This window comes from Varanus komodoensis, unplaced genomic scaffold (assembly GCF_004798865.1).
Source record: "Varanus komodoensis strain SLA01 unplaced genomic scaffold, ASM479886v1 scaffold5, whole genome shotgun sequence".
In the NCBI taxonomy this organism is placed as follows: Eukaryota; Metazoa; Chordata; class Lepidosauria; order Squamata; family Varanidae; genus Varanus; species Varanus komodoensis.
In genome coordinates this window covers 21,275,126-21,336,073 of record NW_025336087.1, presented here as the reverse complement: position 1 = coordinate 21,336,073, position 60,948 = coordinate 21,275,126, and the positions used below count along the sequence as shown (strand labels likewise).

The 60,948-nt window shown below is 39.7% G+C and overlaps 1 long non-coding RNA gene across 1 annotated transcript; it reads left to right on the top strand.

Moving 5' to 3' along the window:
• Nucleotides 1-562: 562 nt before the first annotated feature.
• LOC123031651 lies at nucleotides 563-30,777 on the top strand. The gene is made up of 4 exons (XR_006416347.1): nucleotides 563-5,931; nucleotides 11,458-15,018; nucleotides 27,547-27,595; nucleotides 29,575-30,777. It is a non-coding gene; the product is annotated as an uncharacterized LOC123031651 (long non-coding RNA).
• The last annotated feature ends 30,171 nt before the right edge of the window (nucleotides 30,778-60,948 follow it).

Genomic DNA, 60,948 nt, shown 5'->3' with positions numbered 1-60,948 from the left:
AAATGGAATTTCTCAGTTATATATTCATATTTTGGCACCTGGAGCTTAATAGTGTAATAGTTTGACCAAACCCAGATGAAAGAAATGGTGGCTTGAGGGATTCATTCTACTCTGTAAATCATAGGCAGTAAAGCAGAAAAGTACATTCTGAACCAGCAGTTAATACAGATTGGCCATTTGAGAAACAAGTTCTAAGATGTCTCTGGCCTAACAATCTGGTATGTTGCCATGCATTTTGAGAGTGGGTTGACAACATTCCTGCAACATATGTAGCTTTAATGGGAATTCCTTCATGCAGATCAGTACTTTTCTTCTAACACTGTGATTTATAGTATGTCAGTACTGCAAATACAGATGTTACATTTTGCAATATTAGTTACAGTCACGGCCAGCATCTTGTATGTTTGTTGTTGTTAAGTGCCATCAAGTCATCTTTAATTTATGGTGACCCTATGAATGAATGCCCTCCGGAATATCCTCTCCTTGATAGCCCTGCTCTGGTAAACTCAAGGCTGTGACTTCCTTTATGGAGTCAATCTCCTTTTCTTCTGCCTTTTGACTTTCCTAGCATAACTGTCTTCTCCAGTGAGTGTTGCCTTCTCATGACGTACCTAAAATACAACAGTTTCAGTTTTGTCATTTTTGCTTCCAGGGCAAGTTATGCTTGGTTTGATCTAGGACCTACAACTTCCTCTTTCTGTCATTCCATGGTGCTTCCAACACTCTCCTTCAGCACCATATTTTGAACACATCAGTTTCTTTCAGCTTTATTCACTCTTCAGCTTTCACATGGTGATTAAAAATACAATAGTGTGGATGAACTTGCTTAGTATTAATGACATTCCTCTTTTGCTCATGACTACCTGAACATTACTCCATTAATGTTCACTTTATCTTAGAGGAAAGGTTGATGGATTGCAGAGTGATCCTTTACATTATTACATGGAAACAAGCTTTACTGTCTTCACTGTGCTTACTCTATAAAGATGTGCATAGGATTGCAACCAATATTTCACCATTACAGAGAAATGTGCACTTTCCAAGGGCAGTTACGTGTTGAGGGAAGTGTGACATTATGTGATCTGATAATCAGATCAGAGCTGAAAGGATCCATAACTTGGCCATCTTATCCAAACAATCTCAATCTCAATTTACTTGTAGATCCTACCAACTAAGTCGTCTGTTGTCTTGGTTATTGGACAGGTGCTGCATCGAAGAAGCTTTGGCTGGCAGAACTAGCACAGATGCTATGAGAAAAGCAATGCATACCTAGGATAAAGGGCAGCATCTCCCATATCTGGGGTTTTTGGTACAGCACCAGGCCTGACTTATTCAGTGGAGATGTGGGGAGTCTTGGTCTATAGAGAATTTGTTTTCCTGATTAGGTACCCAGGCCAGGGGTCAGTCTACTTTGAATGTCCTCACCTGGTATTGAAATTTTAAGATAAGTCTTTTTTTTGGTGGGTGGGTATACCAACTATGCTGCCTATCAGTCTCCCGGCATTTGCTGGAAGAGGAGGCCTTGAGTGTGCTACCAAGAAGTCCAAGGCTAGCAAGGCTTTCTTGAAGGAAGCAGGCTAGGTATTATGGCTTTCAGGTCAATGATAGGCCTGTTTCAGTTAATATGTGATCCAACACTTGTGGCAGGACATTTGGTTTTCTGTACTGGACTAGGGGATGCAGGTCTGTGCACTGGGGAATAAGTAAGGTCCCCACTGGATTGGACAAATGATAACTGAATAGATGGTGTGCCCCAGGGAGCTTTGAATTCAGATGGCTTTCTGAGTTCTCTTGGCAATTTTCCTACAGATTTGGTGAGAGGTTCTGCTGATATTTGAAATGAGGGGATGACCTGGGCTATCCAAATGATGCTTTGAAATATCCCTAACCCAGTTACAGAGCACTCTGGGCTCCCTGGTGGGTTAGGGAACTGAGGGTAAAGGAATGACTAGAGTGGAAATGATGAAAGACTTATAACGAGTACAGTTAAGAATTCATCTTCAAACTTATTCCAGGGTAATGATGCGATCTTCTCTGCCACCATTGCTTCTGCTCAATGTTTTCCAGTAGGGCTCTTTTGGGTGGTGAAATGTGCAGGTTCTGAGGAGCAATAGCTTGAGCCCTCCAAAGTCCTCTGTGGTTAAGTTGCTAGCCATTTTGCAAATGGAGTAACTTATATCTGTGTCGACTTAGATATCATTGTTTTAATAGAAGCAGAGATGGATGTGTCCTGGCATATTATTTTTGATATATTTCAGAATGCAGTCTAAGGATGTGGACAAACTTCTTGGAAAAACGAGCACCACACATTTCTCTTAGATGCTTCTACATCCTGACTTGTGAAAACAGTTAGGGCTTGATGGGTAAGTAATTAATTTGTGCTCCATGAGAGGAGTGGACCCTGCTTGCCAAATGAAAGCCAGTGTGGAGAAGTGGTTAAGAGTGTGGGACTGAGATTCAGGTGATCTGGGTTCTAGTCCCCATTAAGCCATGAAGCCAACTGGGTGACTTTGGGCCAGTCACAGACTCTCAGCCCAACCTACTTCACAGGGTTGTTTTGGGGATAATAGTGAGAGCAGGAGGAGGAGAATGGTGTAAGCTGCTTTGAGATCTTAAAAAAGGAAAGGAAAGGAAAGGATGGGGTATGAATCAATCACTCAGTCAAATAGACAAACCAAGAAAAGAAGTGTTGAGGCCACTACAAAGAAAATAAGGTCTGATGGTTTCTAAAAATTACTCCCCAGAGTTAAATTTGTCATTTTTGTGCAAGAAGTTGCGGCATGTAGTGGTTTCTCAACTTCAGGTAGAGTTGGATGATGCTGATCATTTGGCTCTATTCCAATCTGGGTTCAGGCTTTGTTTAGGGATAGAAACAGCCTTGGTCACTGTAGAAATTTAGTTATGCTAATTAATGCATTGGGTGTGCAGCTCTGTTAGTTCTCCTGGACCTCTTAATTGCTTTAGATCCCATCAATTGTAGTATTCTTCACAATTGTTTATCTGGATTGGATGCGGGGGCATGGTGTTATGGTGCCTCTGATCATTCCTGGATAATTAGTCACAGAAAGTGGTGCTTGGGGACTTCCGCTTCACACCCTATCTTATCTCCTTTTTTTCATCTACATGAAATTGCTGTGGGAAATCATTCAGATGTTTGGGCTGTGCCATTGGTATGCCAGTGAGCCTTAGCTCTTGCTTCCATCTCATGGTCCTACAGAGGCTGCACAACTGCAGAGTCCAAACGCAGTGGATACTGTGGTGTCAGCAGGGCTGTGATTCTGTGAAATCTGTGAAAATTCCAGATTTCATGCCAGCCTTTTAGGGAGTTATCCATGGTGTCCCTGCACCCAAAATAGGTCTGCTAACTTAGATAACTCTGTAACAGTAAAATTTGGAGTGAATACACAGCCCCACTGAAATTGAGGCCACCAGCCTCTGCTTCCAGTATCTGGAGACAGTTGTGAGATGGAAAATAAGGAAAATAAGATGAGACTTAATCCAAACAAAAAAGTACTGTGGGTAGAGAATCTGACGAAGCTGGACAGAGGAGAACATCTGGTGTTAGATGTGGTTGTACTCTCCCTAGGGAACCACATGTGGAGTTTGGGAGTGCTCCAGAAGCAACAGTGGCCAGGATACTGGTATGCCAGCTGCAACCATATCTGGAGAGGTTTGATCTTGCCTGAAGTTAGTCATGTTCTGGTGATGTCCAGGCTGGACTACTGTTATGTATATCTGCCTTTAAAGATAGTTCAGAGACTTCAGCTGGTTTTTAAACTGCTGATTTTAACCTTTCAAGCTGTTTGAGCCCAAGTTAATTGAAGGACTGCCATCAACTGTACCAGCCTGTCCACATTGTGAGGTCCTCAGCTGAAGCACTATTCATTAGCCTGTCATCAAGGGTGGTCAAGTTAATGTGTACAAGAAGGAGGGGCCTTTGGGGAGTGGTCTCAATCTTATCAAGGGTTTTCCAAGCTCTTTCTGTATAGCAGTGCTGAAAACCCTCTTGCTCTCACTAGTCTTTTCTTAATTTTGGGGGCCATTGGAATTATTTGCAATACCCATTTTAATAGATTATACTGTTTGTATTTTATACTAATTGTTATATCTTTAATGATATAGGCATCTTACAAAGGTTCCACCATTAAAATAATTTTAAGAGGGCCAAAGGCTCAAGAAATATTTTTAAACACACTCATGGAAGAGAATACCTTTTTGAAACATGCTCTTCTTACTTTTTACTTCAGTGCATGGTGCTTGTTAAAATATGGAAGGACTATGTAGCTGTTGCATCAGCAAGTGGAGCCCTTCATGTTATGGGAAGTCCTTTTCCTCTTGTGCAAGGCAGTTTCTGTATCCTGTCCCTTGAAGTGCAACTAGAGTGTGAGAAAGCTGGTATAACATGCACTGGACTCTTGGATTATACAGTAGTTTTCATATAATTATTTCCAAGATTCATATCACTCATTGTAATGTAGTAAAACTTTCCAAGCACAGACTGAAGATTTCAGTTGTACACAAAACATATATTTTAAGAAGGTTACAAATCAGCACATTGTATTTTGTGGCAAAATCATAAAATATGCTAACATGATAGAATCTAATGAGGGAAATGTTCCATGCAGATGTCTGCTTGCTTATTATCCTATAAAATGATTGTATATTTTTGTTTTTATGAGCAATTCCAGGCATGAAGATTTAACCAAAAACATTCATTTTGTCAAAAGTATAAACACAATATGAGTGCACTATACAAGGCACTCTTTAAAAATCTGATTTTTAATGCTTGAATAGTAGTTTTAACGTAAATGGTGATGAGTACTTCTTTTTAGTTGCTCTTGCATCTGACAAGGCAAGTGATAGTCTGTGATCAGTACTGCATCTCCTTACATGATGCAAAAGAACAAGATTTTACTTGCCTTTGATTTGTATGTTTTTTCTGGCCACGTTGGCCAACCATTTTATTTTATTGTGATATGCTGAGAGCCAACTCACATATTCTTAAGTAAATACAAAGGGCATAGGAAATGAGGGAGGTATAATTTTTGTTGTTGCTCTTGTCATTGAGATTTTCATGGTGTCTGTGCACATTGGGCACCATTTCATTTTTATTGCGCTGCACTGATAGGAGTGTCACATACCATTAAGTTAATACCAAGTAAGTGAAAAAGAAGTAAAAAAGCAAAATCGATTTTTCTCCCTTCTACTAGTTTGGTTGTTGGACATTTGTGGGCTTTATATATGCAACTGTTATGGGGAGGAAAACTCAGCACTGCAATATATGACATAAATAGTTTGTGTTGGTTTATTTTGGTCCATAAGGAAGCTCTCTTGCAATACTTAAACAAGTACTTGGTATCTTTGGGGTGGAATAATGGCAGAGCTTATGAAGGATTGGTATATTTGAGATATATTATTTAGGTCAAGCAAAATTTTCCAATCAGTTTGAAATAGCTCAATGGTTATGTACGTCTGTCACAGAACCTATTCTCATTATATCTGCTGTGAAATGTGGGGACAGTGATAGGTTCCCTTTTTGCAGAGAATGGTTAATTCTCCTAAGGATGCATAGATTCCCTAGGAACATTTCCCCACCCAAGTGCAATCTGGATGCTATTAAGGATGTGTGCTGTGGTAGCTGATGCTCATTAAGGCTGGTAGGGTGGAGGGAAGGGAAGATAATGGTAGGAAGAGGCAAGGGGTCAGTGTAACCAGATACAAGTAGATCCAGTTTTCTCCACATTCTCCTCCTTTGCAAAGGAGGACTCTTAAGCAATGCTTTATAATCGTATAGATCTAACAAAACTGAACCATAGTGTCTTACCTTTGTTCAGGAGGATTGGGTGCTATCACATGTTGAGAGAAAAGGCCTGAGGCTTCCATCACCCTTTATCATCACCTCAGTCAGGAATACGATCCCTTCAACAAAAGGTTTGTCCCCAGAACTTTCAGAAGCATAGCTTTTCCTTTTCTTTGAAACCAAGTTGCCAGTAAAATTTAGCTCTGAAAAGGTGAGCAGTTAATGTTCGGAGCAATGCAAAGGGTTGCAGAGGCTGGGGAGAAGTGCACACACATCACACTAAGCATTTTTTGTGGAGGCAAACTCAAACCTAACTTCAGGATCATCAGAACTGCACAGTGAACAGCTGGAATGGCAGATAGCAAGACACAAAAGCAGACCTTTGAACCAACATTTCTCTGCTCCAGCAGCAGCCTCCGTTGCACAGAAAAACTGTAATGTGATCACAGACAACTCCGCTATAAAGCTCATTCACTTACCTCTCACCTTGGAGGCAACCACCCACACTCCTCAAGCTTCCGCCCATTTCTCTCCTTTCCACTCCAAAAGGGAGACAGACAAAAGAATGAATGTGGGTGAACTTCTGTGTATTGACACTGCCCTTCATTTCTTCCTGCTTCCCATTCGCACACCTTCCCATCCATTCAGGGCAGGAATGCATGCGTGACTGTTTTACTGGTTTTAGGAATATGTGTCCAGGCAGGGTTGTTTGCATTATGACACTCTTAAGGCAAAAAAAGGGACTGTCTATGTTTTAAGGACATGAAGAACATCATAAAACTTTTCATTTCTGCACACAGCTTGTCTAAGGCATCCCCTGGCTCTGGAGGTCCTTGCAGTGGCCACAATTAATGGATAGTCCAATGCTGCTTGGTTTTCCCCTTGCCCTTGCCGTGATGTCACTGCAACTGGAAAGCAGCCATAAGATCTCTGTGTGGTTAGTGCAGGTGCAGGGTTTTCAAAAGGATTGGCTAGACAGGGGTAGGCATTTTTTTTTTTTTTTTTTTTTTTTGGGTTGGGGGGGGTTTGGGGTGTTAAAAAAATTGTGGGGGTGGGGGGTTGGTTTTTTTTTTTTTTTTTTTTTTTTTTGGCTACGGGCAGGTTTGGCAGGTTGACAAAATGATGGAAGTCATAGGTGCTATCTTTTTTATTAAAAATAACTTTTTAAACAAGAGATTAAGTAGTATTCAAAGCCTTATTTCTTATTAGCAAATTCAGAGGAGGGGGAATGTGATATATTAGTTAATTTAGCTGGCATTCATGATTTTTATAAATGTTGTTACATCAGCCCTTCACAACCTGGTACCCTCCATATATTTAGAATTCTTGACAGTTGACAGGAGTTGATCGGAATTGAAATTTAAAACATCTGCAAGGTACCAGGTTGGGGAAGGTTGCATTACATGCTTGTGAAATACTGATCTTTGTACTCATTGTCATAGCTGCTGGTGTGCAGTAACAAAACTTTGGTTTTTGAAGTGTTATGTAACAAAGGAAGCAGTTAATCCACTTTAAGTTTGAAGTCATTTCACAGACTTCACCGTTTACTTGTGGGTTTTCTCATGAAATGAGGTTCTTTCTGAAATAAACAAGAAAATCCACATGTTTGCTATTTTTAGAAGCACCAGTTGTTCTGTTGAACTCAATTAGAATTGACGCTGACCGCTTGCTTTCTTCCATCCTTCCTTAGGGAAGAGTTTTTCAGAGAAAGATAGTTGGAATGGGCAGAATTTTTTTTTTTACACATCTCAATCTAGCATATATTGACTGAAAAAAAAATCAGCTAAAGAAAACCTTTTTTTTAAACATAGAGCATGAAATGAGAATGACAAGCTGGGTCAGACCAAACACACATCTAGTCTACTGTGATAGTAGCCAGCCAGGTACTTCCAGAGTATCCATAGACAGGGTAGGAGGCAGTCGTGACTGATGTCCATTGGGACAGGTGGGGCAGAGGGCAGGCGGTAATCAGGCCAGAGACAATGGTAGGAACAGCTAGTGATGGCTTTGTTCCGGTCCTCTTCCCTTGTGATGATACCATCAACACTGAAGTGCTTGCACTCCTGAAATAACAGCAGTCCCAACATGCAGGTTTATAGGCCCTCCTCACACATGCGCAGTACTTCTTAATTAGCATTTTTTTCAAAGTAGGTATATCCTCCAAACCAACATAAAGTCACAGAAGGACAAAAGTATAAATAATGGATCCTACACTTCCCAGCACCACTGCAGTGCAAAAACATGGGCCCAAAATATGGATGCTCATTGTGGATATTCTGATATTCTGCATGGGATAGCTCCCAAACTGCTTGAAAATCAACGCAAGTCACCAAACCCATGTTCCATTGGCATTTCCTCCCTGGCTGCTTGATTCTGTTAAATAATAAGGGGCCATGCATGAGCTCCAGGAAGCCACTCAAGAGTTAGGGTTAGGAGTCGGGTATAGCAGGTAATAGGCCCAGCAATAAGTCAGTCTTCTCTAAAACAGAGAAGGACACCACCTCTTCTTGAAAGACTATATGGGGTGTGTGCTGATGCTCCAGAAGCTTTGCAAGTATGATTGCACCAAGCACTCCTTTCACTCATGACACAAACATTTTTTTAAAACCTTTGGTGGTTTGTCATGTCATCATCTCAATGCCATCATGGTATTTCATTTGGTTTTTAGAAACCATGAACAGAAACAGTGGTCTATTCTATGATTTCTTATGTGTTGCCCAAACCTGGAAAACAATTAATTGTAGTACTAAGGCCAGAACCACAGAGTCACATGGCTAGAGCAGCCTGTTGCCACTCTTGCCAAGTGGCTAGCCAGAAAGTGCCAATGTCAGCTGCCATGTTGTGCAAACTGTCAAAAGTACCCTTGCTCTGCCTGATTCCTTCCCTATAGTTTTGGGGCAAAAGTGGTGATCAGCTGTCAGTGCTGACAAAGGACTCACTGCTCAGTTGATTCCTCTCTTGCCCCTCATGCTTGCCAGAGGGAAGACCCTCTCGTGTGAGAGTGGGAGGGGAAAGAATTAGTTGGGGAGCAGTGTCTAGTTAGGGCTGCATGACCTATTGGATTCCCCATCTGCCACCTCTTTTGCACATGAGCTGGATGTGCAGGATGGCAGCAATGGGGGGAAGTGGCACTGCTCCTGCCTTTCTTGCTCCAGCTTGTCAGAGAACTGGAGCAAGAATGAGGAGTGGTGGGGGCGGAATACCCTTAGTGGCGCAGCCTTCAACCAGGCTTGGCCACCCGGTTGATTCCCACCCTCCTGCTCATGCATGAGAGGGATGACAGAGGGAGTCCACTGAGGCATGTAGCCCATGCTCAGGTGCCTCTGTCCAGCTGATTCCTTCCCCTCTCGATTGCTAAAGAGGCAATGGGGCTTATCCTCTGAGTCATGCTGCTTCTTTCCCTAGTGCCATCCAGCTGATTTCCCTTCTTCGTGCCTCAGTGTGGATCAGCCCCCCCCCCCCCCAACTCCAGTGGAGTCTTCTAGAGCAGGAGGCAAGGGTGACTAATGTACAACAGAAACTGCCTGACAGTTGTGAACCAAACTTGGCTCATGAGTGTAGCTGTCAAAGAGAGGAACCTCATTTCTCCATGTGGTGCCTTGTGGGATACTATCTGGAGTACTGAGAGGGAAGGAGATGGAGGGTGACAGTTACCATGATGGGCCTGGTCATCCATCCAGACACATTGAGGTAAAAAACTGTGAAATGTAACCTGGCAGGGTTGCTGGTCATGACTTGTGAATGCAGCTCCCTCACCATGTGTGTTTGTTGAGACAGAATCACAGCAAAGAACACAACACATTTCTCACAGAAGTGGGGAAGGGAATCCCATTTAGAAATGCATCAAATGTTAAAGGATTATTTTGCACTGTGCACTGTGAACAAGCTTTGAGGTGTATATTTTCACATATTTTCCTTAGTAAAGTATAATCCACTCCATCAAGGATAAAGCACATAGAGTTTTTGTGACTTTGGTGCTATCAAATGATCACAATTAAAAAAAATCTTACCATAAAACTATTTCTTAGTCATAGCAACTCCCTAATGTGCATACCCACCCTTCTGAAATATTGTAAGTTACTTAGCAGTTTCTCTTCAATGTATGCATACAAATTACTTACAAAACCACAGTGTGGTAAATAAATCCACTTTAGTCCTGTCAATAAACTTTGAATAATCTGGGACAAAGATGCCTGAATGCAGCCTGAAGTTTTGCACAGTGTTTTCCTTAGGGGCAGCTTTATTTGGTATGTCATTTTATGCAATTTGCCACTCCAAACTGCACAGAATAAATGGATACCATTTACAAACTCCAAACTGAAAATGTTCTTGCATCAGGTAAAGACAGGGAGTACTTTTGTGCTTTTCAAGCTTCCTTCTGAAATTTTGGACTTTTGGTGCATCCCCCACCCCCAGCCTTTCAATTTCACTTGTTTTTTCCCTCTTCCAAACACAGCAAATTTCCCAAGCTCATGGGATTGGTTACTTGCTTGTGATTTCTTCTGGAAGCCTGCCCATTTGAGCTGAGCTCTTTCTCTCGCCTTTGATGGAAGAATGAGTTGCAGCACACAAACGGAGCAACAGATTTCACTGAGGGTATCATTCAGTAACACCCCACACACAAACAATTGGCCCTAATTGGCGTAGAAGAACCAATCACAGCAAAGCTGGGGAATAAAGCAGAGTGTAACTCCAAGATGTCCTCCCTGAAGGCACATTTTGCATTAGATTATGAGGACTGATTGCTTGTTGAGGGTGTGAGGGTGGGAGAGAGAGAGTGGGAGAAAACGGGGGTTTTCTTTGGAAATGACATGCACAGAAGGGGAGAACCACAGGAATCAGAACAGACTTCCAAGCGAGAACAAACAAGTGAACAAGACATGACTAGCTGCATAGGGTGCAGAGAGGGAGATGAGGCAAGGCCAGTGCCCCTTGCCCCAATAGTAAATTTCCCCTGGTGCTAAGGCAACAGTTCTCTCGTTATTATGTGGGAGCAAATTGGGAAGGGAATGGTGTGTCATGTGGGAGGAAAGGGAAACAGTTGCTGTGAGGGTTTACACATGTCTGGTTCACCATTTTCTGGAAAGCTGTGGCAAGATAGCAGTGGGCCTCATGAACATGTATTTTGAGCAGGAATAAGGTAGCTTCCCATGTTCCTGTGACTGGTGTAAGACATGTGCCCTTTGGCCTGAGGTAGTGGCAACGCTGTTGCTGTCAGTGGTGACTGGTGTAGTTTTGCACTAGACTTGAATGTTCATTAGCTGAAAAAAGCCCACAGGACTGCTGGTAAGAGGCCTGACGAGGCAGCAGCTCCCCAGTAAAGCTGACACAACAGGGCTGTGGAACCTTTTTAGCCTAAGGGCCAAACTACATTTGGGAGCTTGGATTTCAGTGGTGGGCAGGGAAAATATTGGGCTTACAGCTCTTACTGCCAGTAATTAAACCTGAGGAGAAGCATTTCAACCTTTTGGCATGAGGGACAAACTGCACAAAATGTAGGAGAACACCAAATAGTCTGTGTTGGGAGAAAGGGAACTTGGCCACCTGCAGAACATTGATGGACTGATGTTATGTATGCCACAGATGAAACTGTGGGGTACACATTCATTTTTTGTGACTCACCAGTCTCTGTGTCTCTTGTCCTGGTTACGTTTAAGGTGTTCAGCAAGCTGCACCCTAGAAAAAGGAAAAGATGTGTCCGGATGTGCAACACCACAGATGGATGAACATTTTGATGAGCCTTTCTCCTCATGGGGAGTCGTTCCGATGCCGAGAAACACACTCATGTGATTTGCCTACCATGCTTTAGTATTTGAAAAGCATTAAACAAATGTTTTTAATATCTTAAAGAGTGTGCACATATACATGTCATTTCTAGAGCAGGGCTGGAAGACCTTTTTCCTATCAAGGCCCATATTAACTTGGTTGAAACCTGTTCAGCTTCTGGCAGTGAACAGAGTCCAGAGTCAAAAGTGGATATAGATACAGATTTGACCTTTTATCATTATTCAGTACAAGACCCATACACTTTTTGTCTTCCCGGAAATCTTTGTAATTGTATGAGCAAGATGGAAAAAACCAAGATAGAATAAATCAAATCAATATTGAGGCCAGAGAGGGGGTGTGACCTGAGAAAATGGTCACAGCCTGGAGAGGGATTCTTGTTTTGAGGAGAGTCTAGAAGTCCAGACTGAAATAGATGAAGATCCACATTTGGCCATTCTAGAGTGATAAATGGCCATGGAAAGAAATCATAAGGCTGATGTTGTGCGGCCTGTTATTTGCTTCTTAAGTATATCTTTTTCTGTCCTACCAAAGAGTCCTTGAGATATATTTACTATGGTACTCAATGACCTAGTGAATTGGCTTCATTACTGAAAATAGGTAATGCAATGCATACACATGAATCTCTATACATGTATTTGAATATTTGGCTCTGGTCCAGGGGCCTGGGTTTATTTGGTGTCTGGGTGTAAATTTGGGGTATAAGTCCAAGTATTTTTGGTTAATGCAATTATGAATTGGAGTGAGGAAACCAAGGGAAGTAACCAGTTGTGTCGTTAGCATACTTGGCACTGCAAGTGGAAACCAGTTTCCAAACTATATGCAGGAGGAAAATCCAACAAAAGTTGCATTTGTGCAACTGGTTGTGCGTGCTTATGTACAAGCATGTTACACAAGTACAGAAAAAAGTGGCTCTCTGCTAGTGCTATATGAGAAATGACACCATTGGATACAGCCTGAAATATTATAGAAAAGCATACATTTAAAGAGTGGAGAAACTGACACCAGTCTGGCATGTGTATGAGTCAATGGTCATCTGCAAACTGATTTTTGTACTCTTCCAGATAAATGCTTATAAATGAGTAATATTTCATTATTGCATTTTTATTTCAAATTCAATTTGTATTATATATATTCATGTATGATAAATCAATGAGAAGATCAAAACAGTAATATATACATTTTAGTTTCAACACATTTGCCATTTTAAAAGAAGAGATTTAAAGCCACCCAACATGCTTTGGGAGATTAGACCCAACAGCAGGAGATGAAGGCAATGTGCCATCCTGGCTTTTTGACCTTCCTTTGGGTTTCCTCTTCTATGTCTTTAAGTCAGACTGATATTACTTGTCCAGAGAGTTATCGTGTTTCATACAGCTTTCATTAATAATTTCATTAATTCCTTGTGAAATGCAGAGAAAAATCAGGCAATTGAATATGATGAACTAAAGAAATTATTTTTTGCTTGCTTTCTTCAGAACAGAAAAGGCAATTCATATTGGATTCCTTTTATCTTAGGTCGATAGCTTTTAATCATAAATTAATTAATATAGTTATATAAATTAATTCATGTAGTTGTACCACCTTCCCCCTCCTCTGAATTTGCTAATAAGAAATAAGGCTTTGAATACTACTTACTCTTTTGGTGTTTAAAAAGTTATTTTAATAAAAAAAGATAGCACCTATGACTTCCATCATTCTGTCACCCTGCTGCTAAAACTGATGCTGCTGAACTTTTCGTTGACGCAAACTCTTTGGGGTTAACCAGAGCACTACTTTGGAGGAAAATAACCATGCCTCATCACCAAGATCAGCCAGACCAACTTGCGGTCCTCCAGATATTTTGATCTATAACTCCTATTGCCTTAGCTAGCATAGCTGCTGCTGAGGGATCATGTAACCGAAGGTCAAAACATTTGATGGGTCACACATACTCTGCCCACCCCTGACCTAGAAGAAATTTGCAAGCTGATCTTTTTTTTTTTGGATAAATGTTCATCTGACCAGTGGCACAGACATAAGGGGGAAAAACTATTCATAGTAACTAAGTGGGTGGTATTTGGATGCATCAGCAGTATAGGGAGTGGAATCTTTAGTGATCCTTTCCTTCTAGCAGGCCCATAGAGCCACTAAATCTGTAATAAGCTTCAGGAAGGCAGGGGAACTAGTGAAATTGTGTCTCCTCATTCTGCTGATGGATGCATTCAATTAGTGGCAGGACACCACTGAATACCGCTTTCTATTTTGCAAGAAGAGCAAGGGTACATGTACTGTGGAAGAGAGATTCAAGAGCTCTGAACATATTTTTTTAAAGGTGGGTTAGGGAGATGTAGAGATCTTCAAGGCCAGTGGTGGGTGAGCCTTTTTTTAGGTCTCAGATATCCCTGGATGTTAACCCCTGTGTTTATGCTCCTCCTGCGGCAGGAAAATGGCAGTGGGTGATATTAAAGAAGATACCACAAATGAGTTATTGTGGGAAGAGCGACTGCTTTTCATTGGGAAGCTGTCATGGTGCTGGCAGTTACGAAGAGTATTTACTTTAGTCTCATTGCATATTATTGGAACGTCCTCATGAAGCTGCATTCTAAAGAGCTGTGTTTTTCTTTTCAAAGAAATACCTTATAGAAGTGACGAGACTTGACTTTATGTAGAATGTCCTTGCAAACCAGTTTATAATTGTATTTATTCTAAATGTGCATATTTTGTTCTTTGCTGATTTAAGGATGCCCGAAATGGCTTCTGCAGAGAGATGTTTATTACGAAACTGTTTGCAAAAGTCCTGAGCAGCATTCATTGAGCCTAGACAAACAGCAGAAAATATGGCCTGCCTTTGCAACTTCAGTGTATGACATGGAGAGCTGGCAGACTGCCTGGTTTCTACTTAAAGGATTGTCATTCAGGGGAAAATAAATTTCTCTAACTAGACAAAAGTCAATGTTTTCATGTTTTACTGCAATCAGACTGATATGGCTGATAATTTAAAGTCTCAGCACTTATAATATCTGAAGATAATCAGTTCCTTCAATCAATCATAACTACAAGATCCTTCTTTTTTGAGGCTGTATAAATATGACTAAGATGTTTAACAGTTCAGATATTTGTCCCCCACTAATATTTTATGACATTTTATTGAGCAATGGAATGCTTTGGCATATATTAATGGATCCATTTGGAAATGCCTTTTTACAAAATTACAACAAGTCTGCATGTAATCAGAGCTGCAAACCTTTCTTTTAACATTCCATTCTATTTTAATTTTATGTATATCTTCTAGTCTGTTCGCCTGTCAAGAAGATGAGGAAATGTGCTGGCATTCCAGCTGAAGACATCATTATGAGTGAGAAAATGCTCAAGGCCTTTTTTCAAAGTGGGTGCTGAAAGAGACACTTTCCTTCTTTGACTTCAGGGATGCTGATAGCTACCCCAACAGACAGGTATAGTGGGGTCAGAGGCTAGCAATGCTCTCTCTCACTTTCGCTGTGCATGTATGTTTACCCTCAGGATTGTATTGGAAGATGGTTAAGCCAAAAATAAAAAAAATAATAGTAACCATAAAGATGCATCTCACAAAAAGAAGACACTGACAACAAAGGACGATCAACCTGCTGTGACAGAATTCTGGGCAGCTCAGCGCTTGGCAGGAGTGATTTTAATATCTGACAGGTTGAGTTCCCTAATCTTCGCTATTGATATTGACGGGAAGCTTCATATGGTTTTTGAGATTTGTATCTATTAAGACATGCTACAGTGTTTCTACAACATGGGAACAAGTTTGCTGGAGATCACTGTTCTTCTTCTTCTGTGATAAAAATTGATATGAACTGTTTTAAACTGCCAGCAGATAATTACTCTGAACACTCAATAAGGAAAGCTATATCTTTAGAGCCTTCCTTTATCTTTAAAAAAATCCACTCCTCCCACCTCTCTTTTGTTTCTTTGATTACTTGGAGCCTTGTAATCAAACTAAGCTTAGTTTTGGGACCCTGGGGGCAGTATCTCTTAGTTCCCTGTCAAGCTGCGTTGCAAAACAATCTATCTTGCTCTTGAACTCTCTTGGCGGAAGTGCCACGACACGAAGAGTGCAATGCTTTGCTCTTGCCATGAAGCCTCAATGACAAAAGTTTTTATAAGAAGCTGACTGTATTTAGGGTTATGAATATGCAATGACTCTCATTAGTATTGAAGCATAGGAGCAGGGGCTGACATCCCCCCCGCCACTTTGAGCTGCTGCAGAATTGTCTAATGAATTGTCTTGCTCTTTCACTTGCTCGGGCTTTTTCTGTTGTGGCTCCCAGTTCCAAGGGGAGTTGCCCAGTTTGAGAATACTATTGACTGCAGAAATTAATTGCCAAGAACTGCTCTTGATTTTGTTAAACAATCTTGAGATGGGTTTTAAATTGTCAAAACAGAAAACCATTCAGCTCTACATGAGATAAGCTCAACATGAGGGAGGGGACCTATGAGTCCATTAATTTGGACACACACTTTGTCATACGTACACATGTACAGTGCTGGATTTTGCATGTGTGTGTATATGTTATTAAAACGCACATAGATTGACACACATGCATTTCCCCCCTCCCCCCAACAACAAAGGGTGAAATCAAGTCAGATTCTGTTAGATCAAGTCCTATCCTGCTGGTCTGGTGCTTTGTTTTCACGGTAGAACAAAGAAGGATCCCAAAATGAAAGCTTTTCACACTACAGAATGCTGTTTTCTGAAGTCTTTAGGACTTTTCATGTCGCTTTCTTCCCTTTTCAGTTGGGCCCCCACCCAACATTTTGCAGTTCACTCATACAGAATTGAATATGAATCAGATGTTGAAAATATTGCCGAAAACTTATTGAGAGTTTATGTGTTGTGGGAATCTGCATAACATACTCAGTTTACATGGCTCAGCTACAAAAATTAAATGGTTGCATACTTGATACAGTTTTTAAAAAGACAGAGGGAGTTTGGTGTTCCTTGCAGGCTAAGAAGATAGGAAAGACCTGCCTCTAGGTAGGTTTACAGATGTATAGACAGAATTAAGAATACAAATATTGCAGGAAGTTGTTTGCTTTGTATATGTCTTTATTTATTTATCTTATCTGCATCTCTCAAAGTAAGTTCCATTGAGTTCAGTGAGGGTGCATATAAGATTGTAGTCATAATCTATAATGAAAACAGTCAAGCTGGAAGGAGAAAGAGCTGTTAATCTTGTTCCATTTTAGGAGGCAGAACAAGATCTTCGCTTACCTCTTAACCCATCTCCTTCAGTGTCCAGATTCATATTGCCATCTTTTGTGAAATCTCCTCCCTCTCTCTCTCTCCCTCTCTCTCCCTCTCTCTCTCTCTCTCTCTCACACACACACACACACACACACAGAGCATAAGAATAAACACAGTTCTGACAAAAGTGGCACAAGTATCATACATCAAGCACTTGTTACCTCTTTTAGCCTTAGTGATTGCACATGACTAAGAACAAGTCAGTGATAAAAATCTGAAGAAAGATGAAACCAATCTGGGCCTTTTTAAAGACCATCAATCATTCTGTGCAACCCTGATATTATTAGCTCAAGTAAGCCTTGTTCTCCCATTTAATGGACATCATAACCCCTCCATCCTAGTCCTATCCTGAAACCAATACTACCATGGGAAATCATTTTATGGGCAATATCTTAGTAGGGAACCAATCAGATTTAATCACATAACAAGCTACTGAATTATTCAACATTTTCCCTAAATTTGCATTCTGGCTATTCTTTGCTGTCAGCCCCTACTTCTAAAAGCATGTGCATTAAAAACAAACAAGTCCTATAGTATTCTATGAAGCTTATGATGTATGAGGATTTTTCATAATGTATATGTCTTCTAATTATCATTGGTTTCCATTGATGTCTGCCACATGTGAATAACCAAGTCAGAATATTGGTTACTGATTTTTTAAAAATTACATTACACTAACTTATAACCACTCCCAGCTGTACAAACAGCAGGCCCAGTGACAGCAAAAGTGAAACAATTGTTTTTGGAAACATAAAATGTTCGAATGTACTGTGCAAATAATAACCGGCATGTCACACTGATGTTGCTATGAACCCTTGAATTGTATTATATGAAAATATTTCAGTTTTAATTGCAAATCTGGGTAGAGATGATTTGGGGTCTGTAATTAGCACATAAATTCCAGACTTTGTGACTGCTGTGAAAACACACAGTATTTATGGAACGATTATCTAAATATAATTCAGTGTTTCCTGCTTTCAGAGAATACTGTAAAATCTGATTTAATAAATAAAAGAGAAACATTGTTGGTTCATGGCTTTCCAATATTACACCATCAGCTTTTTTCACCTGCTACAGACTTCAGCCAGTGTTATTCGTTACTATTGTGCAGCTGTAGTTATGACTACAAGGTCTGGCTTTTGCTTTTGTTTTTCAAGCAGGGCAAGAAGTCAAAATTTATTTCCATAAAAGGAGAGTATTCAGTGATGTCATTCTGCAAACTCAAAGAGGGCTAGTAGAGGTCTTTCACTTATTTTATACTTGTGCAATTGGATGCACAGTTAGTCGGTCCAAATAAAATGCACTGCCGCTTGTAAATATAGTTGGCTTCTCTCACACATAGTTCAGAATCTGGCTTCCACTAGTACTATGCAATCTGCATTAGCATAATGACGCTGTTGAATCCTGTGTTAAAATTTTAGTTGTGATACTGTTTCCAGTAATAGTTATGTGCAAGGTCAAACCAGCAGTGCACGGGATACATATTTGTAATCTGTTCACCAATCACACCATATCAGAATTTAGATCATGACATTGACCCAGAAGTGATGGCTTGTTTCTTAGAGCTTGGTTGAATTATTGGGTGTTTATTAAAATTGTTGGGTTTTAATGTTTGGGTGATTTACCCATTTGGACAAATTAGGAAGAATAGGAAGATGTAAGGGCATATTTGAGAGCAAATAGCCTTCCCCATCATGAGTATAGATGGCATGGTGTGTCCTATTCCTTATGTGCACTTGTGTGGAATTTGTCTTTTTACTCTATACATTCGTCATGGTTTTTAAGAAACTGATTGTTTGAAACAATCATATTTGCTCCATAGAAGAATGCTATGAGCTTGCACCAAAGATATTTATAAAAGGCAGCTTTCAAACTCAGGAATGTATTGAAGTATTGTAGAACTAACAGACTGGGAGATTGGTTAAAGAATATATTCATTTTATTCACAGCCATGGGAAGGAGTCAAACTAAAGCCGTACTCTGATATCCTCTGATCTGGGAGTAAGTCCCACTGAATTTACGATTGTGCTGTTAATTGCCCTTAGCTCCCTTTGAAATCAGTGGGACAACTTAGTCATGGTTTGATTTAAATGGAAGATGCAACTAACATACACAAGGCCCAGCCTTATATTTTAACAACATGAATACTGGATTATCCCATGAGACAGCCTTTATTTTCTGTGAGAATTCACATGTGCACATGTGGACATATTCTCTTGCTTTCTTGTGCATCTATTCCTGCATATACATGGTTGTTGGGTTTATTCAACTTGGCAGAATCCATCAGATCAGCATCTTCATTTCTATATTGACCAATAGCCAAAGTTCTCTGGGTGGTTCAGAACAGGGAGCTTCAGCTCAGTGGCATCATTTAGTGGAATTAATATTCTTGTTTTCAACCATAGATCTGAAATGGTAGAAATCTAAATCAAATGGTTTGAAATCTAAATCATAGGTTTGAAATGAGATGTCAGAAGTGAGGGTGCAAGTGGAAAGAAAGGAAGGGAAAGTTCCATTTCATGAGCAAACATCTGATCTGGCGATGTTGGACAGAACTTATAAAGAAATAAATGTTTAGAATTTTAAAGAATTTTGAAGATATCAGAAATGTATGAAGGGAGGTGACATCTGTGAATTAGGGAAGTTCAATTTTTTAAGCAAGTAGAATCAGAGTTGTCTGCTTTGCAGCATGCTGTTCATATTATAAGTAGCTGTTTTCCATTTCTTAGAAGAGCGGGAGGACACCTGGGATGTATGACCACAAACATAGAAATGCAGTAAATCATGGGGAAGGAAAACAAGTCCTTTGCTTACATGCTACTTTTCTATGTGCAGGTTCCCCCCCTTTTTTTTAAAGGTTAGAATATTCAAATATGCAAAACTGCCACTCCAGGCTCCTATTAGCCCCTCCCTCCCATACATACCTGCAGCCTGAAATGGAGAAGTCTGAGAAAAGGTTTTGCATCTGATTTTGAGTAAAATGGCCCTCATATTGGACCTCAGAGATATTTGCTGTAGGACCATGACACAGATTACAAATTAGTAAACTTGTGGTAGGAAGTTGCAGCTGCAATTCAGTTGTACTTACTATGTATGTGACAGAAACAAACATTTGCTATCTGTGCACACTATGCCTGTATGACCATAAATGTTTTACACATATTTGTAAAAAAATATGCAAACCTCAGGAAACCCAGTAGATTCCAGTTGGTTTACAAAGTCTGTCTTTTAGTACTTTATCCACTATGGGCCTATTATTCCATTTATGGAGATCAGACCCCAGTTCTGAAGTAGACTAGAAGCTTATTAGTTTTCTTGGGACAGATTTGGAAGGCACAGATGGGTCAGTAGATTGGAGGAGAGTGCAGGAAAGTTCCATTCTGTCAGCAGTATCCATTCTTGGATTGTGAATCAAACCCACATGCAGGATGCTGATAAGTTGGATATATGATTGAACTTAACTGGTTTTCTGCAGAGGCCTCTAGGGAGCCTTCAACCAAGATGGGAAGGTAATATACCCCTGTGATGTTCACCGGCAGCAAATATTCAAGAAATGCTGCCCTTCTACCTGGATATAAGACAAAGCCATCATGACTAGTAGCCATTGGTAGCCTTTTCCTCCATTAATTAGCCTAATCACCTATTAAAACTATTGAAGTGGTGGTCACCACATCTTGAGGCTGCAAGTTCTATAGGCTAACGCAACAACAAAATGCATGCAGTTATTCTAGAGTTGTTGACATGAGACAACAAGAGATTTGTTTTCCAGAGCCCAGATCCTTTGATAAGCAGGTGGTTATAGCTCTAGAAATGACATCCTTCTTTTTTATCCCTCTGATGTTCAGTGATAGGGCAATGTAGAATTCATGCAAGGGCACACTTCCCGGCCCTGCAGTCAATTTTGAATTTAGACATGAATTGTGATATCAATGTCATGGTGCACATACTTTGGGAAAGTAGTTATGAAGAATAATAGAGAGATTCAGTGGGAAGCCCCTGAAAGCTATAATTTAATGTTCCAGAAGCCTCAGTATTACGATTACCATTAAAATTTACAGTGACAGAAGCCCAATTACATATGGTTATTTTCTTTTCTTAAATCAAACCATATTTCTACCATACATGAAAGATTCATTTCCTCCTACCAGTCACTGTCACAGGAACCTGTCTTTGTAGCTTCTGGTGTCAGAAGAGATGGGTTAGCCTTATCCCTGTGACAATGAAAGGATCAATGGGGGTAGCAAAGCTGGGAGCCTCTTTGGAGCCAGCAGTGGAGGCTGATTTGCATGATAATCAGCAGTGGATCTGCTCAGTGCAAGCCTCTGCACATAGTAAAGTGCAGCTCAACTTTTATAGCAGCAGTCAAACAGATTCTAAGTGGGAGCCTCAACACTAACTTCAAGGTAAAATGGTGAAGTCTAGCTCCAGCAGCAGCTCTAATGGCCACAGAGGATAAACAAGGCTGCAGTTTTCATTTCAAAAGGCTGTCAGAGTATGTGGAACTATTTATTCAATTTACTGGTGTTAGTTTAACTAACGGATTGACCTACGGTTTAATTGACCAAGAAACATCATGATTGCATGTCATTTCCTTCTATCTCCTTCAGATATACTTCTCAGAATCACATCCTTTTCGGCTCAGTTCTGATGCAATGCTACACAGGCCATAGTATTTGCAAAGTTAACCTGTGGACTCACTGACACACCAGGATCTTACCTCTTATACTTGCATTCCATGCTTCATCCAAGGACAGACTATGTAGTTTTCTCTTATCCCATTTATTCGTGCAACAGCCTTTGCAGTAGGCTAGGCTGGGACACAGTGAATGGCACTGGGCTTCATGGCTGAACTGGGAGTTGGAATTTGGGTCTCTCTGATCTAAATGCAACACTTGTTATCATTTCTGAAAAGTTTTACCCAATTTAAAAAAAAGTTTTCCCATACCTTAAATATCTATCTAGTCAGTGAACAAGCAAAATCTTAAACATGGCCCTCAATATAACATTCAGTGAATTGCCAGAACAGCAGTATAAGAAGTCATTTCTTATCAGCATGACTGGGGAAAAATTTCTCAAGTCCAGCACAATGCTCACTATTCATACTTGTCTCCTCACAACTCTGCTTATCTAAAGACTGGTTGCTCAAAGTTAGTTGAAGTCCCCTTTGCTTCAAAGCAAATGTTCTTTTATGACTAGGGCTTGTGACCATCATCTTAAAGCTGTTAGCCTAACCTATACCATATTTGGCATACCCTAACCCTGTCCATTTTTTCAAGGAGGAACAGATTTTTTAAAATCTTTTCCTTTCTTCAGGGTAGTGTCCAATGAGTGGCGTTCCATTCACAGGAATACTACGTAGATCCACCTGTTTGTTTTGCTACAACTTTAAACTAAAATGTGTAAATTTGGTTTTTATCCTGGTTTATGGTTCTTTACCCACATTTGACTCATCCTTCCTGGTGTTATTTCTCCCCCACACTGTCAGCTCTAATACTTCTCTTCTAATTTTCCCACTTAGTTGAAGGAAGGTTAGAGAATTAATCCAGAGATAGGTCCCAGGTCTACATAGTGACTCACCCACAAGTTTGTCATTTGAGAGGGGTTCCTCACTGGGAGAAATCTAGTTCAACGGTCATATTTTCCTTTTCTTCTAGTCAACCAAGCAAGTAGAAAAACGATGAGAAAACTGTTTAAGAATTTCCTACTGATATTGATACATAGCTGATATTGATATGACAACTATCTAACTATATGAAAGGTCATAGGAATGTGGAGAGATATAAACCTTTTGTACAATTCTATCTTTCTCTGTTGTCCAATAAGGTTCCATTCTGTTGTGGCAGGCTGGCAGAAATCTCAAAGGAAATTTATGGAACAATCCTATGGATCATACACATTACCTGAGGGGCATGGGATATTTCAGATTCTCAGCCCTGAGGCTGGAATCTGTTCTAATCTTGAAGCTGGGAATCAGATCACTCTTTCCTGCCACTCAGGAAAAAAATGCACAGGCTGCACTCTGAGGTCAGAAGAACACCAGATTTGTCCTTGTCAAAGACCATAGTGAGCCCTGTGAAGAAACTGTTTTTTTAAGGATGTGGAGTTTTGATAGCTAGCTGTCCAAACTGACAGCTCTCTTAAAAAGGGAATGACTCACATTTTTCTATTTTCCCAAGCACCTAGAGTACCAGGAACAAGTGCAAAAGTGAGAACACCCATAGGACAGTGGAACCTCCCACCCCAAGAAAGATGAGGATAGTACTACAAAGAGAGATGTATATCTGAACACTCCCTTTTGCTTTACCTTGCCAGCTCACATTTTGACAGCCATCAAGAGAATCAAAAGTGGAAAAAAACCTTATTTGGAACTTACTTGGACAGCAAGTACCCTCTAGGACATTGACCCAGTGTCAACTTCTTATTTCCACACTCATGGAATTGTGCACTTCACAATCCTGCAAATTCATTTTCTACAAAGGACACCATTAAAAATGGTTTGCCAGGCAGTGACAGCCCCTCTGAGGGGCTGCTTGGGGACCTTGAAGGGTCAGTCATTGGCTGCCAAGTTGCCTTCACAGTCTAAAAAGTCAGAGTAAACTGAAAAAGGCTTGCAATCAGGGTGCGGAAGATCTAGCCAGTGCTAAGTGCAGTTTGGACACTTGCTGCATGGCTGATAGTGGCCAGGTCAAACTTGGCAAGAGGACTTTGCTACTCTTGCTAAGTGGCTCACTGGCTGGTTCCTGGTGCCTGCTGTAGGGGTCCATAGTTCATTATCAGAACCCATCATGGGTCCAACTCCTACAACAATCAATGAAATTTCAATGTGACTCGTCACCTTTGAATAAGATACCTTGAAAGAATTGGTCCATGTTTTCAGGACACAACAATCCACTGTCCTTGTCATACATAATACGTTGTCATGTTGTGCAAACACAGTTTATATACTTTTGGGATTTCAAGAAAAGGATGTCCCCTGTGGCTGTTCCTTCCAAATATTCTCCATCCTGAACTTGATGGTCATTGAATTAAGTAAGACTTTTATATCTGGGCAAGTGTTTAAACTGGCCCTGGGTGATTTTGATCTGTTTTATTTTGGAAAAAGGTAAAAATATAGTGGAAATCACAGAAAGAAATGAGATACTACAATTTCAAAAAAATCTCTCTTAAATGCATTTGCCCACCATGAATATAAGGGAGTGGGTTTTAGTTGCTGGAATTCACAATGTGAATACCATCGGCGGAAAAGCTATAGGATAGGCCAGATTGTACACTTAGGTTACCATCAGGAACACCCACAACCAAAACAGATGAACTGTCATTGGATTAAACAGTCAATTTACAGCTATTTATTTGTAATAAGTTTTTTCCCATGCAAATATTTCTTGATCATTCCCAGAGCATGCAACTCAGAAGGCATGCAGTATAACCACAAGCAGCACACTGATCCCTTTGCCCTTTGATTTTTCCATAAAGTGGATGGAATTCTAATAGGAAAAGCACATGATGGATTTCATGCAACTACCGCTGACTTTACAAATTTAAGCTGTAATGTTCCTACAAGCTATAGGTGAAGGTAAATAGGAGTGTTTATTGAGGTCAGAATCCTTAATAGTGAATGATTCCTGAAGCCACCTGTGAATTCTGCTTGTTGTTCTTGTTTTTAACTTCAGCATGGAAAATGTGTATCCATCCAAATATTGGTATTACAAACAGCTGCAATAGTAATAACAATACCCAGTGGACCACAAAATAGGACCTGTAAGTAAGCAAGTGAACATTTACACAGTACTTCTGAACTTGTGGTCAGGTGCTATTAATCTTATCAAGCACTGGTGGTTAATCCATTGTTTAACTAACCGTACTTTCAACTTCTCTGTCTTGCCTTGCACTCACGTATTCTGTGCACACTAAACAATAAAGACTACTATAATGTTCTGAGCAATTACTATAACCTATGTTTCCTATAATGACAGGTTTATGGGGTTTGTCAAAACTTATAATCTTAGAAGACCAGATTGAATGACTTCAATCTGAGGTAGGATGATGGCACTTGTATCAGGAAATAAATAGTTGCTTTCCAAAAGGAGAATGGAAACTTTTGCTCAATCTATTTTTCTGGAAGCAGGAAGAGCACCTTTCAGTGAAGAAACATTTACAGAGGCTAAACAAAGCCTCTGTCTATTCTGAATGCACCAAAACTTCTGCACTGTGTCCAGAAAATGTTTGTTTTTAAAGGCAAAATGATGTATGAGTCAATGGGACAAGATTTTGAGTTTATCCTGACAGCAGATTGAATATGCTTCATTCCCAATTATTCACTGTTGCACAGGGTCATTTAGGGCACTACAGATTCTGCTAATCCACGTAGCAGGGTTGCATAATCCCCATAGCAGATGGGCTTGGAGCAAATGTCACAGCAAGGGTGGACACTTGCACAATTTCCTAAAGGGGTGGGTTGACACCTCAAGTGAGGCATTGGCCTGTCCAGCCCACCAAAGAGTTGCACGAATGCCTTGCATGACTCTTTGTACAACATAGACCTGGTAGTTTGCATGCTGAGAAGCCCAACCAGTTGATTCCTGAAAAGGAACCCAACCAAACCAGTTGGTTCCTGGGACTCTTCAAAGAGCCTGCATGGCTAAAATGCCTTACTATGAGGGGCACTTCCTCATAGTGAAGTATTGTTGGGAAGGTGGCCTTGGGAACTGCTTGTGTTGCTACTTCTGATCTCCAAGACTGCTTCCTTGGCAGTACCTTGTGCTGAGGAAAGGTTCCATACAGGGAGGAGGGAAGATTATGCTGTTGGCTGCAGGGGTGATAGCTGTAGGATGCCATGGGGGTGGGTAGTGGCCAATGGGTCCTGGGAGCAGACAGTGGTGCCTTCTACTGCCTTGGACTGCAGGGATTCTTGTACTGTTGTTCTTGTGCCCTTGACAGTTTCCCATTTTATTCTTATGCAGTCTTCTGAGATGTGTTAGACTGTGAAACAGCCTAGACTGGAGCCTATGTGTGTTTGACTTCAGTTAGGACCAGATTAATGTCTTTGTAATCCTAGGCACTCTAATGATTGTAGGCTTCCACGAACTGAAGGATTTCACTCAAATTGTGCAAGTTTCATTAATAGACACAGAAGTTCACAATCTGCTTCCCACCAGCAACTTGATCTGCTTCTGATAAATGTATTGAAGTGTGTGTGTGTGTTTAAGGATTTTTCTGTTTTGATACATCCCTAGTGCCCTCCCTGCCCCTAGTCATTCCTCAGAAGGATTGGAAACCCTAACCCAGATAGGCTAGCCATATGGTTACATCAGTATTCACAAAATTTGGAAAGACTTAGCTCTGAAAACCTTCCTTAGGCATTAGCCAATGGCAATGCTGTTGCAAAAAACCTCACACCATCTAACTACAAGGAAACTGTATAATGCAAATGACTAAGAACTTTTATTTTAAAATGAAATTGGCTGAAGTCTGAAAATTACAGACTTGGGTTTGAGTGGCAGTGACAAATTCTGCATAGAGTACTTCTATCCTGTAATGGATAAATGTATGACAAAGGCAGTGGCATATCCCACATTCAGTGAAAGAATTCATTTTCATTTGATCTCTGTCCAGTGACGAAATATCCTCTAGTGCAAGGACATTAATAAACAGCTACCCATCTGGTCTTCAAGATGCATCTACAGATGAATTTCTATTGCTCTTATGTACACACAGACAGGAAATCTGTGGTCATTGCAAACATAGAGGACAAGTTGATGGCAAGTTTTCCAAATTTCAATGTTGCTTTTAGAATTCATCTTGCCAGTTTTGGAACAAGTTGTAAAGGAGAATGCTCTTTTCAAAGTTAAAACATAGAAAGAATTCTCTGAGATTGGCCATGGGACACAAACAACAATCTTCAGTTGTATGACTCTCAGCTGAAAATGAGCATTTGCAAAAAATTAAATGTGAAGCTCTAATCCATGTTTTCACTAAGAGAGCTACAGTTAATGCTTAATTTCCATTTATTTAAGATTTAAGATATATTAGCATGAGTAGACTGCTAAATCAAACAATAGCTTCCTTTAATTGAATTGAATCTTTTTTGTGGACCATAGCTCACAAAATCTCACAGATCCTTGGGAGTTTTGTAGTCCTTCGGTACTTTGACTTTTATGGCTATGGATAATTCAGACCTGCATCTAGCACACTTTCTGGCTGAGTGTGGGAATTGGAATCTGGGTCAACACTCTAGTCACCATGCTGTACTACAGCAGCTCCCTATAGGAAGACAAGTTCTCTGGAATGTGCTGTCCTTCTCAGTAGTACTGTTAAAGATATCAGCAATTATAGGATTAATACTATACATTGTTATATTACTCTAATCAGGTTACTGACTAAATTACTTAGGGTGCACGTTTAAAGAGCAAAAATGCTTACAATTCCCAGCATGTCCTAGGCAGCCACTTGAATAGAATTGTACCGTTACTGACACACACTAGGGCTATTTTAATCACTAAGAGATACTTCTTGTGTCTTCAACGTGATAAAATACACTCAAATATATAATGGGAAAGACCAGTTATATCTTAAAGGTGTCAGTTTTATGAGAAAACAGATGAACAAAACTGTCTATAGCTTGTCATTCAAAATATGATGCTTTACTTTTAATGCTGTCACTAGCAGATTAATCATTTTGTTTTAATTATAGGCATGTTGAATGCTGACTTGACTTCCATTTTTCTTAGAAGAAAGGCAAGGTACAAATCTATCTATCTATCTATCTATCTATCTATCTATCTATCTATCTATCTATCTATCTCCCTATCTCCCTATCTCCCTGTACATATCAATTCTAAATATATCTTTGATCCTCAACTGCAAACCATGATATTTCCATCCATGGCCCTGATGTGGATCTGTTTTTGTTTTTGTTTTTAAATTCTAAACTCTGTTATTAAGGAAAAGGAAAAAGAAAAAGAAAAGAGGGAAATGGCTTCATTGGTGTCTCTATCAACTTTCTCTCTCTTTTAGTCTACCCCTATGATATGACAGATGGAATTTTGCACTTTTCTCCCCACAGACTCCTCACAGACGACAGGTGGGATGGAAAAGTTTACCATCCTCTGCTGGAGCATTGCAGTTCTGCTCTGAGTTGGGGTCATGCATGTTCAAACAGAAGAGATCTAGCATGCATAGCTCCAGCAGAATGTCAAATGAACACATTTCTTCTTCCCAGCAGAACAAAACAGGAGGCTTCTAACATTGGTCCTTTATTTTATTTTATTTTGTTTTGTTTTGTTTTATTTTTTGATTTATATCCTGCCTTTTTCCTACAAAGGACTCAAGGCAGCTTACATCATTCTCCTCCTCCATCTTATCCCCACAACAACAACCCTGTGAGGTAGGTTGGACTGAGAGTCTGTGACTGGCCCAAAGTCACCCAGTTGGCTCCATGGCTGAGCGGGGACTAGAACCCAGATCGTCTGAGTCCCAGTCCCATGCTCTTAACCACTACACCACACTGGCTCTTACTGAATTTGGCTGGCTTTGCAATATAGACTGAACAATACAAAAGGCATGAACAGAAAGCAGCCATGGTGCTAATGAGCCCTCTAATTGTGGTGTTAGTTGTTACTTTTATCAGAAGTTGATTTCAAACTGAGTTCCTCTCCTCTGTTTTCTCCCAAATGAAGCTGGCTCCACCCTAAGGCAAGTTTATGCTGCTTGCTGGCCAGATAGTGGGAATGCTGGATGTTACTTAATTGGGCCACTCATTTGACTAGACCATGAACCACTGGGCTGTTAAATCACACCCATCCTCCTCTGTCCCTTCCTGTTCAACAGTGTCTCCCCTATACCAGAGGCAGTCTGCTTTTCATCAGCCACCTAGGCGTATATCTCTGCTTGCTAACCTTGGCATTTTAATTAAGCATTCTGACCATGCCTCTTTTTCTAGTTCTTATTCAGATTCTGAAATCTCTAGTTTGGAATACTATATTTTGGGAGAAGTGGGCCCAATTTGTACACAGTGTATTTAGTTTTGCCCTCAGTGGTAAAGTTGATATTTTGAGTTTCAGTTAGCTTTAACTGAAGCTCTAAGTTTGCTGTGATGGAGTATGAAGTTTAAAAACCTTACAACTGGAAATGACACAATCATGTGGCTTAGTTGCAATAATTCTCCGTCTCTAATATATGTATATAGGATAGAAAAAGTGGGAAGTACAATTATTTAGCTTAAATGCAGGATTTTTCAATGTAATTTACAATTATTACTTTTTTTCTTGTAACAACCAGATTAGACTGAGAATTTCCTCAGCTCTTATAGAGAGGTTATATTATATACACATAGACATATATGGTATGCAGTAAATAATGTTTGGAGCAGCTTTATATATCTCTTTCATTACATGCATATATGTGAAAGTAGTAGTCATAGCTTTCTGTCACATGTACCTGCAGAGGAATAGATTATCTAGTTACTTAAATTTGATGGTATGTTCCAAATGTAAATCCCAAATCTGTAATCTCTGAGAGACAGAGGCTTGGCTAAGGGAATCTAGCAATATTCACTAGTGTAGATTTGAATATGGACCTAGCACATGGAAATCCAACACTGGATTTGTACAACATTGAAATGAAAATGCTGAGATATATTTTCAGTCATTTGTTTGCTTAGGGGCAAAACTGGTGTTACTGTACACATTAACAGCTATGTCTTTTAATTTGTTTGCTCTAGAGCGCAGGAGACCTAATCCAGACTGGGACAGAAAATAATCTCTCTCCATAAGTCATTAACCTAACTTTGGAAAGGCAGAAGAACCCAGAACAGGAACTCTGAAGAAGTTCTTAATTCATAGTGTGGTTTATGCAGGGTATGCTACTTCAACTTCTCTGACCCCCAGCTATTCAGCTGAGCTGGGCAAACACCCTCTAGGTGTTTTGGTTTACAACTCTCATCAGCATAGCCAATGGTGATGAATGATGGGAGTTGTAGGTCAAAACATTTGGAGAGCTACAAGTTGCTGAACATTGATTTAGGACTTTAAAGACCCAATCCATGAATAAACCTTGGAAATGAGTTGACAGCCAATATGGATTCCCCCCCTCAACCCTTGTATGATGCATAGCAGGCAGCCCCAGTTAAAAATCTGTCCACCTGTTTTTTTCGCAGGATGCTGTTTAAGCTCCTCATTGTATGCCTTGAAGTATCTTCTTTATTTTCTTTAAGAGATGAGCATTAGTTTCCTTCTTTGAGAGCACTTCTCTTTGAGCTGGAGGCATTAGAAGTGAATGTGGTATAGGAATGGATGATCCAACCATTCTGCTTTCTTATAACATCTGCATTGTTTTCCTATTTCCATAACAGTTTATGAGTTCTTTTTTTAAAATGAAGATTTCTATGCACTTCCCGGTATTACTCACATAGTTTTCAAGTAATCTCTCACTTAATATATGCCTTTTTGTGCATTATTTCCCCCGAGGTATATGTTTGTGTATGCAGTTTCCCCTAATATTTGCATGTTTGTAGAACATTTTGACTGAAGAATTTTATCATAACATTCAGACAATGAAGGATCATTGTGTTCTGGTATCAGGTATGAATTAGATTGATTCATATTTAAATCCAAACTAATCAAATTCATACTATATTCCTACTTTGGATGAGGTAGGAATGGAGAAAAAGAAGAGTATGTCTGTCCTTTCTTTCCCTTTGTATCAGTGTTACATCTGAAGTCTCTGCAATATTTTTAAATTTTGCATTCATATTACATGTACACTATGAAAAGTGCATTATGTGTATTCTTTAAAAATCTATGTATTTACATGTATAGTTATTTTTGTGTTTGATTTTACTACATTTACAGAATTGGATTTTTTTTAAAACAGACTTAATGGAAGTTCAGGTTGTCAGCTTAATACATATTTTCAGTCAATCAGCTCCCTGGCTTTTAAGTGATTATTGCAAAATGTCAGAGGAAGTGTTTTTGTAAGGCTCCTACAGAAAGATGAAGTATAAATAAAAATTTTGGGGGTGCAAACCAGAATAATTTTTAAAGGTTCCCCAACATGAAATGTGCAGAGTGGGGAAGGAAAGAGCTTATATGAACAACTGACAAACCAATTCTATAAATTCTATGTTCAGTGACACTTACTCCTGTGTAAGTGGGCATATGATTGTAGCTTCTTACCAGCCCCTGGTCACCCAGAAATTTCTTGAATCGTGGAATAAGTTTTTCACTAATTCAGTAAGGGACACAATTTTAAACTGTCCTTAAAGGGTTAGTTGATTAATTGCTCTGATTAATTGGTGAAAGCTGGAGCTTGAATGCTTCAGTAGTGCAGCCATGCAAGTCATATGGAACAATATGGAAAAAAGCAGGCTTGGATGTGGATGGGCAGGGAAGTGGGAAAAGGTCCAGGAGAAATGCAATTTCCTTTTCCCTACTCCACAAAGCTCATCAGAACTTGGAGGAAGTCAAGCAAGTCAGCATTTTACATCAACCACCACTTTGACATGACAGGCAAGACATTTTCACACGTACAGAATTGCTGAGGAAATTCTTCCTAGCAAAAGTGCTTTCCCCTTCCTTCCATGAGGAGTGTTGTATAGATTGAGCAACTGATGTCTAGGCAAAGCTGGAAACTAACACATTTGAAACAAAGTCTGCACAAGCAGTGAGGACTATGGACTGTACCCCCCACCCCAACCACACTGATGATTCAAAAACTGGATTGATAGGGTCTGTCCTCTGCTGTGATGACCAATATTTGATCCATAAAGTTGGCAGCTTTGTGAGCAATTGCAACCGAGAATTTTTACTTTAACTCTAGCCATTGAATCTGAAGAGTAATTGCCACCCTGGAAAGGTAATTACATATGCTATTGTTTATACACATAATAGGCCTGGAATGCATGTTCTGCAGATCGAGAAAAAAAAAAAAGAGCGAAAATCCTGCTTTCACACTGGGGCGGTACACAATGTATAGTGACAGAATGCCACAAATAGCATTCATACTCTTGCATGTTAATAGGTGATTTCTCTTGGTGTGTGTGTTTAAGGGAGTAGGGGGAAGGGACTTGGAGAAAGAAAAGGGAGGGGAGGCAACTGAGGGTTTTTTCCCCTTTCCCTCCTCCTCGCCTTTTTAGAATCAGTACCATGTAAATACAAACAATTTCCATCTCTCCCTTTTAAAGCATCATGAGAAATGTTTTGAAGCTTCAAAGGGGATGCACTCTTCTTTTACCCCATGGGAATATTAATTACTCCCAAACTTTTATAATTCCATGAACAATACCATATGTGTTAGTAAAAGAAATTACAGGCAAAGCAGTGCTAAAGGGTCTTGACTTGAATTGCCCTGAAATTGGACCAAACAGTTTGACAGAATATTGGACAGGAGTTTGAAGCATCCCACTGTGCCTAGAGTTGAACACACACACACACACACACACACACACACACACACACACACACACACAGGGAGGGAGGGAGGGAGGGAGAGATGCATTTTCAGTTACCAAAGTGTCTCTCACCCTTTAATTTTTTTGTTCCTTTTCCTCTTCTCACCATTTAAAAACATATGTTAGAAATAACAACCATATATTCTTGATTACCATGATATTCTTTCTGGGCAGTAGGCATGCATTTCTTACAGGGGAAAAAGACTTTTTTTTGCAAAGGATATTTCAAAATATTGTAAGGATCTGGACAACACAAAGCCAAAGAATAGTTCTGTATTCTAATATGGAACTGAGCATTGTTAGGGGCTAAAGCAATTCATCGTGGGTTATTCTCCACTGCGGTGTCCAGCAAATTGCATGACCAGCTTGTTAGGCTTGACAACAGTCCTTTACCTAACAAAGGCCTCAACAGCTCACAGCAGCAGTGGAATGTCAAAATGAGCACATTTCACACACAGATGTGTGACCATAATGGCTATAAGAAGATGCATGTGGTGGAGGGAAAAAGGGCTGGGGCCGGGAGGCTAACAGTTAGCAATGGGGACAGGCCCTGCTGACCATTTTTAATCAGTCCTTCTGTAAACAATTCAACATTTTCATTGTTCTCCAAAAACTAATAAAGAGAAACAAGCACTTTTCATTCATCTTGAAGTAATTTTCTGTCAGGTTCGAGCCCCTTGTGGCCTACAGCTTGTGCACAGCTAGCTGTGTGATACAACAACTATTTCAATTTATTTTACAAACTCTGGCCATTCAAATGTCAGTTAGTGTTCACCAAGCCGGCATCTGAAATTGTGCAGTTAACGAGTTTTACAACATTTCTATCAAGAGAAACTGTTTAGCATAACTGACTCTTAAGGAGTTATTATACCTCTAAAAATCCATTTTAAGGGGCATTATTTAAATAAAATAGAAAAACGGTTCACTGCCTTTTAAAGGGGCTACAAAAAAAGTCTATCAGATCCAGTGCAGTAATCCTCAGCTTAGAGCACTCTCGAGAGCACTTCTGGGAATTATCAGCATAATGAAATGTTTTGTGAAATGTCCAGATAGATTCCTCTACTCAACAATTTTATGGCACCATATTTATTTTCCACCCATTTTTTTTTTAAAGAAGTGAATTACTTTTCGAGGGGATGACTCTACACTCTGTAGATTAACTGAACACATATTATTACCAAGGTTATGCAGCAGAAGGGAAGGCTGAGTCTGCAGCATCATCTATGTAAAACTGTAGGAAAAGGACCAGCCTTTTATGATACCCTCCACCCAAAATGGGTTAAACTACAATGAGGCTTATGCAAATATGTATCCCTTTCCTACTTCATTTCCCATACTATTACACAAGTCTTTTGCACACACACCTGTAAACTATTCTACTGTGTTATCCGTTCACATTCTTTGTAGGTTAACTGCACGCACAAAGATTTCTGTGCATGCGTTCATGTTTTTGTGCATGTACTTGTACATTGACTTAAAACCATTTGATACTTTATTTGAAAGGGTCAATGAAGAAACTTTTGTGAATGCAAAAGATTCAATATAAAAAGCAATAAGGACAGTAAAAAAGGGGACAGCAGGAGGAAGAATAGGAGGAAAGAATACAAAGATAATTGCATGCTCAGTCTTAAGATAGCCCTCAATCAATGGTACTTGCTTCTGAGTAGACATGTTTACAACTGTGCTGATAAGACAAGAACTAGTTTATATTACATAATCTAAAGTTGCTGAAATGTCCTATCTTGAAATGTAACCTAGCATACTTTTGTCATTCTGGTATACATTTTAGATAAGGCATTGGAATAATTTATGCGGCAAGTGTGCTTTTACTCCCATTAGGTAGTTTAATATGAAAAAATGGCTTGCTGTTATGCAGGTTGGTGCTCCCATTATGGACAGTTACTGTTAGAGTAGTTTTGGATCACTGGGCAACATAGATAATTTGTGGAATCTATTCCCTGTGAATTTCAGTGGATAAAGTCCAGTGGGGTGCTTCTATCTCTGCCAATTCCCTTATGCTTCACAAATTGCTATCCAAAAGTGCGACCTACCACTTGTGAAAGAGTTTTCCAGGGCAAATGGTAATGAGTGAATACACTTGTTTCTGGAACTGAGCAGGTCAACAGAGCACACATTATTTATTTATTTAAAACATTTCTATGCCACCCCCATCGCAACAAAGCCTTGGGGCGGCTCACAACAAAAACATACAAAATTATCCAAAAATTACACACTAAAAATATTAAAACCCGGTGCATCTCGGCTTAAATTTTTTTAAAATCCTACATAATGGAGCTCCACTGACCTGTCCCTGTTGAGAAATGTCCACTTCCACTCCTTTCCAGAATTCCTTGGGGAGCAATGCATCTCTGTTGCATGGGTGTTGTGTCCTGGTCATGCAATGGAATCAGTGGGACCCAATACGTATGCAGCAGAATAATCAGAGCCAAGAGAACTGTAGGCATCCTTCTGGTTTCTACCCATAGCCAAGAAATTTGTCCCCATTTAACTGGTAGAGTTTCTCATCTACATCCAAACACAGAGAATTCACTATTCATTTTAAGGCAGTATACTAGCTATAACAATATATATTCCAGATTCTTACTACACCAGCTTCCTGGTATGATAATCAATAAAGGAGGTCTCATGGATCCATTAAATAAGTGCCAATGTATTAAGGGAATAGCCCTCAGACCAGTTGCATCCTCTATACAATTAGCAAAACCCTTTTGGTATAACATGTTGTGTTAAGAGTTTTCAATGTTCGTTCAACCTCTAAAATGTAAGGAAATAGCAACTGTTAAAGACTGTGTTTTCAAGATGCACATTTTTGGGTAGTATGTGTATAGTGTCCTGTGCTATGGCAAATTACAGCTTTGCTACTTTCTTGAAGCTGGATTGCTATCAGTCCCAGATTTGTCTGTTGAGTGGAAAATGCACCTGGATTCTATGGAATTGATGCTAGCATATAGCTGAAGCTACCCTTTCACATCACAGGTACAAGGATTTGTTGCCAGTTGGCACGGACCATTCTCAGATGGGGTGGGTCCATCAGACCAGAAGGTGGAATCCTGCTGCTGCCACAAGCTCTCAGCTGCTGGCCCTGACCCTCCCCCCCCAAAAACACAACTCACAATTCCTACTCTCTTTGTCAGTGTGAGTCTTGATCTCTTGCCCAAGCAACTTTACTATACCTGCCAAAGAAGGGAAGTTGTGTGCTATTGTTACTGCTCCATCTGAAGGTTTTTGTGACCACCCCATCTCCCACCAGGGTAAGTGCAACACAGGATTGATTGAAGAAGTTATCCAAGCAGATTAGTGGGGTGCCAGGATGACCTTCATGGCTATACTCAGACCTGAACCCAATCAGGGCCCAATTTTGCATCAGAAAGAATCCTTGAACAAATACACCCCCCTCCCTGAGTCAATGGCATAGGGTGAAGTGGACTGAAGAGAGGAAGTAACAGGTGATTACTTTTCCCTCATGTTTGAGCAGGGCAGCAGAGAAAGGGGAGCAGAGCCTTGGAGGTTTATGGTAAGCCACAGGACCTACTGCCCCTTCCCTGGATTTTTGTCTATAATGGCAGAATGCAATGCATCAGACTTAGCTTTGATATAGGACTCGAACTGCAGTAGTGTAATTCCTCAGGTTATTTTATATTCATTGTTTCTGCAACCTATGTACTGTACCTGATAGAAGACTGTCATCATAGCTTTTTGCTATGTTTCCCTTTTTATATTAATACTTTTATTATATATAATATACAGTACTTATCATGGGAAGGCCAATGAAATTTCATGAGTGGTTGATGGTATCACACAGCAATTCCCTGCCTCCTACAGGAATTTGAGGCAACTCAACATCCATATTGATACGACAGTAACCAGCCCCTAAAAAAGGGAATACTCAGCACAATCCAACTTTTCATCAACAGGGGAGTTCTCAAAAATGAAGAAACACATCCAACTGACATCTCATTGAGCATTTCCACAGGTTGACTAGCTTTCCAAATAGTCAATGCATCTGCAATCACAAAATAAGTCCAAGTTGTTTCTGCCTGAATACCTGGCTCTTTTTTGAGAAAGAGGGTAGCACTCTTGCCCTTGGAATAGCCTTCAGTGTGATGACAGCCAAAATTGACATTATCTTCTTGTTACTGTTCCTGTGCCATGATTGCCCTAAAGTGACAGGGGATAACTCCTTCCATGAACATGGCTGCCCAAGCTGAAAGCTGAGCAGGCTGGATGTCCATTCCTGGGGAGGTGTGTGTGTGTGTTTCCATCTGGAACATAAATGGAATAGCGTAGCTCCATGATACAGGTCTCACAGGCTCTCTTGCAGTGGACTTCTACACACTGCTAGAGGCTGCCTTGCCCTGCAGCCAGGCACATGGAAGGCATCAGTGTGGGCACCCATGCCAGGGAAGGAGGGAGTATCTCCTGCCAGGCAGACTTTTCTGAGGGCACCCACCTGGACACCTATGTTGGAAAGTTTTCCAGCAGAGTATTAGGACAGTTTTTGTCCTGCAGCTGTAGTGGTGGTGGTGGTGGTGGGGGGGGCAGTAGGGGACATTGGGGCTTGTTAAGAGTCCTTAGGAAGGTCAGGGACAAGATAGGAGTGACAGAGGGTGCAAGATAGAGCAGGAGATACGGGCTTTTCAGGATGATCACCCTGATGGTGATACCTTTGCCCAACCTGTGTGCTCCTTATGCTTAAGGAAGACTTCACATGAAGAGATTGCTGGCTCGCAGAGCAGCACAAACATGCAGCCATGTCAAAGTTCTTCTCCTATAAAGTTCAGCAACCAGACTGGAGTATCAAGCACGAATGTCCTTGCAATCATGGCTGCTGGATGTGGTGTGACAGAGCTATGTCATCACTGCCAGCAAGATCTCATAACTGTGACTGGGCATCTGAAAGCCACATGCTGGCAAGGCAGAAAGAGAATGTGGAGCAGTTAATCACCATGCTGCTGCCTGCAACTCAGCAATTGCTATGCAGATATGGATATTGATGAATGCAGGCAGGAGTACCTGCTGCAGTCATGGCCTCTCTGACTGCAGAACTCTATGGTCAGGACATGGAAACTGCATGAAAGCAGGTTTTCTGGGTTCACACGGCAAAACAAGCAATGGTGAAGCATGGAAACCTTACAACAAGCCATTGTGTCTCTGTGGTGCCACAGAGACCAAACTTGCCATGCTTCACCATGCTTTCTGGGTTCAGGTATGACCACATACCATGTTCCCCAGGTTTCCACCACTGCTAGTTGTTATGTGAGAACCCAGTGAAACTCTACTGTTTGTGTAATTTCAGACCATTGTTTGATGTTACGTCCAGACCAGGTACCTGCTTTTTCTTTGTTGCATAATTGATCTCAACTATGGTTTTGCTAGAAACAGCTTCTTTGGCCTTTCTGTCAAAGTTAGTTATTGCCATTAGACCATGAGATTTTGCCATTACACCAAATTAGCTATTGCCATGTAAAGCCAAGTGCCAGCACACACACAACACTTCATGAAGAAGATGATGAAAAATTGATGAGTGAGTTAGCTGAAGTTTTTTCTCTTGCTCCCCTAGTGTAAAGTGTAAAAGGAGAAGCTAGTTGTTATCTAGCAATCTGAGAGAAGGGCATTCTCTAGTGTTCTCCCATGACTTCCTTGTTGTTATACCTATGCAATGACATCCCTTATTTTATATAAGGTTATATTATGCTTTCTATTATTAGCATTATTTCTTTGTAGACCCTGTCCACTCTAATGATATGAAACACACTATCTTAAAAATTAAAAACAAAAAAACAAACAAACAGGAGCAGCCATGCACTAACATATAAATGAGTACAAAACTATTTCTAAGCCACAAGAGAAAAAGTAGCATATCCAACCAACTCATCAACTAAAGTCCATTTTAGGTCTTTTAAGGTCTTTTCAAATGTTACAACAGAGCACTGAAATATCTATCACTCTATCTTGGAAGAGAGTTCCATGGGGAGAGGACCACTACTGAGAAAATCTGTCCAAGAGTTTGTCAGCTTCCTGGAATTTGTAGACGGAAAAGAGAGGTAGAGGAAGTTCATATCTGTGATACCTGGGTCCTATTTACTGATTTATTAAATTATTTAGGCCCTCTTTAAGAGTAGAACTAACCCTATCCCCATGCTTTTTTCAAATCTACATGAAACTTCATGGAAAGTCATCTGATAGTTCTACTCCTAAAGAAGGCCTAAATAATTTTCATCAACAGGGGAGTTTTCAAAAATGAAAAAATTATCACAACAGTGTGTTGCCACATAAGGGAGGTTCTGGAAAGATAATTCTCTCTATCACCCATGGGTGCATACCCATCACCTGTGCATACCCATGGGTGATAGGGATGTCCTATTTGAATGTTTTGCTACAGGCATTAAGCTGTTTTGGAATACTTTTCTTCTAGTTCGTTAACATTGTGTTTGCATGTGGTGTTTGGATAGTCTTGAACAGATATGGCTTCTTAAGAAGAAGACCATTCTTCTTTTTTATGGAAATCTGTGAATACTTTCAAATCCAGCTCATGAATTTAAACTTGAGGCCCTGAACTCATTTACTCTAATCACTTCCTTAAAAGATGACAGGTGGCTTTCCCAAATGGTCAACAAAAACATTCTGTTTAAACTCTAAAAATATATATAACTAATAATATGTCAATGGTTACTACACAAAGAAGTTAAACATTGCAGCTAATTTCCTCACTGAAATCCAATCCAGGGATTAGCAACAATAGAGAATCTGTTTTATTTGCATTTAATTTGTACCTTCACACTATTATCTCTTATGTTTTAGTTTCAGGAAATGTGGTCTCAGGCTATTATAACCACATTTCATGCTGCTGTTGCACTGTTATTTGAGCTCCAGGGCTGGAAACAGCGTACTGAAAAAATAAAATAAAGCTGGCATACTTTATTTTAATTAGTCTAGGACTGTGTCTAAATACAAAAAATCATCTTGATTATATGTCCTACACACTTATCTAAACAAGCATAGATTAACCATTTCTGAGATATAAAACTGGTATCATTTTCTGTTTATCCATGTGTTATATGTGTTTTAAAGATCTACTTTTGTGTTGTTAAAAGAGAGAATAGCAACAATAGCACCGAACTAGCCATTATATGAACAACAAATAATATATTAATTTATTTAGATTGTTCAAATATTTAAGCATTGACATCTACAGCTTTATTCCAGCCATGATCTGATATTTCCCTTTTTTTGGTGTCAAATGCGTGTGTTACTTTTTACTTGGCAAAACCCATCCAGGGATAGAGGACAACAGAGGAACAGTTTTTCTTATGGAAAAGACATCTATTTAAAAGTTGTTACTGAAGTAAGGCTACTGTCAATTTTTTTACACTTTGTCTTGTAAAAAAGAAAGTGGGAGAAGAAGACAAGAAGGGGTCTATTCTGAAGTTGCTACCCGGTGTATGCTTCAACAGGCCTTTAGTCTTGGATAGTTTGGCAGTACTGGGGGTAAAAACAAGAGAGGGTTTAGTGTTGACTGGGAAACGTTCTTTTTCAAAATGTTTCTGTGGATGTTTCATTGGCCGCTAAGAGGATAGCAGGAAGGAACTGGTAGGAAAGATTGGATGGGTCATGAGCAAAACTCTTATTCAGTTCTTCCTCAAAAACACTTGTGTACATTCACTCTTTTTTACAGCCTTTTACGAGAAACTGCAGTTCACTTTGTGTATTGGTCTGCTGTGCAGCTGAGAATTTACAAACTTAATCATTCTGAGCCAAACTGGCTGGCAGAGAGTTCAACTCTTTTCTAATACATAGGTGTCCGCAGCTGAAGTCAGCATTGGAAGAAGAAAGAAATCTATCAATGACTCTCTTGTTCTTTAAAAAATTGTTGCTGGAAATGTCACCCGGGTGACACTGTCTGGTTGTTTTGCTGAGTAGGGCTGTTAAAAATCAGTTCTAGCTCTTCCCTTCCTGAGCCCCCTGGTAGGGAAGTCTACAAGTGGGGCTATTGTTTCATAGCTACTGCTTTTGTAATGTAATTTTATAAAGTTGCTCAAAAACCAGAAGCCCTCCTAGTGTAACCTTAACTGCTTTGGAATAAGTGAATGAACATTTTGGTATATTCTAGAGAATACATTTGCATTTGACATAATTAGTGGTCGGCAGATCTAACTATATCCAGGGGAAAAATCTCAAGACAACTGCTTTGCAGGCTATTAGTGCTTAATTTCTGAACGTCAAACCCTGCACATCTTAATTTCTAGAGAATAAGCTCAATTGAACTTGCTCCCCAGTTATGCAAAAATTGCTCAGATAAAAACCAAGTGGACACCAATGTAATGAATGTGGTTATTAAATTGTTTCAATTGAAAGAACCCTTTTCTTACACCATCATAATGGGAACTATTTATCCCCACTGATCGGCCTGTCTCTTTCTACTGAGCTCCCTTTGATCTTGAAGCATATTGCAGTAGTGTGTCCTATTGAAAAGCAAAACTGGGGCAATTTTAATGCTTTTGTACCTTACCAGTGCTCTATTTTTTCACTGTTTAAAAATAGCTGTTAATTATAAGTGCAGTTTAAATGTCTCAAGTGACCCAGAAATGCAGGTTGGAATGAGACAGATTGTGTTTCTCATATAAAACAGATGTACTTTCACCAAAACAGTCTGAGGTCCTCAAAATGTATCTTCATTTCAGATTTTTTCAAACAAGTATTGAACAGGAAAAGGTTCTGAGTTACAGAACTTCCCACATTGGAAAATAGCAAGAGACAACTAGATGTGTATTTATCCATGAATGAATTCTCCCGCCATCTTGTAACACATGGGCATATCCAAGTTGTTGTGGCTAATAGATTGGTTGAGGGTTTCTCTATTTGCTTTCTAGACCTCAAGGGACTTCAAGGGCTAGGTTCAAGGGATGCTTCAGTTAGACTCTACCTCTTGTGCTTTTTCTGTACATAATCAGACCTTGTTTTTATAGACTATTTGATAACAATAATGGCCATGGAGCTCTTTTTTCTTTTAAAATTGCAAGTTGTAAAAATGTGAACTTTGGTGGATAAACAGGTAATGGCCTAGAAACAGGTTCTGCTCATATGCACTCTTCTGGAGGTGGACAGCAATGAACAGGGTAGTGAAGAATCACATTCCCCTCTCCATAAGAACATGCACCCTGCCACCAGAATGTGTCTTTTCCAGATACGCATATGAATCTATTATGCAAATTGGAAGGCAGCTTTCATGTGCAGATTTTGCTTGCTCAATAGGGACAGTCCTGTAAGCAAAGACCTTGCAGGGCTACATGGCACTGGTATGGATTTGACTCAACCATTATCTTAAGGACAGCCTCAGGCAAAACTCTGAAGAGTGCATATTTGAATTGGCAAGCCTGTGAGTTAAGTACACATTTGCTTATTTTAGTTCTAGCATGGTATGGAAAGGTGGATGTGAACATATTCAAATATGGCCTTAGTTTCCAATAATGAGCTGGAGCATTTTTTCTTTGTACAAAATCTAAAAAACCTCAAGAAATTTCCTATGTTGAAGTTTTGGCAATACACAAATTCATTTAAACATAATTATTAGTTAAGCAATTAAATGCAGATGATCAAGTAAAAGTATTAGATTGGTTAATTGCACTAATTATTATTTTCCTTTTCCTAATTCTCTTTCCTAATACCCATCAGTGGCAATATTAATCATTAGAAGCCAAATTTATTTGAATATATTGATTGCTTTTTCACGTTCCAACACTTGGTGACTGTGGAAGCATGAGTGCCTTGCACATAGTTTTGGTGCTTCTTCTGTAATTTCAAACAGCTAACCTACAAATCCATATGGTGGGTGGAAACTTCACAGAAACAACAAACCTCTTTCCTTGGAGAAGATGTACAAACTCTGTTTCTGAACTACAGAAGAAACATGAAAAGAAGATATATAGAAAATGGCCAGGAGGATGTGCCTGAGACTGATTTGGCACGATTCCTCTATTTGATATGTAGCCTTATTATATGGAAGTGTGTGTATACATAACAACACATTTATACATAGAAAAGACACATGACAAATGTACATAAGATATCACAGATTATAAGCAGACAAGTATAACCAAATTGAGCAATAATTTATGAAATGAATTCTCAGAATATATATTTTTAATAAGGATATGTCATTACCCAAGACTATATTATTTAGAACACTGCTGTGCACTCAGCCATCGCATTTGACATAAAAATGTGGAGTCAGCCTCAGAGAAATGCCAAAAGTAGCACAAGACTTATGGGAGGAGAAAAGATATGCTAGAGGATGGAGACAGAAGACAAGGTACCAGGTGAGACATTGGCAGTACAGGGAGCTGTGTATCGCATGGAAGTCATTCAGGAAGCCGCATAAATAAGGCAAAGGTCAGAGACAGGTGAAGTCACAGCAGAACACGTGAGCAGAATACACCAGACAGGCAAGATTTGAGTGCTGCCCCAGGAGAATTTTTATATTAGGTGAGAATAAGAAATCTTGGACACAGGATAAATTCTGAAGTAGTAACAGACACATTGGAGCCACCTGCAAGACTACACTGATGTCTGTGGGTGTCTCATGTGGGATGAGTGTTGCACCCAGAAAGCCAAACATCCCTGTTCAAGCCCTGCCATATCTTCCAAGCAATAATTAGAGCACTGAGCAATGATCACCCTCAGAATTTTATTTATGGAACCTCGAACTATTTGTTGCTCTTGGCATATTTTCCCTATTTCAGTGGTAGAGTGATTAAAAATAAATCTTAAAGCCTCAAATAGTTCCATAATCATAATGATTCCTGTTCAGGTTGAAAGCGTATACTTACACCAGATAATCCCATTGTACATCTGCAGTTTTAAAAAAAGGAGCTCAGAAAAAATGTGAATGATTTGGAAAAGTATCCAAATAGCTTAAAGGCACCTCTGCTATTCAAGTATCTTGTTGAATAAGGACCACAACATGTTGTTCAGGTGATTGAGTTTGTGCTTGAATCCAATAAACACTATCCAGATTGAACACAAAGGTGAACTATATATCTTGTCTAAATCCATTGGGCACATTCCACTTTATTTTTCATGTATAAAGTAACACATCTTAGCCAAAGAAATACAGCCAACTGACCCCCTCCCCCAAGTAGCTTAGCTGTGCCACACATTTTCTTTCCACTTTGGACATCAGTGTTTTCCTTTCTCACACATGATGATGATGATGATGATGATGATAATGTAATAAGCTTTCTAGAGACATATATGTTTTGCTCTTCACTTCCCTCAGTGTCTTTGACCTAGTGAAGAGAAGCACAGTCTTGCAAAAGTATAAATATTTCCAAAATGTGTAGTGACTCTCTCTTTTTATATGTCTTTATTTGTTCTGTAATCACTTAAACAACCCTTTTGATATTTAGATGGAAGAGCAAGAGAGCAGTTCTAAAAACAACCCCCAAAGCCACATGATTATGAAAATACAACACAAGAAATGACTCTGGGTGGAATAAGGCACCGCTGGGTGCAAAAATGGATTTGGAGCCATTTTTTTGGAGGAAAAAGTAGGAAAAGAACACTTGAAAGACATGTCTGGGATATAATTATGCCTTCTCCACAATTAGCACTAGTTTGGTGGGTTCACATGGTACATGTATCAAATCACTGAAGAGGAGTAAAACTGGGAGACACATCCCAGTTTTGTCCATATGACAGCTGATTAATGTGCAGTGTATCTTTTCACAACATATCTAGGTTTTCACACCCATTGTAAACACCCTTTTTGCTTCTGTTTTGCTTCAAACCCTGACAGCCTACAAATGCCAGTGATCACACTGTTATCAAATGGCCTGATACTTTTAAAGTTGTCCTATATTTACAAAATGTCAAATGATGTTATACACCAACCTTATACAGTGGAACTGTATATAGGAAAGGAGAAATCTCAATGTCATGAGTTGAATTCTAACTCCAAATTCATCACATAGACATAGATTCCATATAAGTAGGCCGAGTGGCAGTTGCCTACATGACTTTTTAACATTTTCCATTGGACAAATGATTTCCAGACCACAAATGTACAATAACTTTTAAAATTTCCATTTTAAAATCTATATTGGGTTCATTATTGTTTGCTTGATTAACAGAATAACTGTTATCAATGGATGCCATCAATGGCATCCTTGTAAAAGTAAATAGAATCAAAGTTGCAAATTTTCAGTCTGATTCTATATGCATTTACTCAGACATAAATCCTATAGTAAAGAACCAGTGCAGAGTAGTGGTTAGACTGGGACTCCACTCAGCTATGAAGCTCACAGAGTGACTCTGGACCAATTGTGGACACTGACCGTAGCTTACCTTACTGGTTTGCTGTGAAAAGAAAATGGAGAGGATTATTATATAAGGCACTCTGGGTTCCTTGCAGGAAAAAGTTGGAATCTAAATATAATAAATATAATAACTAAATGAATTCTAGTTCAATGAGATGCTGTATTGCAAGTATTCACCCCATTTTCTAAAAGGAAAGACAGTTTGCTTTCAAGGTCTCTCTCTTACATATTGTTACAACAAACTCTCTTCCAGTTTTCTGCTAATGATACTACACTATCCTTATATTATTCTTCTTTTAACGTTAAACAAGTATTTGGACAGTATCTGGATGGGAGACAATCTTTAAGTCCTTTATGTACTGCTATGAGTTCTCTGATTGGGATACAAATGCATTAAGCTATTTTTTAAAAAGTAATGGAATTAATGTTTTTCCAGTGCTAAAGCAAACCTAAGATTATTAGGCAAAAAGTCATCAGCTCCTGACCTAGAAATATTGGGCTAAGCCAATCTGAAAATAAACCATGGTAGGCTGGTGGTTTACTCATTAACCAGCATTACTTCCTATAGCAAATCAGGCACAAGCTGGCTTGCAATGGTTTGTTTCCCCTCATACCTCCTACCTGTACTGGGAATGTGTCCCATAAGCCTATGTGGTACAGTCTACTCTGCTACTCATTAGCAAAGTAGAATTTATTTTGTATAATTTTTATTTCACCTTCAGGGAGATTTCAACAAATTTAATTTCCCCTCCATAATTAGGGAGCTTTGTACATTTTTTTAAGATTTGGGGAAACTTTTAAATAAACATTGTAGCTAGTGTAAATTTGTGCAAATCTCCCTGAAGGTGAAAAAAAGTATGTGCAAATCTCCTTACCCACAGTGCCAAACACACACACACACACACACACACACACACACACACACACACACTATAGGTCTCCTGACATGTCATTCATAAGTCACTCTACAGGGTTCTGTCACTGTCAGGCACTCTGAAAACAAGCTACCCTGAGCAACACAAGAAGCCATGACTTCTCAGGGTGGCTTGTGCTTAGTCAACAAACCATCCTGATGAAACTGCATTGGATTTGGGTGCCATGACAAGCCACTCTAAAACAAGGGTAACAACCTACCATGGACTGTCATGTCATGCAAACTAGGCTAGATATATGACAAATGCAGTTTTCCTTCCTGCCTAATTTAGTAAGTAGGACCCCTGTCTTTACTTAGAGTGGAGAGGAAAGGATTAAAATATGCATTATCTATTTTTTAACACATTTGTACCCAATTTAGCTCAGGAAGTACACACGGAGACATCTACTTCATGGCTGAATGGAGATCTGAAGGTCTTCCCTGTATAAGGCTAATGTTTTAGTCACTGCACTGCACTGAATAAGTGCAGTACAGTAAATATGTAAGCCAGAGGTCCTCAGACTTTTTGAATAGGGGGGCAGTTGAAAGGCTGTGGTGAACGTTGCAGGCCAGTGAGGTGGGGTTGCCTGGGGGCGTGGGCTGGTGAGGTGCCATCGGGCGTGTGCGAGGCGGCATCGGGCACGCGCGGCAGTGGCTCACTCGCTTGCTCAGAGATCTCCCAGCGAGTCCAAAACCATCCCCGAGCAAGCGAGCTATCACCTCTCTGCCCACACTGCAAGGCAGCGGCGAGTGCATGCATACGGGAAGCAGGCAGCGGCAGCTTGCTCGCTCAGAGACCATCTTTAAGCGAACAAGCCACCACCTCCCTGCCTGAGCAGCAAGCGCGCATGTGGGTGGCGAATGGCGGCCCGGGCCGGATGACTGGCCATGGTGGACCGGATCCGTCCTGCGGGCCGTAGTTTGAGGACCCATGATGTAAGCACTGCAAGGTGGGCAAATCTACTCCTATTTTCCATGGTTTCTCCATATTACAAGGCTCTTGCTGTACCAGGTTTCTGTGCCTGGCTGTATTCATTGGTGCCATAGCTACTGGCTCCTACTGATGATCCAATTAAGAGCCTGGGTAGTTCCAGGATTTATTTGGCAGGTCCCTTATACATTTTGCTTCAGTTGCAAGCATTTGTGACTTTCTGAATAGGGCAGTAGTTTATAAGTGATTAATCAGACTATTAGTAAGTTAAAACACATTTTGTTCACTGTTGGAACTGGACTTTCCTACCCCTTCCTTTCTGGAGCAGCTCTTCCATCCCCTTAAAAAGCAGCTTATGAAAAAGCAGCAGGGAATCTCTGCTGCATGGGATGAGGTATGTTGTGTTGTGGAGAGCAGCGCTGGCCCAAATAACTGGAAGGGTCTTTCATGTGTGCATCCCTTTATTTTGCAGAAAGTCCTTCCCCTTCACAGAAGTCAAATCCTGGATCCAACCCACAATGTTCCTACACATTCTTTTTGTATTATTCTGGGAGGAAGAAGGCCTTACCGGATATGGAATGGTACAATCTGTATCAGACACATTCAGGAAAACAGATGTGTCCTTTCCAATATTATTTTATTCCTCTGAGTATCCCTCACAGCTTTCAAATGCCTCAATATAGTTGGTATTACATTTTGGAAAAAAAAGTTTGAGAGTAAAAATTTTGTTCAGGAGTGCATTCTTTGGGAAAACATGATTCAAAAGGGTACAGAAAAGAGATAATGATTTTAAATAATTCTGTGTTGCCGGAACCTTGTGGGGAGAGATGTTAAAATGCACAAGGACATCTAATTAGTTCTCCAGCCAACTCCCATGTAGCTTAGGACAAATGTAACACATGGATGGGAACAAAGAGAGCAAAGAGAGGATGCAGAAAAATGGAGCCCTCAGCTACCACCTAAGCATGCATGTTAATTATACTTGAATATATTTGTTTCCAGAAATAGATACATATTTAACATTTGTCCTATCTGCACCTTAACAACCCTGCAGCTTCTTTTGAGTATTATGAAAAAACAAAATTTTAGAAGGGAGTGACAGAAAATCTGCAGGCAAAAGTATGCATACAATTACTTGTTTCACATGATCATGGTGTGGTTAACTGGCTGCAGTAGGTGGCTCACTTACTCTGATTAAGCTTGCGGGTGCAACTTGCCACATTGTCTGAACCCCTGGCTGTTCTTGGGTTATTTGAGGATTGCTAGCCCCACTGCCCAACAAGCTATGCCACCCAGCTACAGATGATATGACAAGCCCTGCCAGCAACTGTAAGTCAGGAAATTCAGCCAGCATGGGTGTTGGGTGGACAAGTCTTTCCGTTGTGATTTCTCTCATCCAATTTTACCAGTTCTTCATTTGCTCCTCATCTGTTTGTAACTATATTTATATATATTCTGCAGAAAACCTGTATGCATTTTTATGTGCATTTATACAAATATATACTTTTTGCATGCATTTTATAATATATGCATTTGGCAACAGCTTCCCATTACATAATACTTGTTGACTACAGTTGTATAGAATGGATTTTTGATACACCATATACGTATTTTCATATGCATTTTCTGTTCAGAGAATTCTGAGGAAGAATACCTGTGTTTCGGTTCACATGTTGAACTGGGAAGTATGGATTTGACTCAAAATGCAAATTGCATGAAAGTCTTACCCCATCTCTAGATGCAAAGATGTACTACCTGAAATAATTTGACAGACAATCCTCTTGCTATAGGGAACAGTGTTCTGGATAGTCTGCAGTTGTCTCATTGCTAGGGTTGGGATCAGCCCCAACAGCCAGTCTAATGATCCATACATCCAATCCTAAATCTTTGCCTCCATGTTTCTCCTGCACTTTTCTGTAATCCTCTGAATTTGGAGGCTTTGGGGAAACTCCACTGGATTGCATCTTTTGTTACTTTTATATTTTCATGTAGCCATAGGAGTGGAGTCAAAATTGAACTTGAGAGCTAAATTAATCTGCTAAGCTTGGTTATAGACACTAAATATATGATGGTTATAATATCTACCATAAAGTAAATGGTAAAGTGTTGAAGCTGGATAAATGTGACTGACTCAGCATTTCTGCTCCCAGTCCAAGAGCTTTTTCACCTGTAATAATGAAAAACATGAGGAAAGATTTCATACCATTTGAAATAGACTTCTTGTAAACTGAAACTAAGTTCCATGGAGCATATCTCCTGTGGGAAGAAGTCCCACCAATCCTCTCCTCCTTGTCCAGGGTTTCTAAAAAACCTAACCAAGGGGTCAGCATGATTTCCAAAGCCAGAACTACCCAAGATTACAGGCCAAAATGCCTGGGCTGATGAAACCCATCTGGAAGACCGCCCACTGGCAACACAAGAGTAGAAGCGGCATAATTTAATTTCAGAGACTTTTGGGAACACATCCAAAAAACATTTTCTGAGAGAGGAAATGAGAGAGGAAATCGCTTGTTACTCAGAAAGGAGAGAAAAAAAGAGAGAAGTGAGCTGTGAAGGCGAGGATATGGCTGGCTAGAAGGTATGTTTCTACACAGTGTTTAGGGAGGAAGGCAGTTGTTGGAATAGGAAATATCAATAAGCCAATGAAGATAAGAAGGAGAGAGGCCTCTTTGGAAGGTAAACATTTCAAGATGGAAAGGGAAGCCTGGCCAAAAACAACAATGTACGGATAATTAAAGGAAAAAGCTAGCAGGCATGTGTGGAAAAACTACAGGACCTACAAAACAAAGTTAAAAACCCAGAAATACATGATTCAGCATATTATAAATGACAATGAACAGGAAAAGGAGAAGAAAAACCTTCACACATTTTGCAGTTAGCAAATCAGTCTCAATTTGTTGAATTTAAGGAAACAGCATGTTAATCATCATCTAAGTACATATTTTACTTCAGCACAGGGCATGGAGACATGTGGAGCATTTAAATCTTAACAAAACAGCTGCACCAGCAACAACAGGACTACTACTTCCAGTACCACCGCCACTGCTACTAAATGTGCTTCAGAGAGCCTGCATTATAAAAAGTTTGATCTCAACTCAAGGAATTGTGCATTCTGCAGTAATGTTAGTCTACTCCAAAACTAGCTAGGATTGTGAGAAAGCATCACTGCAACTTCTTTAGATGCCATCTGGATCCCCCTTCATTTTTTACAGTTTAATTTTAGGGTTTGCTGAGCTATCAAATGTTTCATACCCTACCTGTACACTTCGAATACCTAATTTTTTATTATGTGTACAAACTGATGCTGCATTCTAAATATGAGGGCTATAGTAGTCCTTACTACTGCCAGAGGTACCTATCTGACTCTCAATACTGTCTTCCCTAGAAACTGTTTCTTATAACTTTGAAATTCTGCTTTACTGTGGCTGAAATGCAAACTCGTGGCACCAACACAAGTGGAAATGGAAGCAATCCAAATACATGTTCTGGATTAAAGAAAAATATATTGAGTTAATATTTTTATGGGTCAGTTGCCTGTAATTCCTAATGCTTTGGCTTGGAAATAAGCCAGACCATTTATCTACACAATAAGAAATGGCTTGGCTCATTTTTAAGCTAATCTGAATCCAGCTGCACCCCACATTTAACAGACAGGGATCACTTGCAGCCCCTCTAGATCCATGGCTAGTCAATGACAGCTTTGTGTGATCTTACTCACTCCATGCATTTTGAGTAAACATGCTGGACCTGCAAAAAAATGGTTGGGTGGTAGAATTCCACCTTCCCTCAAACAAACCTTTGGGCAGGAGGGGGGATAAATCTAGATGAACATCTCTTTATTAACTCTCCATCACCATTTTCAGCACTTCTACTGACTCACATGACTGTGATAAAAAGGACAAATAGAGCTGGTAGTGCTCAGCATATCTCATCCCAAATCCTAGCACTTTTATGGAGATATTATACAGCTTAAAAGATGAAATAGAATCCTGCAAAACCATAAAGCACAAGTACCAACATGCAGTTTAATAGCACCATAGCACTGTGTTCTTGTACCAACATGCCAAGTCTGTTGTAGGACAACTTGTAGTGCTAGTTTCCGCAAACCTCATTCAAGACAGACAAAATCATATTGGATGGTATGGAAAACCATTGAGTGTTCTAGAATTAACAGGCTGCATCTTTCCAGTTCATATCCTAGCTCATATCCATGAGCTGCCAAAGGGGATTTCAGTGCAAACCAGGGCTGAAACTAGATTAAAATGGTCCAAATAATCTGTCATTGATTATCTTGAAAAAGGAGAGACATTTCATGACCGGAATGGTTAAGACAATCTTCATGACCTACAACCACTTCCTTTAAAGAAGCTGAACTTATCCCTTCTTTTTATTTCCTATAGGCCCATCTCATCATCTCTCCTTCAAGGTCTTTCATTAGCCAACAGAGGTGAATGTCAGTGGACTGCACCTCTTCAAATATATTTCCCATGCCCTTGGGTTGCAGCAACTAACCTTCATGCTGACGTATGAGACCAGATGGCTCCTTGGACATGGTGACCTAGTTTGCATGATCATTGCATCCCATCATAGCTTATTAAAGCTACAGTGGGTTGCAAAGCCCATTGACTCCAAGTTGCTAATTAGGCTTCCCACCAGGACTTTTTGTGTTTTCTGGACCAGGAAAGGGTGGATAGTTGGGGAGGTTAATAAGCCACTCCGCATATCTACATAGGTTCTGGGTGGTTTGTTAACCACTGGGTTCTGACAGTACAAGAAGCCACAGTTAGTTCAAGCTCATTATCCAATGTGATAAGTCCATCACTACTTTCCTGGTAAGATCCATCCTCCTTGGTGTCACAGATCGCCCTATCTCCCTATGTTAGGTGGGTGCAGCAGGAAAATAACCTGTGTAGTAGGTAGCAAGTCCTGCAACCTGTGTCTTCTATTTTAACTCCCCCAAAATGCCTTTGGCATTCCTTGTTTTGGAGGGATACTGCACTGGGACCACTGAGGTATTACTGGAGAATTCAAATAGGTAGCTGCAGCCAATATTCTGAGCTGCTGGTTGGCTTGGAGGCCACTCTTTTGATTTTGCATATGCATGTTATTCATCTGATGTGTTATAGACCATTCACACAGGTAAGACGTCTGAATCAACAGTCAGACTTCTATATCACCTCACTTTAGCTCTTTCAGAATGGTTTCCAGACACACCAGTGCACACATTCAGGTGGAGAAATCAAGGGACATTCATGGATGTGCAAACTAGGATTTTTCTGTTTTACCTGTTATACACAAACATGGTTACCTTTTCAGATATTAGCACTTCTACAAAGCAGAACAGATAATAAAGTATATTGCAATAATATGGGCAGTGTTCTTGTTCAGGATCAGCCGATAAATCTATGCAAGGACCTCATTCTGTTTGGCCTGATTTTTCACCTTTCCATGTTGACACCATCCATCATAATCCATAAAGGAGTAATATATCTGAATTTACTGAACAGGGATTTCATTAAAGCAATTTGAAAAATGCTGAAATGAAAGGGTGCAGCATGTATAAGTTGAGCTAGCTTTTTTATACATCTCCTCTTGGCTATTCTAGAGGGGGCGGAATGCTGTTACTTTAGCAACTGCAATAAAATATGGTACTTGTGCTCACAGCTGCCTCTGCATCATTGCCCAGTGCCCCATCCTCTTCTATTCACATCTAGAATGTCTCCCAGAAGAAATAAATATTATCATGCAGAATTCCTTTAGGACAACCTGGCAGAAGTTAAATAGAATCCTTTGCCTTTCCAGAAGCAGAATCTTCATGTTGCCATCATTTTGTTGTTCACTAAAATATCAAGAGAATGAGCAATCTTACAGCATTTTAACAGGAAATACCCAGAAAGGCAATTTCTTTTAGAATTTCAATGAGCTACAGGCTAACATAATCTGCAGAGGTTGGGGGGCTGAATATAAACAGAATATATCCTTTTTTAACACTTTTTTTCAGATGGAAAACATGCTATACGTAACACCCTTCTTTTCCCGAATTTTCTGGTTCTAAAAGCAAATTCTACTCTGAAGGTCAAGTTCTACTCCTTCTTCTATGGGGCTATATTAAAAATACATTCACATAATGGTACACTGTCTTGTAAGGATATGCAGATACGTTTATTAATATGCCCCACAGACATTTTTGGTTGAACGTTAAAACAACTGATATTAATTATTTGGCAAGAAGAAGGATGTCAAGTCCCTGACACTGTAATTACAAGAGTTCCCCTTATTAATCTGCCAGATCTGCCTAGCTTGGTGTCCATCAGTTATACTGTCTGCAGACATAAACATAAGAAGCTGCTTTATATCAAGTCCGCCTATTTCTCCATCCAGCCCAATATTGGCTCTGCTAGTTGGCTCTGCTATTGGCTCTGCTGTGTCTCAGGCAGAGTTTGTTCTCCTCCCGGTCCATTTATCAAGAGTTGCCAGTGGTTCAACCTGGGGCCTTTAACATGCAAAGCATGTGCTCTACTGCTGAGCTAGAGTGCATCCAATAAAATGCAGCAATCATTAAATGCAGTAGGATGGGTGAAGCTTGCTCTTAAAGAAATAGTCTCATATTCTGTAGCCACAGAATCAATACCAACAGTGTGTGATTAAGAGTATCAGAATCTATGTGAAGATCATCTAATATTATTAGCATGGTGCTACTGCATTGTTCTCTATGCGAAGATTTGCTATAAGTACACCAAGTAACAAATCAGATTCGAAAGTTAACACAGGAAAGGTCCAGCTGGAAAGGAACAGGGTCTACAGTAGATGCCAAAAGCTGCAGATTGACCAGCCATTGTATAACATTTTCCCGAAAGAATCAGGGTCCTAGTTGATCAGGCAGACTAACAATTTTAAAGGCATATATTGTATTTGAATTGAGTTCCAGTTCTGCTTTAGAGACAAACCATTGTTTGGAGGATAAATGTCTTTTAAATTAGTTACAGCTCATTTTTGACCAGAATTTACCCACTCTGCAGCCTGTAGACTGGGTACAATCTGCAGTCAAAGTCCATATATTTCTGAACTTGTGACACAATTCACACAACAAAAAATGCATATATTTGACAAATGTACATGAAAATACACAGGAAATTTCATACAAATAGAAAAAATGAACCTTGAAATCTGATAGGGGCCTGAATAACACTGAGTGTCAAGGCAAAAATCAGAGAATTCTTACAGGCTTGGGTCTTGCTGACTCACACTTTCCTAGTTTGTATCCAGGAAGCAACCAAATAAATTTGCAGTGTTGGTGGGACGAAGTAAGTGCCAAACTCATTCACAACATCAAAACCATGGCTTTCCTATGATGTCTGAAACAGGCCCCAATTTCCTATTTTCTATCCCACCCTCTTGAAAATGTGGCAGAATAGCTTCAATTCAGAGTAAGAGGTTTTTTTATTCCACAAGAATGGTCATTCTGCTGTTTTACAGTTAGCTACATTATTGCCAGAGAAAGGATCAAGATCAATGGACATCTGGCTGGAGAACATGGGAACTGTAGTCCAGCGCATCCAGAAGACATCAGATTGGAGAAAGTGGGCAAACTGTTCTTTGAATCAATAATATCTACCAGTGGTGAGAGGAGAGTGATAAACATCCCCAGACTGGCAACACATAAATGGATTTTTTGTATCTCATGACTCAGATCCAGCTGAGAATGCTTGCTCAGTGCTACTGGAATAAATCTGAAAAGGGGTAACATACAATAATGCAGAATTTTTCCCTGATAAAAAATTAGGTGTTAACCCTAGCTCCTGTCTGAAGATAAATAAATTACATTAGAGAAAGTAATTGAGAATTGATTGAGAAAGTATAGTTTTCTATGAATTATGGCTTTAAAAAGTTATTAACCCCTCTGGGGCTTTGTAGCAGCATTTCAACATATGTTGCCAAAGAGTTCTTTGGTTTAAGGAGCTTTTCCACACTAATCTGCTTAGTCAATATCTCAGAGTTCTCCATATGTATGCTAAGTTTGTAATTTCATCTTTAAGCATGCAAAAACATTCTCCAGTGCTCCTGTCAGTCTATTCCTCTCTTGATTCACCAGTGGAGTGACTACAGTGGGGACCACTGGCTAGGGCAAACAATGATAAGAGCAACTGCTACTGAGCTGATCCTTCAGAAAGCATTAGTAAGGCTCAATGGCACTTGGCACAGTGGCACTCAAGCGGGCCAAGTCCACTGGCTCAAATAATCAATTTCAAAACATTATCATGCATCCAAACTCTCAATGATCCAATACAATATCTTAGAATCTGTGCTAAAATGTCATTGACTAGGTTTCTACTCAAATTACTTGCTTTTATGATTCTAGAATTTCAAAATGGTGAACACTGATTTCACTTTCAAAAGTGCCAGAGAATGGCAGCAACCTGTTTTGTGACTGGAATGGGAAAAAGGCAAAATAAGGTGCCTCCAATCCTGCCCTTCCCTTGCTGTAGACTTTTTGCTGCTACAAGGTAGATCCCCCACTCCTCTGGCTGCTTCCAAAAAAAAAAAAAAAAATAAAAAAAAAAAAAAAACCAACCACCTTAAAACTCAGATATCTGCTTTAGTTTGTGTGGGGTTTGACTGAAAAATATGGGGTGGGTTTCCCGCAAACTAGTGACCATAAAATGTTAAATAATAAAGGCTACATTTTAATGTATAAAAATGTCAATAGGGAAAAGTTTTGAAATAGAATGGATAATTGTAGAATGCACACACAGGCAGAACTGACTCAGAATAATACAACAGACAGGGGGAAACACATCCAACTAATCTTATTAAACCATTTCCCTATTTTATCCAGGTCCCTTTTAAGCTTAGGCTACTGCCATAGTTCTAGCTCTTCCCAACAGTTCTCTAATTCTAACTGTTCTGAGTAATTTCTTTCTTCACAGACTCTGATTCTCTCTCTTCTTTCTGTGTCTCTCCACCTTTACTTGTCTTTTATCTTTTAAAAGTACTTTTTTCTTCCCAACTCCAACCAATCAGGAGTCTACATTCCATTTCTACATTCTAACTAAAACTTTGAACTCTAAATTAGTAACCTTTTGGTTAAAATTGGCAAGCAAGCACACATGCACATTCACAAGATTTAGGCCCATAATACCCTTAAACCCAACTAATACAAAATGTTCACATTGACAATGCTCCTTTTTTATCTAGGCTGAATACTTTTATTTCTTACATTTATATAATCCTCATTGGCCAAAGCTCTCTGCTGCTTCACAAGGCAAAGCTTAACAACATTAAAAAACCCAGCAACCTATAAAAGCTTAAGTTTAAAAAGGAATTAATCCAAAGTAGTAACTGAGATAAAAGATGGCAACAGAGCAGAAATCACACACACTAACAGCATTTTTCAAAGTTAAGGGCTGGAAAGTTTGGGAAAATAAAAGGCATTTGATTAGACACTGAAGGAAATGTGTAATGTGGCACCAGGTGAACCTTTCTGGGATCTCATTTCACAGCAGGGGTGCCAACACTGGAAAAGCCCTTTCCTTAGTAGCCACTCAGACCATCTCAGAGGCACCTAGAGGTCTGGGAAGGTGTATATGGAAGTTAACTATATCATGTGGGATGCTTGATAGCAATGAGTTTTCTTTTGGTTTTATGGCGATTTCAATAGAGATATGTTAGATGGGATCCACTGATAAGCAAAAAGGAAGCTTAGGAGGGAAATTCAAGCCATTCCTCATAGTTTCTCACATGAATTCTGTTACTGAGCCCAGTTTGGAGAAAAATCCCAAGGAGCAGTTCTGGAGAGATAAGGTACAGGAGGGGGAACAGTTAAATTCCCCTCTCTCATTGCTTTGATCTTAAAACCACATTACACTTCATTTATTGGTAATGTTCATATCTATTTTTCATCTGACACAACTTTAAAAGTTATTTATAAAGGAAAGAAGCAAACCAAAACAAGTACAGTAGTACAAACCAAAACAAATACAGTAGTATTTCAAGTTTGGTACAAAGATACTTCATGGCTGGGAAAAAGTCAGAAGAAACAAATACGTCTTTAATAAATACCTAAAACACATTAGTGCTGAGACTTGATGCACCTCAGTGGGAAAGGTCCATCTCAGGTGACCATGAAATGGAAATCTGTTGGCAATGGTACAGGCAGCAGGGGCACTGCTGAAAATAGTAGTGAGCTAAGAGGTTGGTACACTGATGGATGTTCCTTGAGGTAACCTGGTTGTGAGTTTTATAGGGCTTTGTATACTATAGCAGCACCTTAAACCTAGCTTGGGAGCAGACTGGCAACCAGTGTAGATCTTTTGTAACAGGTATGATATGTAGGCAGTAAGACTGTCTAGTCAGTAATCTCGCTAGAGTGTTCAGCATTAGGTGTAGCTTATGAACCAGCCCTAAGGGAAGCTCCACACAGAGTGTCCTGGAGTAATCCAGTCTTGAGGCTACCAGTACCTGGATCACAGAGGCCAGACTATCTCTGAAAAGTACTGGGTGCAGGTGGTATACCAACCCAGTCATACTTTATATGTGACTGGGACAGAACCAAGTTTAAACTAATGGGTCTACTGGCTTCTTACTGTTTGATCCTCCTTTAAAGTAAGACTATGTGTCCTGGCTACTCTCACCCTTTCCTTGGATGGAGATTCTTTCACAACTTTTCCAAGAGATTTACAGTTTGGCAGGCAAAACAGTCTTCTTGTGAAGCACCAACAGAGCCTACATAAAGTAGTCTCAGAAAGCTTCATACATTCACTGCATTTTAGAAAGGATTTAATTTCATATGCTCCGTGAGGTCAAAAAGCAACATCAAAAGCACACTATTTCTTATGTTTTGGGAATGACCACACACAGCTGAATAGTGGGTGACTCATACCTGCTGTTTCTTGACTCTAGGTTAAACCAGGAGCATAAATTATGTCAATCTGCTCAAGTTAATTTTACACAGATTACAGCTGAATTGAGTTATGTAGCACACTTTATTTTACACAACAACTGTGGGGGTAGATGAAATCAAGTCATCTGTCAAGAAGATAATTTAAGGGTGAAATATGAGATAAGGCAGTGCACAAAGTCTATATGACTACACTGGGGTCCCCCTTTTTGTTCTGCCTTAAAGGCCACATGATTATCAGAGATGAAATGCTCTGTTACTGCCACTCTACTTTGTTCAAAGGCTCACATTTTATTAGGGCAGCACTTGTACTTGGCAACTTCTTTTAACATTTGTTGAGTCTTTAATGCTTGTTTCCTCTTCAGAGCAGAATATAAGAAGCCACATACTGGATTGGCCAAAGGCCTCTCTAATCCGGCATCCCATTCCCACAGAGCCCAAACAGAGGCCTGGGAGGCATCCACAAACAGAACAAGCAACCACAGCAGCCTGCCTCTATTTGAAAATTATGGTGGACTTAATCTATACGCTGAAGGGAACACCGTTTTCCCCCCTGCTTCGGATAGGGTACTTGCCAAAGTTGCAGGAAGAACTGGGAAAGACCCAGACTAAATAAATTCCATTCCATTCCCACTGAAACCTGTGGGAGTTAAGTCATGCCTAACTCATCTCACTGATCTCAGTGGGACCTAAATTCAACAAACTCAGTCAGAATCAACCCTGTGAACTGAATAGGAAGCATTTCCCTAGTACTGAGTGATGCATACATTTTGTATTAATAAACAATAGTCATACATGTCTCTTCCTGCTCAACATGCTTGGGCATGTCCCCTGCTAGTGGCTAAGACACTATCCTTGGTAATTAATTTTAGCACTCCCATGTCATTTAATACAGTAATCTACTGTGGCAGCTTCTCAGAGAACTGTCTAGGTTTCTCCAACCCATTATACTAGCTAATGCCATCACTCTGAATCCAAAAGACATCTCTGATATTTTTTCCCTGTGATGATACAGTCGGTACTTTTGCAAGCTGACTTCAGTCAGTGACTACTATGCTGGCTGAATATCTACAGTACATCTTTGCCAAAGAGGTATTCAAAATCACTGAGCCTGACAAAAGACGTATAGCCAGGCTCAGTGTGCAAGAATGAGATGGGATGCTCTGCTTTGTGTACTATACATATCAGGTACTGAGGATTTTATGTATTGATATAATTTGTACTAAGTATTAGCCTAGACCAGACTTCCCCAACTTGATGCCTTCCAGATCTTGCCGTCCACAGCCAGCATGCAGTGGCTGAGCCAGTTGGGCATCATGAAAGCTGTAGTCCAGTATATCTGGAGGGCGGTGGGCTGGAGAAGATTGAGCCTATGTACATTTTCAAATGGATTTTTACTTGTTTTTAAGTATTGAGCTTTGTTCTGTATGTAGCAACCATTTTATTCCTTTTGAACTGCTTTGCAGAGTTTTAGAACAATCTTATGATCTCTATACATTATGTCTGGGAGGGCTATTTTTGTTTATTTGGTGCTATAGCCTTTGGCAAAGACAACTTGGAAAGAATAGTGCTGAGGCGATACGCAATCATACAAGCTATGAACTCCTTTCTCTTGCTAGGTCAAGGTACAATAATGGCAGGATCAAGATGTGGGAGGCGTGTGGTTAGAGACTGACAGACGAAGAGTTACAGTTACTGCTCATTTATCCAGGAGTATTGCTCTGAACCACCAGTTTGAGAACCAAGGATTAAATATGGCAAATCTAAAGTGTTTCTTACAGCTAATTCTATACTAGTTAAACCATCTACATTCATGTTTGCTTTTATGAGTGACTCTTTGTTGAGAGCTGACATTAAAATATCCCAAATAATCCACAGTATATTGCAAACCCATACATAGAAGACTTCCTTAATCTTTAATGCAAACACTATTTTTAATGAAATGTATGTATGCCAGTCACTGCTTTGTACTGAACCCCCATTCTAGCCACCACAAAGATCTTGCTTTGACACTGGGTTTGATAGTGGATTAAGGAGATGGATTCCTGGAACACCTGTTTTGATCTCTTTAGGCCCTTCTTCCTTCCTTCCTTCAATAGGTTTTATTTGAAATTATAATCCTAAAACAACAACAACAAAACTAAAAACAACATCCATCATCCAAAACATCGGGCCCGCTGGGTCAGCCCCTCACCCTTCTTTTTCCGTTTATGATAACTTAAAAACATATTAAATTTATGCCAAGTCCCGTTTCTCTAGCCAATAATAAAAAGAGTTCCAAGTTTGATAGAAGTCAGTATCTTCCTTCTCCTTCAATGATAAAGTCAATCTATCAATTTCTGCACAGTCCAGGATCTTTTTTAGAATCAGTTCATGAGTGGGATTAGGCCCTTCTTTCTTATTGAAGACTGTGTAACTTAAGAAAACCAAAATCATTCATTCACTTCCACTTTAAATTAGTAATTATACAGAATGAAGGGGGGAAGATAAAGGAAGGAATGTGCATTGGCTCTCTCTCTACAACCACCAGTGCTATACTTCCTTCATAATGTTGTATGATATTCTTTGTATCTGAAATAGTCAGTACTTCACAATTGCATAATGATATAGGCCTTTACAATTTGTATTCCACAGATGGAGCAGTGAAGTTGAGAGCGACTTGCTTAAAGTCACTCCATAATTTAGGTAGAGCTGAAATTTAGCCAAGCTCTTCTTGGGCCAACTTTTACCATTCTATCTAATCTATAATATTGATTCATATTATTTATAAATGATGTGAACACTCTAGTGTGATTTGTATAACATTTTAATAAGGAGATTACTGACACATGCTGATATTTATTTCAATTTTCTGTCAACTGATGTTTATTCACAGTGTACAGGCCATATGCATCTCAGACAATAGCTGAAAACCTAATTCTATGCATGCAGGACCTGAAATTATATTTCTGATTTGTATGTATGTTTCAGGGACTTGACATACATAAGTGGGCTCACACAAGGATGCTAGCTTTTTTATTTTTTGTGCCAAAGATGTAATGCTTTTTGAAAATAAAATTTAGGTATAATCAACTGAGATGCAGAGATGTTTATTCATGTACTTGTAGATAAAGGGTTTCTTCTCTTAAAAGAATTCATAGCAACCAAACACAAAATGCTATTTTTATTTCATGAAATGAAATGTAATTGTTTAGAGCTTTTTCTACAAGAGCACTTTGTAACCAAAGAAAAATATAGTGCAATCCACTATGTTTAAGGACACAATATCTTTAGATTGCCTCTGGTTTTGAGCATTGACACTTTTGCATACATTCAATTCCCTGCAGGTGCAGCCCACCCAGCTATGTGAAATTCACATTTCTATGATATGCTTAACCGTGGCTGGGAACTGTGTGTAAATACTGCAAGCATGTGGGGTGGGTAGGATGTGTAGTCTTTCTGTAGAATTTGAAAAGCAAGTTCCAGAGGATATCATGATGGTTCCATGAGTGACTCAACCTGTGGATGAATCAACTGTGTGAGAAAAAATCATGAAAAAAATATCTCACACAGTTGGGCTCTGCAACTTATG